The sequence below is a fragment of the Odocoileus virginianus genome, chromosome 2 (assembly GCF_023699985.2).
Source record: "Odocoileus virginianus isolate 20LAN1187 ecotype Illinois chromosome 2, Ovbor_1.2, whole genome shotgun sequence".
NCBI lineage: Eukaryota > Metazoa > Chordata > Mammalia > Artiodactyla > Cervidae > Odocoileus > Odocoileus virginianus.
In genome coordinates this window covers 76,639,058-76,711,146 of record NC_069675.1, presented here as the reverse complement: position 1 = coordinate 76,711,146, position 72,089 = coordinate 76,639,058, and the positions used below count along the sequence as shown (strand labels likewise).

At 40.0% G+C, this 72,089-nt stretch overlaps 1 protein-coding gene across 1 annotated transcript; it reads right to left on the bottom strand.

Moving 5' to 3' along the window:
• Positions 1-38,071: 38,071 nt before the first annotated feature.
• Positions 38,072-39,422, bottom strand: LOC139029935 (septin-2). The gene has a single exon (XM_070451408.1). The coding sequence runs from the start codon at positions 39,313-39,315 to the stop codon at positions 38,230-38,232; it is 1,086 nt and encodes a 361-aa protein (XP_070307509.1). The 5' UTR covers positions 39,316-39,422; the 3' UTR covers positions 38,072-38,229.
• Between the last annotated feature and the right edge of the window lie 32,667 nt (positions 39,423-72,089).

Sequence of the window (72,089 nt, the reverse complement as noted above, 5' to 3'; positions counted from 1 at the left end):
AACAAGACAGACAGAATCAGAAAACCTCAGGGTTTCTGCCTTTCTTTTTTAAAAGTGCTTTTAGACAATATGAAAATTGTATTATTAATAAATTAAAAGAGAGATTCAATAAGCCAATAAATTATTTGGGTATTGGACTGACTTTGTTGTCTCTGATATGTGAGTTGTCCAACATATCAAGGCAATGTCTATCTTTAATCTAGCTGCTAAAGTGATCCTCTTACAATGTGGATAAAATAATGGATTTGCTTATGTTGATGAATTCCAAATTCCTAAACATGATTCTCAACTGTGGTCTCATTAACCACCACTTCCTGTTCAAATACTCGATATTTCAAATCCAGCGAACTCTTTAGGCTTCATATGTACTTACTGTATCATAATGTTTATTCTGTCCTATTTTCTATATACTTACAGATCAAATGCCACCTATTCTCTGTAGCCTTCCTGCACAGATTTAGTTCCATTTTATGATCTTCCATAGCATAGTATGAAAAGTATGTCTCTGTTGGGCACTTGTGCATGGTATTGTAGTTGATTTTTCTTGGCCTGTCTACCATACTTTGCGACTATGAGCACCTTGGAAGGAATTAGTGTCTTATTTGTTTCTCTATCTCTAAGACTAGCTTAGTATATAACCTAAAGGTATTGTGTGTGTGTGTGTGTGTGTGTGTGTGTGTGTGTGTGTGTGTGTGTAGTAACTCAGTTGTGCCTGACTCTTTGCAACACCATGGTCTGTAGCCCACCAGGCTCCTCTGTCCGTGAAATTCTCCAGGCAAGAATACTGGAGTGTGTTGCCATGCTCTTCTCCAGGGGATCTTCTTGATCCTGGGATCCAACCTGGGTCATTAGTTGAGGGTTAAAATGATATGAACTGAGGATAGCCTAAAAATGGTTGCAACAAGAGTCTTTTCCAACTATTATTTTCTAGCAACAATCTATGTTCCTATTATTCACCCGGAAAAAGTGAGTCCCTGGGAGTGCAAGGAGATTCAACCAGTCCATCCTAAAGGAGATCAGTCCTGGGTGTTCATTGGTAGGACTGATGTTGAAGCTGAAGCTCCAATACTTTGGCCACCTGATGTGAAGAGCTGACTCATTTGAAAAGACCTCGATGCTTGGAAAGAGTGAGGGCAGGAGGAGAAGGGGACGACAGAGGATGAGATGGTTGGATGGCATCACCGACTCAATGGACATGGATTTGGGTGAACTCCGGGAGTTGGTGATAGACAGGGAGGCCTGGCGTGCTGCGGTTCATGGGGTCACAAAGAGTCGGACACGACTGAGTGACTGAACTGAACTGAACTGAACCTGCATAGGATTATTTTCAAAGTGATTCACTCATTTAAAAATAAGCTTGCCAGATCACTTGTCATATTCACTTTCAGAAGCAGATGCACCAGTTTAGAGAAGGAACAAAACTAGAAGGGCTTAAGAAGACCTGTCTCTGTCCTGCCTCCACAGCTAACATGCTCTGTGACTTTTCTGCTAATTGATGGGCATCTCAGTTTTCTCATCTGCAAAATGGAGCCTGAGAAGCTCGTCTGAGATAGAGCACCTCTGCTCTATACCAGAGATAGACTCAAGGAAATTACAGGGTTTTAAGGAACTGTAACATAGTCTTTTCCAGCTTTCTTTCCAGAAATTCACTGATCAGAGAGGAGGTGGCATCTGATTGAGCTTTTCAAGAGCAAGGCATTCATTTTCTGGAAGGCCCAATACTACATTCTTGGACAATGCTCATGTTAGGAAGTTCTCTAGACTGAGCCGAAGTCTACTTGTTCTCTGTAGCTTTACTCCTTGATCAACTTGATCAGCCCTCTGGAGTCACAGGAATGTCAATGCCAGTTGAGCCCATGGCAGCCCTTCAGTCACAGAGATAGCTGTCACCGCTCCCCGGAGCCTCATCTTCAGACTAAACTGCCTAAGCTTATTCAAGCATCCCTTACAGGTCTCAGATGCTGATCCCCTCATTCTGACCACTATCCTTGGAACGTGCTCCATTGCACCTTTGGAAGAGAACAAAATGCACAGAAGTGTCTGAGCCAGACAGACCCAGGAAGCCATGGTTCCCCTTGAGCTGGGCATTGCATTTCTTCCTTCAGTGCTAATGGCTCAACAATTTCAGGTTTCTTCAGCCTCAGCATCCTGTTGGCTAGGGTTGTGCTTGTGGTCAGTCGATATTTCATGATTTTTAAATATTATGATAAATATTTCATAATTTAAAATAAAAATATCTTAAAAAATCATCTGTCAATCTAAGCTACCCCATCTGGTACTTAGGCAATTCATTTTTTAACCATAAATGGAGGTGTCTGCATTTATCTATATTGCACTCAATCCTTAAATACAACCCTCCCAGGAATCATCTTGCAGAGTAGTGACCACAAGTAATGATCATGGGCTGTGGTATTGAACCAGGATCACCCTGCTTCTCCTCTTCTCCCTGCCCTCAACTACTTGGCTGGCTGACGTCTGGCTTGAAAACCTACTCAGACTCTCTTCTTTGCCTGCTTCCTTTTTCCTCACAGCAGTGAACTTTTCACTCATCAAACCCTTTTCTTTATCGGGTTACTTATGTCTATGAGTAGTTTTAGTTGCTAAGTTATGTCTGACTCTTTAGTGACCCTGTGAACTATAAGCCTCCAGACTCCTCTGTGTCCATGGAATTTTCCAGGCAAGACTACTGGAGTAGATTTCCATTTCCTTCTCCAGGGGATCTTCCTGATCTAAGGATTGAACCCACATCTTCTGAATTGCAGGCAGGTTCTTTACCACTGAGCCACTGTCTATGAGAAGGCTTTCCTGGTGGTTCAGTGGTGAAAAAAACAAAACAAAAAACAAAACTGCCTGCAATGCAGGAGATATGGGTTAGATTCCTAGGTCAGGAAGATCCCCTGAAGAAGGAAATGGCAATCTACTCCAGTATTCTTGCCTGAAATATTCTATAGACAGAGGAGCCTGGTGGGCTACAGTTCATGGGATAGCAAAAGAGTCAGACAAGATTTAGTGACTAAACAACAACAAATGTCTATGAGTAAGAAATAACTCTCACAACCAGCCTTGACCTGCAAAACTAATACTGCCCTAGGAAGATCCCTACTCCCTCTTCATAGGAGGGGCATTATGGATTCTGGAACATGGGAACTGCTCAATAGATGCTAACTGACGACTGGATTTAATGGGATGGCTGCCAGGGAAAAGTGAGCCATCAATAGATAAATGAGGCTAAAACCCTTTAAATATCCCAAGCATTTGAGAGTGATATGATATCTAATAGAAGAAAACTTGAGGAAAGGAGCATTAGAGAAAAGCTATGCTGCTTAAAGTAATGATAAGACATGACAAACTTGATTTAAAATGTGAAACTGCTAAAATAAGCTGTGTAAGAAAGGATCACATTAAGAATTTCAGAAAGAAAAGCACCTCCTGTGAGGTGGTCAGACTCCCTGGTTTGATATATCAAGCCCAGCAGAGCAAGGATAATGTTAGAGAAGGTATCATTTTCGTTGCAAAGTCTAGGGTAGAATTCAGCTTCTCCTAATTCTGTACCACAGACATTTCAGAGCTACGTAAGGATAAAGAGGTGCACTCAGTCTTGCATTTAGACATATCTGTCTGTCTTAGATTTTCCTCAAGAAGTAGCACCACGTGGTTGTTAGCATGGACATAACATTTGTGTCTCCTCCAAATTCTTGTGTTGAACTCCTAAGCTCCGGTGTAATGGATTTAGTAGGTGGGTCTTTGGGGAGATAACGAAGTCATGAGGGTGGAACCCTCATGAATGGGATTTGTGCCCTTATGAGAGATTCCAGAGATCCCTCTTTGTTCTCCACCATGTGAGGCAATAAGGAGAAGACAGCCATCTTCAAACTAGAAAGAAGGCTTTCACCAGAACCCAGCCATGCTGGCACCCTGATCTCAGACCTCTAGCTTCCAGAGCTGTGAGAAAAAACTTTTTGCTGTTTTCAAGCTACCCAATCCATGGTAGGATTTGTTATAGTCCCCAAGACAGACTGAGACTCTGGTGTTGGATCTGAGTAGTCCACCCTACTCATTCAATGTTGTAACTGTTGGATAACACTGAGGATTCTTCTTCTTCTTCTTTTTAAAAAATCTTTATTGAATTTGCTACAGTATTGCTTCTGCTCTTTTTTGTTGTTGTTTTGACTGAGAGGCATGTGGAAATCTTAGCTTCCTGACCAGGGATCGAACCTGTACACTCTGCAATTGAGGTAAAGTCTTAACCACTGGACCACAGGGAAGTCCCTACTGAGGATTCTCATCCCCGAGGCTGCCACACTCTCACCTGTAATGTTTTAACTGTTAGAGTATATGCCAGCCAAACCTAGAACTGACGAAGAATGCTATTTCTCACTCCTTCCTTCCTTTTTCCCTACCCATTTGCTATATGCTCATACAAGATCAGAAACTGTATTCGGCCCTGGGACAACAAGGAGGAATGAACAGAAACAGAATAATTTTAATGCATAGTAAATATGTTTCAAATTTATATGCCAGTAACAACTGAGAGCATCTGTCTGGTCAAAGAAGATGGGAGAGGCATAGTTGGAGGCAGGAATCAGGTGAGGAGTTTCAAGTCATGAGCGTGAACATGATTAAGGGCTGTAGGCAGTCATATAACTGTGCTCCAAATCCCACATTACTTCTGGAATATACTGTCACTAAGCATGCCATTTCTCAAAAGCATCTCACTCCTGGGCATTGAAACAGATATATGGTTCTTGAATGTAATGTGTCTCAAAGAATTATCTCGTATCTTGTCAGCAACAAAAAAAAAGTAATAATTCTATGCTTTAAAGAATGGGTAGAGGATGATATAGTGACAGGAAGATTTAAAAAAATTCCACCCCAATGGATAAAAGCTTCACAAATGAGTATTTTTAGATAGCAAAATCATTTAGGAGCAAGTTGTCGAATATTAAATGATGCTGAAAGAAGAACACTTTTGCCATATTTTTTGAAACTTGAAAATAGTGCTTCATGTGCTTTATGGAGCTTAAGCTACTTGAATAAAAATGAAATTTCTCTAGGCTAGAAATTATATAGCTGTGGTCTTTTTTTATTTCCTTAAGATGACAACTAGGATGAAAAGGAAGAGATTCAGATGGCATAGATTTTTGGTCTATGCTTCTGGCTGAGTAAGATGCTGAGAGGAAAATGAAGAGAATGTGGAGGGGGTTAGCTTAAGGAAAAAAAAGTAAAACTGGAAGAAGTGTGATAAGATGGCTTCTCATGGAGATTATCAGTTACATTCTTTGTTTCCTCTGTCTCTGTCTCTTGCTCACATTTTTTTTTTTCCTTCCTAAACTGGACAAGTAAATTCCTCAAGGATTTAAATTATGCAACTTTTAAAAAGCAATATCAATTTAACTTGTCTTTGGTTTAGCTTAAAAATGCTGATTTGCTAGGACTTTAATAATAATACTGCTGAAGTATTTTTGTAATACTAGGAGATCACATTCTACATAGACTGGGCATGAAGCTAAATTTCATTGTATTTGATAAATTTTATGTTCCAGAGATTCGAAGTCATTTGTCAAATAGCCGAAAATCTCTTTTCACAACAATTCATCACAAAACTCTAGCTATTTGGAAATGGTTTAAGTATGTATAACCTGAAATATCATGTTAATAACATCTTCTTTAGGCCTTTCACTGAATATGTTCTAGTCTATTGCTTCTTATAATTAAAAAAACCTTTAATAACAAATATAAATACTTTCAGAAAAAGTCTAAATAACTTTTAGAGGGAAAATGAACAAAAATGAGTTAGACTTCAATGAAAAGTTCAAAGGAAATAGATTTTGGTGAAAAATATTAAGCTAGTCATTGTTTCCACTTGGAGAAATAAATTTAGAAATGCTTAAAATATATTCTGGGAACTTTATGAATTGTTGATGTCTTATCAACATTCAAATTACTAACAGAGTTGTTGCCCCAACTCATTTGGAAAGGTCTTGCAGCTGTTTGCAGAGTCGACCAATGTCAGGGAATCAGCTAGAGCTCCATCCTGTATGCCCCAGGAGAGCTCATGGCTCTGTCTTCACTACTCTTTTAAAGTAGATACACACCTGAGTGGATTAGGAGTAGCATGGACTTAAGAAGATTGTTCTAGAAACCCAGGCTTGAATCTAAGTTCTGCATCCTCACCCTCATTCATTTCTTGACATTTTATAATCTGGCTGCCTTTTATCCATCCTATTTCCCAGAATGTGGGCCTCCCTGTGGCTCGGTGCTAAAGAATCCACCTGCCAATGCAGGAGACAAAGGAGAAGCTGGTTCGATCCCTGGTTGGGAAGATCCCCTGGAGTAGGAAATGGCAACCCACTCCAGTACTCTTACCTGGGAAATCCCACAGATAGAGGAGCCTGGTGGGCTACGGTCCATGGGGCCACAAAGAGAGCCCAGTTTACTGAAAAGTTGATCATGCTTTTCTGTTCCTTAAAACCAATGACTTTGTCTTCAGGTCTATGTCCCTTTGCAGTGGCATCCTTGGTTGCCTCTTTCTTGGCTTTTTCTCCTCTCAAGGCCTCTAGGAAATAGTACCATCCTCAATCTTTTTCTTCCTTCCATTGTGTCTTTCTTCCTCTTCCTAACCTTTTAGCTGGTTGCAGAACTTTTGTTCTCAGCTTCCTCATGTTTCTCTGGCTTCTTCCTCAATCCTCTATAATTTTACAAATATAATTATTGGGTATTGATTAGAAAAGATTTTAATCAAAGTATATCTTAAAGTAATCAAAAGTATATCTCTCCAGGACTAACTCTCTCTTGAGTATTGTATATCTCCACATGGATGTCCCATTGATAGCTCAACACAGCAGATCCCAAACTGAATTATTACTCTCCTTTCCAAACTCACCCTTTCTCTTTACCAGTTTTTATCAATAGCACCATCATGAAACTATATATTTTACAGTCTTCATATTTCTCTTTTAATGGCATCACCGTGTCTATATTTTCCTTTATAATTGGTTTCAGATTATAACATCTCACAGTCTCTCAGTGGCTCAGAGGGTAAAGCATCTGCCTGCAATGTGGGAGACCCGGGTTCAATCCCTGGGTTGGGAAGATCCTCTGGAAAAGGAAATGGCAACCCACTCCAGGATTCTTGCTTGGAGAATCCCATGGATGGAGGAGCCTTGTAGGCTACAGTCCATGGAGTGGCAAAGAGTCGGACATCTTATAGCATCTTATCTCTTATTTCATTTCATTAATTCATGCTTTTCAGGAAAGCAAGTATAATCTTTGTTTTTTTTTTTCCATTTATTTTTATTAGTTGGAGGCTAATCACTCTACAACATTGCAGTGGTTTTTGTCATACATTGAAATGAATCAGCCATGGATTTACATGTATTCTCCATCCCGATCCCCCCTCCCACCTCCCTCTCCACCTGATCCCTCTGGGTCTTCCCAGTGCACCAGACCCGAGCACTTGTCTCATGCACCCAACCTGGGCTGGTGATCTGTTTCACCCTAGATAATATACATGTTTCGGTGCTGTTCTCTTGGAACATCCCACCCTCGCCTTCTCCCACAGAGTCCACAACTCTGTTCTATACATCTGAGTCTCTTTTTCTGTTTTGCATATAGGGTTATTGTTACCATCTTCAGGAAAGCAAGTATAATCTTTGATCTGTACAAGTCACATGGCCACTTACATATTACTTGGAGAGCAAACATTACATTTTAAGTATTTAGACTTACATGGTCCTTCTACAACAATGCATTTACTCTTTGCACAAGCTCTATAGGGTTGTAATTACTTTATATATTCTGATATGGTTTGCATAGGGAAATGAAATAATGCAATAATGAATGCTATTAAAATACTGTAATGGCTGAGATTTGTTAGTATGGATATCATTTAGAAACATTTTGCATTCTTTGTATGCATATGATATATAAACCTGTATATAATGTATAGTGCATGCATTTTATCATATCTATCTGTGTCACAATTTGCAAATTGATCAAATAGTCAGAACCCTTTCTCTATGCACAAGTAAAGGTTATGCTATAAGTTTGAATGGTTTTGAATTATATTTAAAGACTGAAGTGTATAAATATATATATATATATATGCACACACACGTTATATATTTCTTGAGGGATATGTAAATGTCCCTATATATATATATATACATATATATATATAATATAGATATTATTCTTAATTGCCTTCAAAGTTAAAGGTAAACTTTTTACCCTAATTATGGTAATTCCCACCTAAATTTTAATCACACATTGATCTTCCTCCATTTGTAATGTCCTCCTTCACATCTCCACCTGTTGCAATCTGACTCTTTTTGAACATCTGCTCAAATATCACTTTCCTATAACCATGTTACCATTTTTTTCCTTACCATCTCACTATATATTGATCATTTTAATGCAGAAATAACATCCTGCCTAATGTTACAACTATTTGCCTTTGTTTATTATTCTATGTTAGAATAAAACTTTCTTTAAAGTAGGGACTTTATTTTAACTTCTATTTTCTCCTGAAAGCACCGAACATGGACCATAACAGGTATTCAATGAAAAGGCATTTACTTAGTGAATTGATGCATGGTTATAGTTGGCATTTTTTTTTTTTTTTTGATCTTAAAAATATTTTACTGGCTTTTATTCTGACTAATATATTCTTTTTTTTTTTTTTTTTTTTTAATTTTTATTAGTTGGAGGCTAATTACTATAGTTGGCATTTTTAAGCATCATTGCATTTCAGCTTCTTGGAAAATAAGGGTAGTACCTGCCCTGTGTTAGTAGTGTCTGCTTTTTGGAGGGAAAACATGTTATGAGGCTGTAAATAGATTTGCACAAAGGTGTCTTGTCATTTTACAAAATCATGTGCTTGGATTCCAGAATGTTATCATGTTCATCATTCTGCCTTTGTGCAAGGTCTGTCTTGCACACGTATAAAAGTTGGATTGGAATAATTTAACTAAGTATTTCCTGACAAAGAATTCCATTTCGGGTGTATCCTGTATCCTTCATGATTTGCCATAAATCTACGAGCTCTCATTAAAATTCTAAACAAGAAAGCTGCTGGTTCTCTGAAAAAAAAAAAAAAAGTGCCTGAAGTCTTGAGCACAATACAACTGATTTGTGTTTTAAAGTGTGTTCGCTAAAAAGCATAGCCTTACAAGAAGTGAGCAGAACTCAAAATATTCTTCACTTTTGTGTTAAATGAGGAATCTTATAATGAAGATAATAAAATTGAATAAAGTATATTCTTGGCAGAATGGCAAAATATGTCATTCTTCAAATTACTATAGCAATAAATTATTGCTAGCATTTTCTTGATTCAAAATTTCCATTGTTAATCTTTACACTGATCCTTCTTTTATTCATTTATCCATTCATTCACACTATTATGCATGCAAAAACATTCACTAACCATGCACCAGGCATGCGACATGAATGATGACCTCTTGATTGCCATTAGAATAAGGATTTTAATGGAAACTCTAGCAGTTCTTCTGAGTTGTAGCTGTCTTCTTGCCTATTATGAGCATTTGTGACTTATTTGGTCATATAGATTCCTGCATGGACAAAGGTTAAACTTGTGTATTTTGGGAAAGATGATGTCTGGGACTCCCACCATGCAATACTGCAGGTGAATAGTTCCCAGGCGGCTCAGTGGTAAAGAATTCACCTGTGATGCAGGAGATGAGGGTTTGATCCCTGGGTTGAGAAGATCCCCTGGAGTAGGAAATGGCAACTCACTCTAGTATTCTTGCCTGAAGAATCTCATGGACAGAAGAGCCTGGCCAGCTACAGTCCATGGGATTACAAAGAGTTGGACATGACTTGGCAACTGCACACACATAATTCTAATACTTCTGTGAAACCCAACAACTCCTGTCTTTGATTTTGACTCTAAGCTAGGGGGACCACTAGCATGAGGGAAAATTCTGAGAGTCCAGGATTGCAGCCCATCCCTGACCTGGTGATACCCTGTCTTTGAATTTCTGGTGATTTTGTTCCTTCTGTCCTCAACACTCTTTAACCTCCCTCCTTTAATCTTCCTATTGCTTTAAACACTTCTAAAGCCTCTGGGCTTGGGTTTTCCAGGTGATGCTAGTGGTAAAGAACTCACCAATGCAGGAGATATATAAGGCACAAGTTCGATTCCTGGGTTGGGAAGATCCCCTGGAAGAGGGCATGGCAACCCTTTTGAGTATTCTTGCCTGGAGAATCCAATGGACAGAGGAGCCTGGTAGGCTACAATCTACAGGGCTGCACAGGGTCAGACATGGCTGAAGTGACTTGGCATGCATGTATCCAGAGCCTCTGGGCTTAGGGGGAAGACATGGCATAATCATTTTTCTCCTAGAGCTCCTAGGTGGGTGGATTTGTATAGCAAAGGTTTTCTAAGAGTTTCTGAAGTAGTTCTGTGTTTTTTCTTTTTTTTTTCTGTTTGCATATTTATATCATAAAGAGATCATAACATAGAGTTCTGATTATGAAAGCAAACTGGAGATCATCTTTACCAAAGTCTTGAAACTCAAGCTCAGAAAAGAGCTTGGTTTTTCAATGACCACACCTGGGATGATTAATACTGGTGGCCAAGTGCAAGTTTGGGCTTCAGCATCTCTATCTGGTACATTTTCTCCTATAGCAGTTCAAGCTTTGCATTTATCCAGCTGTGGAAGCTGGAACAAGTCTGGTAATAACTCTGAGCCTTGTGTTCTCATTTGTAACATGAAGACCATATTACGTTGGTGACAAGACTGAAGATTGCAGGACATATATGCAAAGAACCGGCTCCATTTCTGGCACCCAGGAATCACTCAGTATCTAGTTGAAGACAGATGAAGGTGTTTCTCTGGAAGCTGGAAAGCCTTCACAGATACAGAGTTTATACCACTTAACAATACAAATCATTTGTTTCACGCAATAGTCTCTGTTGAAGTATGTGCTTGTCGGCTTCTGAAATTATGAATAGCCCAAGTTGCAACAGCAGAATAGAGGGAAAAAAACAACAAAGCAAAAAAGCAACATATCCCTACTCTGCCAATCCACCTATTCAAGCTGGTTGATTTTTCCATTTAGCATTTGTGTTTTGTCTTATTAAGATGGAAATGGGGGTATTTTCCCTTCCTTTTTCAGATATTTTTGGGATCAGAAGCTTTGAGGAGGGAGGAGATGACAGGGCATAGGTTAACACAGAAGTCAGCCTATATTCCAGGAAAGAAAGATGCCATGGCAGGCCTATGGCAGGAGAGATTGGGAGGTGGGAGAGGCCAGGTTGGTTAAGGGGATTTGAGCCATGGACCGGGTCCTGCTCAGAGTGAAGGAATAAGGTGAGGCATCTTAATCTGCACAGGAGTTATTGTGACAGATGTCAGACCTTGCAGGACCCTCAAGGTGGTCTTGATAAACAGCTGTCTGACACAGATAGGAGTTAGCGATCAGGGAGGCAAATGAGGGAGAAGGTGTTTACTGGTCTACAAGCCCCATGATAAGCTCTTGTCTCATTTGGTTTCCTCAGCAAGCCTTCCTCAAGCTTGGTGGAAAACCAGGCTTGAGATCACAGGTGGGAAGTGGCTGTACCTGCCTGGGGGCTCTGAGGGTCTTGACAGCACTTGCCTTCCCACCTAAGCTCTGCCCAGATGTGCAAGAATATTCTTGTGAAGTCATGAGGGTTATTTTTTGTCTTTGTGTTTTGATGGAAGTGAAAGTATCAATCTCAACCACTGGTCACTTAATGGAAAGAAGATTTATTGTTGTAATATGAAAGATGTTTGATATCAAATATAGTAAGCTGACACATGCACCCTACCCTCTAGCCCCAAACACTCAGGTTCTAATCCCTAAAACTTTGAGTGTTACCTATATGGCAAAAGAAAATTTGTAAATATGATCAAATTAAGAATACTGACATGGGATTAGCCCTAAACATTATCACGGTGTCTATAAGAAGGAAGCAGAGAAAGATTTGACTCCAGAAACAAAAGGCAAGGTAAGGACTGAAGCAAGATGCTGCATGCTGGCTTTGAAGATTGAGGAAGGAGCCTCAGGCCATTAATGTAAGGAATGCAGCTCAAGAAACTGGAAAAGGCAGGGACAGTGTATCCCGTTAGATCTCCAGTGGGAGCATGCCCTATGAACACCTTTATTTTGGCCCAGGGAAATTGACTTCGGACTTCCAACTGACACAACATTAAGAGAATAACCTTAGTGCTGCTTTAAACTGCCAACTTTGCAGTAATTTGTAACAGCAATTTACTGTTACAAATCAGCACACCAGAGGACCAGGATTCACATCAGTGAAGATGGAGTCTTGGCCTGTGGTGACTCTGCACGGCTGTGGTCTCACGTGTGCTCATTTCTGTCATAAGCACAGAGTCATAGACACTCAGTGTGTGACATTTGGACCAGTTATAGAATCTACAGAACAGCAAGCTGCCACTTCACGGTCCCTAGCTATGTTTTTTCACTGGTTAATTTGAGAATGGGGGTAATTGCCCTGCTGAGTGCTAGCAAGCTATGTAAAAGGAGTGACATCCTCTATTGTCTGGGTTTGAGTGGCAGGGGAATTTTGGGAGGGGCTGCCATTTGTAAAATTGGTTGGCATTCCAAGCAGGCATCAGTTCAGTTCAGTTCAGTTGCTCATTCATGTCTGACTCTGCAACCCCATGAATCACAGCATGCCAGGCTTCCCTGTCCATCACCAACTCCCAGAGTTTACTCAAATTCATGTCCATCGAGTCGGTGATGCCATCCAGCCATCTCATCCTCTGTTTTCCCCTTCTCCTCCTGCTCCCAATCCCTCCCAGCATCAGGGTCTTTTCCAATGAGTCAACTCTTAGCATGAGGTGGCCAAAGTATTGGAGCTTCCAAGCAGGCATAGGAGGAAAGAAAAGGTGAAAAGCATTACCCAGTGATAGATGAATGTGGGGGACAATTTCTTCCTGTTCCTTGTCTTTCATGGTGGAAACTGCACATTATATTCTTACATAACTAGTAATACAAACATGAACCTGGAGGGTGATGGGCAGGTAAGACATGCCATTCTAGGCATTCTGAGCGGTAGAGTGTGTCTTAGGCACTTGAAGCATGCTCTGCAGAGTTACAGGATGGTGAAAGTAGGATCTGAACCCTGATTTACCTAGGTACATTTTTTACCTCTTCTGCCATTCCATATGGCTTCATATAGAAAACGGCATACACAGAAATAGAGGTAGACCACAAATTCCCTGTAACTGAGTCCAGAAGTATTTCCACCTTCCCATACAGCTCTCTTTTGTAAAAAGAAACATTCTTAGTATGTTGTTTTGCTTGTCTTCATCTAATAAATACTTTTGTTCAATCTAACAGAGGTAGTCTTTTACTGTTTCCATCAAACCAAGAGTAAAGTGTTTTAAAGGGTAAAGTGGGTAATTTGGCAAAGAGATGATGATCCTTAAAGATTGTTTAAGAATACTGAAGGAGAAAATGAACATATATTTAATTCAGTGTGACTCTATGGACTGTAGCCCACCAGGCTCCTCAGTTCATGGGATTTTCCAGGCAAGAATACTGGAATGGTTTGCCATTTTTTTCTCCAGGGGATCTTCCTGACCCAGGGATTGAATAGACATCTCCTACATTGGTAGGCAGATTCTTTACCACTGAGCCACCAGCAAAGCTTGTATTAAAGGGGAAAAGTGGGTAACTTGTTGAGGAGATGATTCTTGAAAGGTTGTTAAAGAATACTAAGGAGAAAATTAAGATCCAATTCATTGAGTTCTCCTTTGGGTGATCTGCTTGATAACCATCTTTTCATTCATCTTTGCAAGGCTATCAGGTTAGTTTATTATCTTTAATTTGCCTATGAGTAAATCCAAGGCAAAGAGGGGTTAGAGGATTGTCCTAAGCCCCTCAGTTAGATCAGTGGTTCTCAAGCTTGAGTCTGTGTCTCCGGGAAGGCTTGTTCAAACACAGATAGAAGAGTCTGGCTCACAGTTTCTGATTGTGTATGTCTGGGGTGGCACCTGAGAACCTGCATTTCTAGCAAGTTCCCTGTAATTCTGATGCTGCTCATCTGGAAGCCACACCTTCGGAATTTCTGAGCTGGAGCGTTTTTAAGAGGATCTGGACTCAGTACTGTTTGAATCCAAATCATACTGTCTCAGGATTCCCTTTCTGGAATTCCCTTCAGGTTCTGCAGTGAGCAGAGACTCATGGGACGCGGCTGCACACAGGACACACATTTACTGGCAAAGACTGCCTGATGCCAAGGCTTCAATTTCCAGCCCACTCACTGGGTCCAGCTGCGGCTAAGAGAACAGTGTGTGAGAGAAGGAGATTGGATGCCAGCTGAGAAGAATTGCCGAGTTGCAGTTTCTCTTCTATTCCTAACTCTTATTTACTAGAAAGAAAATAGTTTTTGTTTACTTAAAAATCTATATTCTTATACACCTATGCTACTGTTTTTGCTCACATACTAACATTAAATTACAAAAAATATATAATTCAAAATAAGGCAAAATTATGAGAGACTGCAACATTATTTCCATGGATCATCAGATATAAACAGTTTAAAAGTTGTGCTTTCTTGGCGGTAATTCCAGTTGGGGTTAGTTTTAACATCAATGTGTTTGAAAGACTGGGCATGGTTTAGGGTCATAGCTGATTTCACTTATTTTTCTTTTATTCATTTCTAGCTCTATTATCAACAGGATGCTTGCTCTTTGTCAAAAGTTTGGAAAGTGCAATGGATGCAAATAAAATTTTCCAACACATATGACAGCTACTGACATTTTATATGATTTCCTTTACTCATTTTCTTTTGTGACCTTTTATTTTAAAGCACATAAAAGTAGTCACATGTGACTACTGAGCAGTTAAAATTGGGAGGGTGCAAATTGAGATGGGATGAATGTATAAATATTAAAAAAAATCCAAAATTTGATACAAAAATATATAGGATATCTGTTCATAATTTTTGTAATAATTACATAAGTTTAGTATATTTGAGATGCTGGTTAAATATATGTTTTAAAAAGGCACAGCCTCAGGGACTGACTATACTGGGGTTGGGAAGATGAAGTGAGAAGTAAGGAAATAGGAAAATTGAGGGTTTGTGATCGACGACTGGGGGCAGTTTAAGTATTAAATGTAAAATACCTAGCTGGTGACAGTACCACAGATGTGGGAGTCTGAGATGAACTGGATGAGAATGAAGGCTCTCATTAGACCTGATCAGGGAGTCAAGGTGCCGGATGGTTCATCCATTTGAATAGTGAATTTCCCCTCGGAAGGTGGCAGTGACTAGGAAGGAGAGGAAGCTTGGTTCTTAGTACTTAGTAAGGCTCGAGCTGATGCGCGGTTGGGGAGCCTTGATGATGGGGGCAGATGTAGAAACAAGAAGGTGAGAGGAGGATTTCTGCCAGGGCTCAGCCTGCAGTCCCCAGGTCAAATCCAGCTCACTGTCTTTTATAAATAAAGCTTGTTGGACACGGTCCCTCCCATCTTTTGATGTGTTTTCTATGAGGACTTTTTCTACAATGGTGGAATCGAGTACTTGAGACTGAGTCTCAAGCATGTCTCATAAAGCTTAAAATATTTACTCCATGGCCCTTTACAGAAAATTCACCAACCTTGGATTTATGTCTTGGTCAAAATGAGCCTCAGTGGAGCAGGGATTTCTTTCTAGTAGGGAGAGGTAAATTCTTTAGAATGCTGAAATCAATCCCAGGGAGAAAACTGTACCATTAAAGCTGCAACTCCTGAGAGATCTTAGGACCAATAGTAACTTCAAAGCCTGCAGTGTCTTCTCTGCTGTGCGTCTTTAGGCTTCTGCAGACACTAGCATTTATGGGAGTCACAAGTGTGCTTTATAAATGGAATCATGATAGTGAGGTTTGTATAAGTTGGCACGTGCAAAACTATATACTCTCTTGTGTGCATACTGAATTGTTCATTTGTGTCTGACTCTGTGCGACCCCATGGATGTAGCCCGTCAGGCTCCTCTGTCCAGGGGATTCTCTCGGCAAGAATACAGGAGTGGGTAGTCATTCCCTTCTTCAGGGGATCTTCCTGATGTAGGGATTGAGCCAGTGCCTCCTGCATTGCAGGCAGTCTTTACCACTAAGCCACCTGGGAAGACTCACTCCCAAACCCATGGAAATGTTTGACTTGTGTAGCATTTCTTGTTTCTATTTAGAAACAAGGAAAGTTTCACTTACTTCTTCTTATGCTTTACACACAACTAGACTTTATTATGGGAATTTTTTTTCTTCTTGATAATAATACCTGATCTATGGCATGAAGGATCCCATTTGTCAGAAAATACATAATCCTACCAATTCTCCTTAATGTAATTATCCTCTCAGTAGGAAAGGATGCAGCACATTGGAAAGGGCAGTGAACTCAGACGTATTAGACCCAGCATGTATTTTTAGCTTTGCTTCTATTTTGTTGCCTCTAGATTTCAATCTTCTCTTCTATCACAATGATGGAAACAAAATGTTACCACTTATTGAGTGATAATAATAACTACCTTTTCCTGAGAGACAGTAGAATTTAGTGACTGTGAGTAGAGACTCTGGAGCCTGGCTGCCTGGCTTTGAACTCTGGAATTTCACTGGGTGAGTCACTAAAATTCTCTGGACCATAGTTTTTCCCATATTTGAAAAAGGATTGCTGCTGTTGTTGTTTAGTTGCTAAGTTTTGTCTGACTCTTTTGCGACCCCATGGACAGTAGCCTGCCAGGCTCCTCTGTCCATGGGATTTCCCAGGCAAGAATACTGGAGTGGGTTGCAATTTCCTGCTCCAGGGGATCTTCCTGACCCAGGGATTGAACCTGAATTTCCTGCACTGGCAGGCTGATTCTTTACTGCTGAGCTGCCAGGGAAGCCCAAAAAAGGAGGATAGTACTTCATTAATTGAATTAATATTTATGATACACTTGAAGCAGTGCCTGGCACATAAAGAAATGCTTTTTTTGGTCTGTTAAAAAATAATTAAAATGCTAGGTCTTTTATATCCACTGTAATTCCTATAGTAGTAATTGTACTATACTCTGTAATTACTAATAGCATATTAGGCTTAGTTCTTTATATGTACTGTTATTTAATGATAATGCTGCATAGATAGTATTATTTCCATAAATTTTGTACCTGAATAAACAGAATCAGAGAGGTTAACTAAATCATTCAATACCACACTGCTAGTAAATGAAGGAGCAAGAATTATTCCAACTCTTCTTATGCCAAGTTTTTGCCAGAAATAAAGCCTTGGATTTGATCACTTGTCAGAAGTAAATAATCCCAGTTAGTTGTGGAGTTAACTTACCAGGTTTAATGTTGGCCCATCTCTTGGCAATGTCCCTGACTTGTATGGGGCCTTGGAAATATGACCTAAATTTTCCATTTTAAAAATGTTTTGTAGAGGATAGAAATGACAGTAACATTTAGTACAAAGGGTAGGTAAGCATCTGTTAATTTTAATCTGTGCTGTATCTGTTTTACCAGTTCTGGGAATAGCAGTTTAATTTTCCTTTGGGAAACCACCCCTTCTCTACAAAAGGACATCCATTCTAGATTTGAAAAAATTATTATGCAAAGGAGCAGAAGAAAGAGCAGGGCAAACATGGGCAATGGGAAACAGCTCTGTGCAGCTGAAGCACAGAGAATATGATAAGAAGTGACTGAAGGGTTTATTAGGTGCTACAAGTTTCTTGGGAGGATTAAATGAGAAATAGATGCGAAAACATTTTTTTGCAAACTATAAAAGTGTCATCATATTGTTTATTAATTTAAAGGCCTGATATGCTAAGCTTATGAATTTAGATTCCCCCATTCCCATAGGTATTTCTTTTCCTTTTTTTGGCCTGGAGTTACATGGTGAGATTTGCATTTTAGAAAGGTGACCTGATGCTTTTTTGAGAATGATGGCTTAGAGGGGCTGGACTGAGGAAGGGTGGTTGATGAAGTGGTTGTAACTTGAGCAAGAGGTGATGTGATGGTTAATTTTCTGTGTCAACCTGGCTGAGCCACAGTGCTCAGATATGAAGTCAAACTTTATTCTGGATGTTTCTGCAAGATTATTTTGGATGAGATTAACATTTAAATTGTGGGACCTTGCCTAAAACACATTGTGGTCCAGTCAGCTGCAGGCCTGAATAGACTCTGGTCCACCCTACAGATTTGGGCTAGCCAGCCTCCCTAATACCATGAGTTAACTTCTTACAATAAAGCTCTCTCTATATATGTGCACGTCTATTGGTTCTCTGGAGATCGCTGACTGATATAGATGGTAGAACCTGCATCAGGGCAGTGACTGTGAGATGCAAAGTGGGATCGGAGTTGAAGAGCTGGCTAGGAGATGATATTGGTATCATCTGCCACCACTCTGGGGGTGAACAGAGAGGAAGGATGAAAGGTTTCAATGGTGATCAGATGGGTTGCTGGATGGATTCTGGTGCCGGGTGTCAGGAGCAGAAGCCCAGCACAGTTGACTATTATGTTCAGGCCCCAGTTAGAAACTGCACGTGCCTAAAATAGAGGCAAGTGGGTGAGAGCTCAGTGAAATCCCCACTAGGACAGTGCAAGCAAGCTGCTGAGAGTGGGTGGAGAACAGGAAGTGCGTGAGATCTGGCTCTTCCGGTTTCCACTTCCTGTCCTGGTTTACTGGCTGGTCTGAGGAGAGCCCTGTGACCAGGCCAGGAGCATCACTCATCTGCGGGTCAGCATTTCTAGCAGATGCCAAGAGATGTGTGTGTGGGTGTGTAGGCACGTACTGTGAGCATTTGGAACAAAACCTATGACCTATGCAATAAATAAAACTGTCCTGTCACTCATGTTCCCAAAGTCTGACTTCAATTCTGTACAAAAAAAAAAAGAAGGGAAAATACCTCCTGGAGGCAAAAACACCTCTGGTATATGTGTTGGGGAGGGGAGCACCCTACCTACCTGGCTGGTAGGGCACAAGGAATAGGAAACCAACCAAGAAGTAGTCAGCGAAGATGTCCCCTCTCATCCAGGACATGGTGGGGATGAGTGGTGAGGATTCATATTCAGTGGTGTGAGTGTCTAGTGAGACTGGAAAGGCACAGCTAAGATCCATGGAACTTTTTTAGAATAAAACTCTAAGTGATAAAAGAGATGCTGGAAAAAAAAGATATGTAAGAATTCAGATTCAATGGACATGAATGTGAGCCAATTCCTAGAGACGGTGAAGGACAGGGAAGCCTGGCATGCTGTAGTCCACGAGGTCACAAAGAGTCAGACATGAGAGGGACTGAACAACTGGCAAGAATTCAGAAAAAGGATAACGTTTTAGAGAAGGAAGAGACAACTTCTTGGAAGAAGGCAAGTAGAAGGTGAACCTTGGAGCATGCTTTGTGCAAAGTTTTGAGCATTCGCTTATTAGAAAACTTAACTGGTTAGGAGAAAACATTGCATTTTTCTAAGTGGCTTTTCCTCTGCACTGTTGCAGGCCACATGACGCCACCTATTGGTGGAAACCGGGATTGTAACTGTTCTCCAAGTGGAGCTGAGAGTAGAAGGGATTTAGACAGCAATGGAGAATTTGAGGACTTACATTGCCTAGGATGGATTTTGCACCAATTCTATATTACTATTTGCAATAAAGGAATGTAACCTCCACTTATTCACTGCATAAGCAGATTTAAAAGTACCTGGAATATTTTACTAAGTGCAGATACAGATCTGTATAAAGCAGCTGCAATGCATTTTTCTCCTCTGGTTCAAGGCTAGAATGCTAATTACTAGTGAAGTTTCTGAAGACTATGGTGATTTGTTATTTTAGCAAATTTTTAGGTTGAGTTAATTTTCTTTCATCTCTCCTATCTTTCAACAACAGCCTCTTCTGATTATATTAGAAGGCTGGAACTGAGAAGTTACTGATTGCTGGTCGATCAGTTTTAGAATGTTTCTTGCAAGATCTCAGGATTTGCTTTGGTTTTAGATATTAACATTTAGGCTACTTGAAAAAATATAAAATATTCTTGAACATGGTTGAAAATTCAAAATATGACAACTTGAGAGGGTACTGTGTGCATGTATGTGTCTGTACGTGTGTGTATGTTAAATACTGTGCCCAAAATCATGTGTATGTGTTAGTCACTCAGTTGTGTCTCTTTGTGACCCCATGGACTGTAGCCCACCAGGCTTCTCTGTCCATGGAGTTCTCCAGGCAAGAATACTGAAGTTGTTTGCCATTCCATTCTCCAGGGAATCTTCCCAACCCAGGGATCAAACCCAGGCCTCCTGCATTGCAAGCAGATTCTTTACTGCTGAGCTACCAGGGAAGCCCAAAATCATGGTCTCCTTTTATTCTTATTATTGTCAGAGGTTTATACATTCTCAATGCAGATCTTAAGCAGTACCTCTGTAGTATATATAAACATACTTGAAATCTAGCCTTGAAGGGACATTTGTAATTCTCTTTCAACGAAAACTGCTAAAGTACTATTAATCATTTCATGCCTAAATCCATAATTTTCCCTCCCCCTTCTTCTGAACGTATTCAACCAAAGCAGGGACTGGCACCTACATAGAAACTGGAACATAGATTTTGAATGTTTGGGAACATTTAGCGTTTAGATTTTCAGTCTCCTGAGGAACTGAAATTCAGTGATTGAAATTCTGATCTCATAGTGGTAAATGGACACAATACACCCTTGAAATCTACATGTGAGGTTAGCTCATGAATTATTCTGCTTGAGAATAAACTGAAAAAAAAAACACAGATGTATTTCAAACTCCAATATGATGCTGGTATTCAAAAAGAGCAAACATATCATAGAAGTAAAAAGTACTAGAAGAAATTGATCAAGATCTGGAAAGGCTATAGGACGTGCATCTAGGCTTTCATTGGTATGTATAATCTACTCCTCTCCTTTGCTCTGGTAGCTGACTGTTAGTGTATCAATATTATGTACTCTGTTTTCCCTTTATTTTGGCATTTTCTTGGAGAACTGAACTTAAAGTGTATTTTTGTGTTGTTTTTACAGTCAAACATTAAACCTCCCCAAAAGAATTTTTCCTTGGTCATGCCTGAATGGTTCAACACTATAGCTTGGTATTTCTGAATCTTCCTTTGCTTCAATACTTCAACTCTACAGGGTATTTTAGAGAAAAGTACTACTTGTGAGGGTGGAGAGAGCTGCAGCTCTGGAGTCAGGTTGGCAGACATGGGTCAAATCCCAGGTGTCCCGTGGAGGAGATGTCCAAGGCTGTGGGGAGACCTCCATTCTCTGGACATCAGCTTCATGAATGAAAAGAAAAAGACTTTCCTCCTTGCAGAGTTCCTCTGAGATTAAAGATTACATTTGTAAAATACTTGGTAGAGAGAGTTCTGGTGAGTAAGAAAAGCTTAAAATCCATGCTTGAGAAAGCATCAGCTTGGTTCTTTTAGAGTGGGTAAAGAATCTGCCTGCAGTGCAGGAGATGCAGGAGACGTGAGTTCGATCCCTGGGTTGGGAAGATCCCTTGAAGGAGTAAATGGCAACCCACTCCAGTATTCTTACTTTGGAAATCTCATGGACAGAGGAGCTTGGAGAACTGCAGTCAGAAAGGTCACAAAGAATAGGACAAGACTGAGAACAATTGGCTTCAAACATTGTCATAACCTCAGAACTTTGTTCATATCTCAGGACATTTGCAGTTTCTTCTGACTGCAGTTTTTTGGGTCTTTATTCTCTTCTCTGTGAGCCTTCCACAGGCAGAGCCTGTGACTTCACCATCTTAGCATCCTATACAACAAGGCTCTCTGGTTTTCCCCATGTGTCATCTGCCAAACGCTGGGTCCCAGAATATGCTTCTTGAGAAAAAAAAATATTCCGTGATCTAATAAGTCTGGGAAATGTTGCATACATGCTATGACCCCCTTCTGAGAAATTTCCAACTTGTATTAACTCATCAAATGTGCTGAAAAGCCCAACAAAAAAAAAATTCGAGCTCTGTTTGACTCAGTGTTTCTCAGTCTTGTTAGACTATGGAGAACCACCTTTGCTCTTTAACAGCATCTATTAATTTTGAGAATAACACTTCTTTCCATGAGGCTAGTGCAGTGTCTGTAGAACAGGCCGACAGTAAATGTATAAAACATTACATTTCATGTATTGATACTATATTTCATATATTACATTTTATATAAATTCTTCTTATTTCTAACAGTTATATAATTCTGTCCATATAAAATAGGTCTGGTTTTTCTCATTAGTTCAAGAACCCCTGGGCTTCTGGAAAGAAAATTGAGTTCCATATGCCAAATGTGCCAATGTAAAATGTTAATTAAAACAATAGCAACAATTGTAAGACACAGACATAGAGAACAGACTTATGGACATGGCAGGGAATGAGGGGAAGAAGGAGAGGGTGAGATGTATGAAGAGAGTAACACGGAAACTTAAACTACCATATGTAAAAATAGACAGCCAATGGGAATTTGCAGTATGACTCAGGAAACTCAAACAGGGGCTCTGTATCAACCTAAATGGGTGGGATGGAGGGAGATGGGAGGGAGTTTCAAGAGAGAGGGGACATGTGTATCTCTATGGCTGATTCATGCTGATGTTTGGCAGAAACCAACAAAATTCTGTAAAGCAATTATCGCTCAATTAAAAAATAAATTAATTAAAAACAATAGCAACAATTGTAAAGACAGTGGCAACTTCTGTTCTTTTAAAAATGAATTGTGTTGGATGAAGCTAAATTTGAAAAGTGAGATTCCATTAGTGATACATAAAACTATTAAAATTAAACAAAATATCCAACTCTCAGCTCATAAATGTTAGAATAGCATCTGCTCCTTCTCTTAGGGGAGCAATAACAGATAAAGGTATTCCCATAAATGAGTATTCCAGAAAGCAGAAACTGAGCATGCCAAACCCTAAAACATTAAAAAAAGTATCTCAACTATGATACAAATCTTTCCTGAAAATATCACACACTTCTCATCCTTATTATTAGCTCATAGAGAATATAATTTGACCCATTTTTGATGACATGGGAACAATGCCATACCACTATCCTGGCCAAAGTAGAAGTATGTTCCTTCTCAAGAATATGGAATGAGGTTCTTAGAGCAGCTTTCTTCCTTCTCTAAACATTCCTACACCGCAGCTCTCTTATTTATTGTTATCAGCATCTTACTCTGCTGCCAAGGTGAATTTCTTTAGAAGTTCTCTTTTCCTGACACTTTTGTCCCAGCTGGACCTCTTCCCCAACTGTCTTCTAATCTGAAGATAATGAAGACATCAGACAGCTTGTTAAACAATAGCTGTTTTTAGCAAACATTTGTAAATAAGTAAGTTCATGTCAGCATCTGAAAAATGGCTTTATACCAATTACTATCCATTTGTATTAACATGATAACTAAAGGCGACACTAAAACATCATTTCTTGTAAGGCTGGGGTTCCAGAAAAACTTTTGTTGCTTTCTGATAGCTATGTTCCCACCTCTAACCTCTTGTACTGATGACTTGATTGAGCTAAGAGTTAACTGGTATCCATCTGTGTCAGACGCTGGGACAAATGCTGGGTGTTGGTGGTTTCTGAGAAGGATTAATCAGTAGCACTTCTCTCTTCCTACCAAATTCTTACTGACTGAAATTAAAGAAGTGAAGTGAATTGAACTTCACTTCATGTCCAACTCTTTGCGACCACATGGACTATACAGTCCATGGAATTCTCCAGGCCAGAGTACTAGAGTGGCTAGCCTTTCCCTTCTCCAGGGAATCTTCCCAACCCAGGGATCGAACCAAGGTCTCCCACATTGCAGGTGGATTCTGTACAGGGCTCAAAACATCAGCTTTGTTGTTGATGAGCATAGATTGGAGAGCAGAGCTTTGATCTGCAGCCCTAATCTGGCTTCTGCCTCTGCCCCTCCCCGACTGAATTGACCCTCTCAGTCTAGGAACTGCAGCACCTCTCACCCTTCCACATAGGCGGCTACTTATCAGTTTATGTGCTTTTAGGCTAAAGTAATAATAATTATCTGCTGGGACGGATTGGGGCCAGGAGGAGAAGGGGACGACAGAGGATGAGATGGTCGGATGGCATCACCGACTCGATGGACATGGGTTTGAGTATACTCTGGGAGTTGGTGATGGACAGGGAGGCCTGGTGTGCTGCGATTCATGGGGTCGCAAAGAGTCCGACACGACTGAGCGACTGAACTGAACTGAATAATAATTATCAACTAGTGGGCCTTTAACCCAACATGGTGTTAGGTTTTACATACACCATATATAATTCTCAGAGCCTGTGAGGTGCTTTTATAGAGAAAGAAATGAAGGCTGAGAGACAAGTAATTTGCCCAAACTCTGAAAATTAGTCAAAGATAAGGTTGGAATTTAAGTGTGATTTTACACTGTTCATACACTTGTGTTCTTAGCTCTCAGAGAGTGATCTACAGGTTTCTCCACTGCAGTAACCTTTTCATAGACCACACTCATCTTTACTACAGTGTCACTATTTTCCCCTTCTACTCTTCAAGAGCTGTTCAATGTGGACTCGATCCTCTGGTTCGCTTAGTGCAACCATGAAGTTCCAGTTGCTAATTTTACAAAGACTCACATAACTTAAAGTGCCTCCCAGCACCCATTTGACTATTCAGAGACCATGATGGTGGCATAAGAAAGAATGTATTTGGCAGAGGGAAAAATCACATCACCACAACCACGAAACAAATAGAACACTTTGCAGATGGTACATCAAGCGTGTGTCCCATGAATGACTTTCACTGGAGGGCTTTAGGATGCAGAAGTGGAGAAGATGGGTACCAAGAAGCATTTCTTTCCTAGGAGAGAGAAATCCTGTTGCTAATTGTTATTCCCTGAATACCCTGATTTTCTATGGAAGTGCCATTCTCATTGCCCTTAGCTACCATTACCATTTCTTGATTTTCTTTCTCTTGTTCATGAGCCCTAAGACACAGAACACAACTTTTGGTTGGCGCTCCCTCTAGTGGCAGTTTAGTGAATTTTCTGTACTTTACCCTTTGTTAATGAGATCTATCTGCATGGTGAAAATCATCGAAGAATCTTCATTCACATACTTAATTTTTCATATAGTCTTTATTTCTATGATTTTAATGACAAGAAAATAACTGCAAAATTGATCTAAAATTATTTGTCAGCTACTTCAATTTTGACAATTATTAAAGGAAATTTCCCATTGAATACATGAAAGCGTATGTTTAAGACATTCCTTTAGGTTAAATTTTAAGTAGTTAGAACTCTGAAGACAAAGTATCTCATTTGTTATGGTAGATATTGTGTATCTCCCCCTCAAATTCATATGTTAAAGCCTCAAACTCCAGAACTTCCTAATGTAACAGTTATTTGGATACAGGATGCTGAAAGAGGTGATTAAGTTAAAATGGCACTGTTAGGGTGGGTGGGTCCTAATCCAATATCTCACGCTCAGTTGCTCAGTGGTATTCAACTCTCTGCGACCCCATGGACTGTAGCCCGCCAGACTCTGTCCATGGGCTTTCCCAGGCAAGGATACTGGAGTGGGTTGCCATTTCCTTCTCCAGGGGATCTTCCCGATCCAGGGACTGAATTTGCATCTCCTGTATCGCCTGCACTGGCTGCTGCTGCTGCTGCTGCTGAGTCAATTCAGTCGTGTCCGACTCTGTGCGACCCCATGGAAAGCCCAATCCAGTATTAGTGGTGTTCTTCTAAGAAAATTAAGAGATAACAGGGACATGCTAACATAGAGGGACTGCCATGTGATGAAACAGCAGGAGGGTGGCCACTGGCAAGCCAAGGAGAGAAGTTTCAGGAGAAACCAAACCTGCCTATATCTTGATCTTGAAAGGTTCCCCTTTTTCCTCTAGGATTGCTAAGCTAGTAGGAAGCAAAATCAGAATTACCCCTGAGAATTCATTGCCATCCTTTCGGGGAACCTTCCTGGGAATGAAGCCAGCATAATGAAAGATTAAATGAGGGACAGATTTCTGACATACAATTTGAGCACCTGGATTCAGCAATGTGTTAAGTCTTCTCTCGGACTTTTTCCATTTCAAGAGCCCATAAGTTTTTCTATTGAACAAAATCAGTTGCCATTGAATTTCGGAAAACAAACTCCCAAATGTCCTCATTAATACAACTCTGAAAGATTTTGTTAACTGTGATTCATTCTAGCTAATTTTATTTCTATTTCATTAATACAGATCCCAGAGATAAAGTACAAACATTTTTGTTTTTGCAGTCGTTCTCATTGATAAGCAGAGAAAACACTGCTTTGTATCTTAGGCCAGTTGGATGCCTACTAGGTGTTTCAGATTAACATAGCCAAAGCAGGATTCTGCAACTGCAATCCCAAAGTAACTCCTTCTTCTAGCATCTTGATAAATGACATCTGTAATTCACCTAGGTGCTCGATTATCGCCTGTAGGTCATTATTTATATTTCCTTTATTCTTATGCCTCACGTCTAGTGTGGAAGTGAGAGTGCTAGTTGCTCAGTCATGTCTGACTCTTTGCGACCCCTAGACTGGAGCCCATCAGGCTCCTCTGTCCATGGGAATTCCTAGGCAAGAACACTGGAGTGGGTAGCTGTTCCCTTCGCCAGGGCATCTTCCAGACTCAGGGATAGAACCCGGGTCTCCTGCATTGCAGGCAGATTCTTTGCTGTTTGAGCCACCGGGGGAGCCCATGCCTCACGTCTAATCTACTAGCAAGTCCTTGTCAACTCGCCTCCGTAGTATATTCCAAATCTTTCTCCCTTTGAATCATCCGTCTCTCTTTCTTGCACACCTGGAGAAGCCAAGAGTTTTTTCGGCTGTCAAAGTGTGGTGTGCTCTGCACACAACAGTCCCAGTGGTCTCTTAACATACGCATCAGGACAGAGATGACTCCCTGCTCAGAAGCCTCCAATGATCCTTCATTGCCTTAGAGATAAAATTCAGCTTCTTTACCGCATTTGCAATGTCTCACGTGATGTGACACCAGGTTACATCTCCAAATCCATCCTATGTCCCTTCCTCCCCTGCCTGTTACGTTCATCAGTGTCCTACCTGGTTCTGGAAGGCTTGTTCAAGAGTTGTGACCTGTCAAAGGCCTGGTTTATTTTTCAACTGTTATCAACTCCAATGGAAATTTCCACAGACCAAGGATGATTTGTACAACCTTTCATAGATCCCCGAGATTTTCTATTTTATTACAATGAATACTAAACAATATCTATAGTGAGATAATGTGTTCTTTTAGTCATTGTTCAGAGATGCACAATGAAGCTGAGGCAGGTTTTAATTTACCCAATGTGGTAATGATTACCAGCACCAAAACTGGAATTACAGCCTGTTAGGTCTGGTTCATTAACTTTTCTTCTCTTCTTTTATTTTTCTTGTCAAACTTTAAATCTTAGGTTTTATACATAAAAACATTTGTATTTAAAAAAACTGTATGCATTTGTCTTTCAAGTCTCTTGTATCTCTTGGCTGAATGATGCACTTTTACTCTTTAACATTCTGCTACTTTCTGGTAATAATTAGATTGGGACCAGAATGACTCTATATCTAAAATCTTTTATCAGAATAAAAAATGTCAAAGCATTAAGTAAAGAATTTCTTTCAAGAGCTACGTGAACCAAGTATATGATGACAGTGTTCCTTAATGCTCAGACATGCCCGGTCTGTGTGGGACGAAAGTGGTCCACTCTGCACAGTGGGGCACATGTGTAAGGAATTCTGTACCAATGAATATTTACACAGAAGGCTTCAATAAAGGAATGTGTAAAAATCAGAAAAAGTCAACCATCCTTCATATAGTGAAAAATGAACTTTGCGATGGCTTCTTAGGAATGTTCTTGCACGGAAACTGATGTATGCAAACCTGCTGTGTGTCCTCACACATTTCTACACACTTGGAGACATTGCATCAAGGCTGAAGGCTTATTTGAGAAGAACAATAATGAAAGGCAGGCAGGGGAGGGGAGGTGGTCCTGGAGGCACTCATTATCCAGGTGCTTGTCTTTTTTGACTTGTACCTGACTGCTCTGTAAGGGGATCCTTTTTAAACATATGTTTGTTTAAACATTTGTATAATAAATAAATAAATCCTGTGTGTGTGCTCAGTCACGTCCGAAGCTTTGCCACCCCATGGACTGTAACCTGCCAGGCTTCTCTGTCTATGGGATTATCCCGGCTAGAATACTGGAGTGGGGTGCCATTTCCTCCTCCAGGGGATCTTCCTGATCCAGAGATTGAACCCGCATCTTTTGCATTGGCAAGCGGGTTCTTTACCACTATACCACCTGGGAATGAATAAATACATATAAAACCCTGCCTGGCCAAGGGCACATTAGTGAACGAAATGCCTGCCGCTGGCCACTTAGAAAAGCAAACTGCTTACTGCAGAGGTGAATAAAAGTGAGCTGTAAATTTCCAATGTGCAATTGTTTCTTTTTTCTTCACCACTGAAAACCCTGAAACAAATGAAAACATTTTGACATCGTGTATATCAACTTTATGGTGGATACAAGTCTTAATCTCCTGAGTCAGTGACATGGGGAAAAATGGGGCTTGTAAAAGATGTACTGGCAGGTCATAAACTAAACTGGGCTTCTGGGGAGTTCTGTGGTTAGGAGGAAAAGAGAGCCCTTTCACTCCCTCCTTGCTGCAGAGAAAGGCAGGGAGGTAGGCAGCCCTGGGGCACATGCAGAGGCACCAGGTCTGGAACGTGGGAGGCCACATTCCCAGGAGGTTGGAGGGGTTCAGGCTGGTGGTTCGCCTCGGCAGGGTCATGGTGCGAAAATGATAAGGGAGGTGGGCAAGAAGCTGTCACCAGATTATAAATCATGGTTTAAGGGACTCAGATTTATTCCTCTCAGTACCTGCCTGTTCCCTCTTTACTGACAGAGGAGGAAGTCCAGATGGGATGCTCTGATTGGAAAGGATCTTACAAACTACCCACGAGGCTCCTGCTAAACTGGTGCAGGGAGAGATCAGCAAGGGTGTCAGTCTCCCTTGACCTCATATTTTCTGATCTCCATTTTTCTTCCAGTCAGATTTCAAAATATGTCATTGCACTATATTTTGAAGACTGCAGGGAACAATGAAAAACACATGTGCCGTTCAGTTTTGAACTTAAGTTCTGACTGTACGGCTTATTAACGCTTTCTTAACTCTCAAGTGAATGGGGCCAGGCCACTGTAACTTTCTGAATTTAAGCTTCTAATCAGTAACATTTCTGTTTCAGAGGGTTTAGCAAATATTTATTAAACATTAATTGGGGCTTCCCTGGTGGCTCAGTGGTAAAGAACCCACCTGCCAATGCAAGGTTTGATCCCTGGGTTGGACAAGACTTAGTGACTCAACAACAGCAAGACATTCATTGAATGCCTACCATGTGTCAGACACTGTCCTGGGTACTGGGAGCCACCGTTCTCATAGTTTAAAGACTGGTGAGGGGGAAAGTGTTAATCAAATAATTAATCAAGCAATCTACGGCTGTGCAGGTTGTACACTACACAACTCCAGGGAGAACCATTCACGCTGTAGTCAATATGAATGGGGTTGCTCCTGGTAAGCATTCTGAAAGAAGGAAACTGTATCCATTAGATAATATCAAAAGGATAATTAATTTAGATTCATGAGTTGGAAAATACTTCTACAAGGAAGTACTACTTAAACTGAGATACAAAATAAGTAGTAGTTTCGTGTCCAGAACTAGGCTGGACATCCTATAGCATCTACAACATACTTTCATTATCTGTGCATTTCTTCTCGTGTAAGCATCTTTGTTGGGTCTTTCCCTCTGATTTGGGGTGCTGCCGGATAGATTCCTGAGCAAGGCAATCTCAAGACCTAGAAAGGGCCTGCGACATTAGGCAAGTTATCAGAGAAATAACTCAAGCACAGAATAAATTCCATCCTTAGATGTCAGGATGGATTCTGAGCCATTCAGTTCAGTTCAGTTCAGTCGTTCAGTTGCTCAGTCATGTCCGACTTTTTGTGACCTCATGGATTACGGCACGCCAGACTTCCCTGTCCATTACCAACTCCCGGTAATGCTCAAACTCACATCCATCGAGTCAGTGATGCCATCCAACCATCTCATCCTCTGTCATCCCCTTCTCCTCCTGCCTTCAGTTTTTCCCAGCATCACGGTCTTTTCCAGTGAGTCAGTTCTTTCCATCAGGTGGCCAAAGTATTATATTCTTTGTATTGTATGCTCGAAGTATTCTGAGCCATGGTTGAGTTAAAATTCAAACCAAAGGGTTCTTGCTTGGAATGGAGGCTACAGATAAGGAATGAAACACAACAAGTTGTGCTATTATCACTGTTACTAATGACATTTCCAGGCCTGGATTATCCTCACTGATGCTCTCAATTCAGGCTTCGGGGAGCAGGTTCATGGAATGGACACTACAGTTCACAGTCCACCTGGTGCTCTCTGCTGGCCTCTACTGTGGGTCTCAGAGTGTGGGAAGGGGCCAGGGCAGGAGGGTGTGAGGGGACGAGGGTAGGGAGGATCTCAGTCATAGCAGGGATCACAGTGGGAACTGAGTGTCAAGGACAAGAGTCTTGGAGCTGAAGTCTGCTGATGAAAAATTGCCTTCCCAAGGGTGGAGAAAAGCTCTTTAACCCTGAGCCCTAGGCTCAGGAGGGAAGGACAGCATCCTTTATGGCTTCCTCTGTGGGTTATGGGCCAGATCAGCTGGAGGAGGTCATCACTTTCCTGAGTCAGGTCTTTGTTCACACTGTGACTTCAGCTTCAGTCCCGGGTGTGCGCCTTTTGTTGGCCCGACTCCCTCTCTACTCTTCTCAATCCTTCATGATCTACATGAAGGGGTTCCCTTGCCCCGTAGCTTTCCAATTGGCCAAGAAGGACACCCCGCCCCGTTAGAAGATTAGAGGGAGGAGGGTTAAGTCAGATGATGCATTTCTGGCTCTTGTCCTGCAACGTCAATTCAGGCTGGCTGTGTTCCTTAACTAGTGGTCGCTGTTCCTTTCCAGATGTCCACATTGGACATGACTGAGTGACTTGCACTTCACTTCACTTCACTTAACAATGTACGGTGTCTCTTTCTGGGTTTTGGTAATTGCACATTCTTTCCAGGTCGGGGTTGGAAAGAATGCAGCCTTCACCAGTCCTTACTCTTCCCAGGGTTACTGTGGTTTCTCTCACCTATACCTTCAGAAATAGCCCCTTCGGGGCAAAAGCACTCTCCTGAAACTATCCCATTTTGAGAGTGTCATCTGCTTCCTGTTGGGATTCTGATTGATAAACATGCCCTTCCAGTTCCTCTCTTACTGATGAACTGCATCAAGTATTTCAAGTTCTAACTGATCCTTTCTTTCTAGACCTCTTCCTTTCACCGCAACTCAACATCACACACAGAATTATTCACCCAACATTCTGATAACCCACAACACCTACGCTCTCCTCCGTTTGGTTCTTCTTAGATTCCACAGGGGTTATTTGTTGCATGTCTGGGTTATCCCTCCCTATCCACACCAGACTGTGAGTTCTTCAGGGCAGGATTGTTTCTTACTCAAGCTGTTCCTTTTGTGAGTGCACTAAAGTCAACCACGGGAAGCTGGCAAGGGCCAGTGTAACATTTATAGAATGCATCATCTTCTTCCTAGAATTGCTGCTGGTGACATTCATTTTCTACAAGACCCCGCGTGTGGGTTTTTCTAACTTCGTTGAGATTCTTGACGTGCTGATATCTACATAATCAGGGATCCAAAGGAGGTGAGCTGGTTTGCTGGGACTTGAGCAAAAACTTCTGCCCCAATTTGCATTGTGATTAGTGAACCTAATCAAATTATGCTATGCCTGCCACTATGCACGAAGAATCTACGGTGTGTTAGGAATTCATTCATCCTGGTAGGATGCCATGACCTTCACATCAGAGTTTTAGACAGTTTACAAAGAGCTTTGGAGAAAATGTGAGCTGAGGAAAAACAGAGATTCCTCTTATTTTGAAGCTCACAGTCAGTATGTGCTGTTCCCTCACAGGCTTGGGCAATAATACCAGTATTCTGGCCCGGAGAATTCCATGGACTGTATAGTTCATGGGGTCACAAAGAGTTGGACATGACTGAGTGACTTCTTCACTTCACAAGAAGTCACATAATCTCCCTGTCTTCCTTCACTTGCTTTCTTTATCTTCCCTGGCTGCAGATGTCTGTAGCCCCAAAATGCCAAAGTTTTGTAGCAAATAGAAGTCTTCTTCCTCAGAATTTTCTCAATGATAAGCAGAAATGTGAGAAATCAAGTATGACTCATATTAAGTTTTTGTGCATGCTCAGTCATGTTGGACTCTTTGTGACCCCATGGACTGTAGCCCACCAGGCTCCTCTGTCCATGGAATTTTTCAGGCAAGAATACTGGAATGAGTTGCCATTTCCTCCGCTAGGGGATCTTCCCAACCCAGGGGTCAAACCTGCATTTCCTGCATCACTATTAGTTTTTTCAACAGTGATTTATCTTAGTTATGATTGGGAATCCAGGACTTGTATAATTCTCCATAGTATTAAAGGCACCTGAGGAAGCAGGGTAGCAGATCCAGGTCCAGCACTTCTTGGTCACTGTCCCCTTCTGACTTTCACATCTTTTTGACCGACCAGTCCACTCAGTTGGAATCTTGGTGACAGTACATGTCCCAAGGGACCCTGGTGCTGCTTGGATCACTATCCACGAACTCAGAGTAATTGGTCCGATGACAGGGCTGTGAGCCTCCAGGGCAGAAGCATGAAGCTCTGCTGACTCTTCACCTACAGAAGTGCAGTGAATGTCTTCATTTATTTTCTCTAGGTGTTTCTTTTTAAATTCCACTCATCTTTCTTTGGAGTTTTTGATTAAAATGCTGTCAGCCAAGCAGTTTGATGTCTGAGTGAAGACGCTGTTTGTGAGGCATTTTTCTTCTCGGAGCAGTTGGAGTAGAAAATTCTTTTATGCCTGAGAACGTTTCTATTGTTGTTTTCCCTGTGAATGTAAAGTGGGAGCTGACAGAATGTGTTAACCTTTCTGTTCTGTGCTATTTCATCTGCATCGCTCCCGGTCCCTGCACACAGCTTTGGATTCCTCAAGCTCAACGAACCAGCTGCAGTCAAAAGCACTCCAGGCACAGGGCAGCAGGAGCCCAGGCGAGGGCTGCCCTGCTCTCATTGCCCAAGGGGCCTGCTCTGCCCGTGATGACTGCAAGGATTGAAGCATGACACAGCACACAGCATTTTCACTGAGGCTACCTGGATGCGGAACAGACTCATATCCCCAAGTCCCTTTTATTAGCACTTGTCTCCATAGCAGTCTCACTCTGAGATAAGTTAAATACTTGAATATTCTCAGTGGATTTGAAACTCATTTGTCATGAACTTGCTATGTGTCTGGCACCATGTTAAGTACTACAGAATTCATAATTATGGTCTTCAAGAAGCTCAAGTCTGATGGGGAGAGACACGCACATGCTGAGTAGCACAGGGTGTGACAGGAGCAAAGATGCAGAGTCTTCTGTGTCTGGGTTTAAATGATGCTCCAGTCTAAATTCCCCCCACTGAGCAAGGGGCCACTGTGGTGGTGATGGTTTAGTCACTATGTTGTGTCCAACTGTTTTGTGACCTCAAGGACTGTACCCTGCCAGGCTCCTCTGTCCATGGGATTCTCCAGGCAAGAAAACTGGAGTGGGTTGCCATTTCCTCATCCAGGGGATCATCCTGACTCAAGGATTGAACCCTGCTCTCCTGTATTGCAGGTGGATTCTTTACCAACTTAGCTGCCAAACTTGGGAGAACAACATAGAGGTGGGCGGTGAAATGTGTTGTCTTGTTCTCTTGCTCAGGGTCTCAACTGATTAGCTTAGTAAAATGACATTCACCCTTTATTTCAAGGGTATTGTCCTCTGAGACTGACAAAATGAAGAGCCACCTAAAGCTTCTTAAGTGCAGTGAGGTGTGAGGTCTGCTTGAGGACAAATATCTGTTAACTTTCTTTTTTTCCTGTAACTTTTTTTTTAAAATTTGCTTGAAGACAAATATCTTAAATGGTGGCTGTCTGCATCTGAGTTTCAAGGACATGACAGTGGGGTGCACAGACTTTTGGAGTGAAGGACTGTGCGTTTGTATTCAAGGAACCCAGTGTGGTGCCTAGAACAGAGTAGAAACCAATAGTTTAATGAATTACTTAATGGCTTAATGAGTTAGGAGTTGGGTGATCTCTGTTCTATCTGGGTGGCTTTTGAGCTCTCGCTTTTTCCTTTTTGGTTTCCTCACCTATGAAATGTAGGTTCATGTTTGAAGGCTCTTGCTTTGATATTTTCTCAGTTAATAAAAGTACAAAAATCCACCGTCTCAGAAAGGAAAGAGACCCAGGGTGAGTGTCTATGCCCAGGAGGGAAGAGAAGGTCTCTGAAGTATATGTGACATCAGTTCATGCAGCAAAATGAAATCCAATAAGGTCCAGAGCCCGTGCATTTCAAGTGGAGAGTCTGAGATTGACTGAACAGTTCAGAGATTAAATATTCAAGGTTAAAGCTACATTTCCATTAAGGGAATCTATATCTCTGTTCCACTTATGAGAACTTTTTTTTTCCCCCCACTGTTTCTTGTCTACAGAGTTCTTTGAAACACTAAAACTTCAGGAAGAGAAAAGATGAAAGAAACTGAGGCCAGAAGTCTTGATATAATTTATGAAGTTAATTTTTTCAATTGATTTAAAGAGGTCAAGGCTGCCTAGAGGGATGGGATGTGAGGTGGGAGGGAGGCTCAAGAGAGAGGAGCTATATGCATACTTATAGTTGATACCTGTGTTTCCCTGATGGCTCAACGGTAAAGAATCCACTTACAATACAGGAGACGCATGTTTGATCCCTGGGTCAGGAAGATCCCCTGGAGAAGGAAATGGCAACTCACTTCAGTATTCTTGACTGGGAAATCCCATGGACAGAGGACCCTCATGGGTTATAGTCCATGGGATCTCAAGAGTCGGACATGACTTTGCAACTAAACCACCATCAAAGCTGATTCACATTGTTGTACAGGAGAAACTAAAACAACATTATAAAGCAAATATACTTCAACTAAAAATAAATTTAAAAAAGTAAAAATAATATAGGATAAAATCCTATTTCACTTTTCATTTTAATCTAAAGCCCAACTCATGTATCTTTATATCAATAATAAAGATAATATCAAAAAAGGGGGTCATGAATGGAAATGTTATGCTGCATGCCTATTTCATCTAATACTTGATAGAAGAAATAATTCATGGCAATACATGAGTTACCTGGTAAAAGGTGGGACTTTTCCCACTCAGTCACTCAGCTCCTAACCATGTTTCTGGTTCACTGTGAAGGACCACTTGGTTGAGATAACAGGCACTGGAATCTCTAAATGCAGGTGTTATTTCCTAATGTTCCTCCTTTAAATTCTCACCTAAAATTCAGAATTTTCACTTGAATCTTTGTGGATATTTGAGGAACTTCGGAAGAGAAAGAGAGCCATATCTCGGAGGCTATCTTCTTTTGTCTAGATTCAGGCATGTAGGGACATACATTGGAGTTTTATTTCAAATTACGTGATGGCCATAGTGAGGAAAAGAGAGGTAGGATGCTGGACAAAGTAAAAAAAAAATCACTAATTAAGACTTTGCAGAAGTAGTATTGGATGGTTATAGATATAGGCAATGTAGTCATAAAGTTGTGTTTTTTAGGAAGAGAAAACATCATCTTTGGATACAAAGAGTTGGTAGATAAGTCAGGGAAAGGTTTTGGGAGGAATTTGAGTTCAGGACTGAATTTTAATCTTGAAGGAATGTGAAGGTCAAGGCAGAGTCTAGCCTTTGCATGCATTGATTTGGAGCAGAGTAAAGAAGATGGTTGAAAAAGTTGAACAAATGAGCTATTTCTGTTGCACTTCAGAGCAAATACCATTGCACTTTCTTGACTCTGTATCCCTTCCCTGCTTGCCTCCAGTATTGATCCCAGAATGCAGGTCAGGCTGAAGTGGAAACCGATTCGTTTCAACTTCTAAGGATTTGAGGTCAAGGATGCTAGTAGGTCATTTCAGTACCAGTCTACTTAGGAAAGTCCTATTTCCAAATGCTTCTTGTTCTAGAGGTTTTCAGAAATTTGAGTGTTTGAAATTCTTTAGAAAGGCATGAGAGAAGTCAGTGGTAAGTATATGTCCACGGAGAGTGCTGCTTCTGAAAGAGTTAGCTGAGTATGGGCTCCGTGATGTCCAGCTCTCTGCAACCCCCCTGGACTGTAGCTCTCCAGGCTTCCCTGACCATGGAATTTTCCACGCAAGAATACTGAAGTGGGTTTGCATTTCCTACTCCAAGGGATCTTCCCAACCCAGGGATCGAACCCAAGTCTCCTGTGTCTCCTGCATTGGCAAGTGGGTTCTTTACACCTGGGAAGCCTGAAAGAGTTAGCTACTTAGTATTAATGACAGTAGTGGATGTGACCCCTGTCATGTTCACCAGTATGAAACTGTCATCTGATCAGAACGTTCCCTTTCCCTCCAGTTATCTTTAAGTGTCACAACTTTCAGGCTATGGTCCACTCTTATAAGTTTTCAAAATACATTTTTATAGGTAAAGTTTTCTCTCTTAGTAACTAAAGAGCAATTATCTATTAGCAAAAGTATTTAGATTGGGGCAGCAAAACAAAAGGGAATTTGAAAGTGTAGGTCCACCGACACCCACGCATCCATGAGGTGGCAGCTGGCACTATGCAGACTATACTGGGCTTATTACGTCTACCACTTACTGCCACCCTGCCCCCTTTTAAAAAACAGCTTTTACTAGCATAGTTAATAAATGCCAAAATAACCCAAATAACTGGCCTTGCATGGAAGTACCCCTAAGGTCATGGAACACTTCTTGGTAAAAACTGTACAATGCACCTGAACCTACAGCTCTTGACCACTCGCAATTAGGCAACAGTGAAAGGGCAGTCGGGAGAACACCAGATGGTCTTCTGCAGTGCCCCTGGCCAACTGTCACCACCTCCCTTTCCCTTCTGGGTGTCCTCAGCCCTGGAGCTCAGTGCTTCTCCACGTCAGCCCCTCGTGCTCTCGTGGAATGAGAATGCTGAGCCAGCACCCACTCCCTCCAGGCTCCTTCCATGTGTCACTTCTGATGACCGATCAACCGCGGGCACAGGAAACCAGGCAGCACGGTGCTGACCATCAGCCAGCCCACGGAGCAAGTCTGCAAGAGCCGTCACTCTCAAGCCCCCTGTGGTCAAGTCTGTATAACATGTAAGGAAGGAAACCACGGCGGCTAAAAATGGATGGGACAGGCCACACGCTGCTATCTGCCTGAAAACCATTCAGAACGGGATCAGTCCAAGTGAAGCCAAACCAGGAGAACCGCACTGGGAACCATGATGCCCCCGCCGAGGCGCATCTTCCACACCGCAGTCACAGAAAACATGCCAAGTGCAGTCTAAAAAGGCAGGCTTCTGCACAGATCAACTGTTAATTTTCCTTAAAAAGTTATGCTATAAATCTAGTTGACTACAAATAGTTTACTGACTCTCACCACATAGGTGAGAATCTTAGCTGTGACATGGAAACTGCAGCTCATGGGTTTTCGTGGCAAACTCTATAGAACATGGTTTGTGGTGAGTTCTCTGCATAGTGGTTTAAAAAATGACCTCAGAATTCAAAGACTTGTTAAAAAACTCACCCCTAACAGCCTGTTTATAAAAAACCTATTGAAGTATAAACATGTATCTAATTAGGTATTTTTTCATTTGGTAAACAGATAATGTGCAGATGAATTAACAGTATGGAGTTATAGCAGCAAAACTGGTTTTGGATGTTGTGGTCAAACAAAAGCAAGGCAGGGAAGCAGGTGCCATGGCGAGAAATGGCCTCGTACCCCGGCAGCTCATCTTTCTGTGTTCATGTCTCTACTGCTCAGGAACATTCTCGGGAATCTGAATGTTCTAGAAGTAAATCACGATTAGTTGGTTAGGCCAGTCAAATCAAATTCCACTATTGACTATACGTGCTGACTGGTCCCTGGGAATCAGTTCTAGCGTCAGTGGTTACTTAAAATGCAAGAAGAAGGAAAATGGACAGTTCACCTCACAAAATATAAAGTATAACATAACGATGAATGCAAACGTTAACGTACTTCATACAAAATAACACATTGAAAGTTTTTAAAAAATTCTCAGGCACAGGTACTGTGAAATGTGGACAGGCACCCCTCCAACAGTCTTGAAAACATGCAGCTGTGTTACTCATCAGAATATTTATCTTGCAAAGGGATTCCTCACACGTGGTGCCCGTGGACCCCGCTGTCACCGTCACCACCCTGCAGCTGCAGCTGCATCTGCGCCTGCATCCGCGCGATCATCTCCTGCATGCGGCGGAGCTCAGCTTCCTTCTCCAGCAATATCTGGTCTTTATTCATGTCCTCATTTTCTACTTTCCTGCCGCCTCTCTTGAGCCTCTCAGACCGGAAGTTCTCGTAGTGCAGGTCCTGAGTCACCTCCTGGAGATCCTGCATGTGAGTGATGAGCATCGTCCTCAGTTTCAGAAAGTCGTTGTGCTCCGGGTTCTCCACCTCCACGACACCCCAAGGGTAGAGGCGGCCTCTGACCTTCTTGCCTTTGGCTTCAATCAGCTGATTGGATCCAACCACAGAGAAAGGGATGCTAGCCTTGAGAAGTCTAGTCTGCTCTTTAAAATCTTCATCTTCATCCGACTCTGCATCAGGTAAGTGATAGATTTTGATGCTATGTTCCTCAATTTCATCCAGAATCCTTTTCTTCAGGCGCTCCCGCTCCTTCAGGGTGAGTGTGTCGGCTTTCGCAATGACAGGCACAATATTCACCTTGTTGTGGATCGCCTTCATGAACGCAACATCCAATGGCTTCAGTCCGTGTCCGAAGGGGGAGATGAAGTAGAAGCAACAGTGCACCCTGTTGTCGATGATGTGCCGTCTGTTCAGACCGCTCTCGTCATGCAGGTACCGCTCAAACTGCTCATCGATGTAGGAGATGATTGTTTTAAAGCAGTCCCTGCAGTTGATGGCATCCCCGTAGCCCGGGGTGTCCACCACGGTCAGACGCAGCTTCACCCCGCGCTCTTCAATTTCAACAGTGGAAGCCTCAATCTGGACAGTTCTTTCAATTTTCTCTGCGGCTCCAGGGATGACTCTTTCTGGGTAGAGGTCGGTCAGGAAGAGGCTGTTGATGAGTGTCGATTTTCCCAGCCCCGATTCACCGACCACCATCAGCGTGAATTCAAAACCTTTTTTCACTGATTTTCGGTGAACCTGATTGGGAAGATTTGCAAATCCAACATATCCAGGAGTTTCTGGATTTATAAACTGAGTTGGTTGTTGCTTAGACATCTTTAGTAAAGTTTCGTCAATCGCCGACTCGCAGAAGAACTGAGACCGACCGACCGCTCCGCCGACCCGCCCAGCGCCCGCCGCGCGCTCGCGCCCTGCCCCGCCCCGCCGCGCGCGCGGGCGGATTGAGTCATCACATATGGTCCACTCTTTGCTGGAAGTTTGGGGGGAAATGTGTGGAAATCTCCAGCTTATCTCTCAGGGTCTGCAACAGTTAAATCCATTCCAATTTCAAGCGAAATAATTTCTTATGGTGGGAGGAAGGTTTTAGTTCTCAGATCAGGTAGTCATTAGCTAAGCTATTGTCCATCTGCTAACTTCAAACTTACTGACTTCTTTTGGGAAATGAAAATAAAACCCAGAAATTTAAAAAGGAGACCTGAATGAGTTTCATGTGCTGCCAACCATAAAAGATACCATTTGAATTTATGAATAACGAATAAAAGGGCTTTCAATTGGACTCAATTTTCTTGGCTGCTACCAAACTTCCCTATGAAACAAATATCCATTAACTGATATGCTGGTCATCTCTCAGGGCACATTAAGAAATATGACTGGAATGCTAGATGGGGTCAGAAATCATTTTTAGTGTGAAATGAGTCTTAAAATTCATTACTTCATGAGTTTCTTACCCTTATAAAAGTTTCCAAGCTTAGAGAAATACTGAAATTCTTCCCAAAGGAGAGCATGAACTGATTCAGATGAGCTAAATTAACACAGAAACCCGAAACCTCCCTAAAGTAATTGCCCACATGGGGATTTTACCCAGAACAGTAAGGGACATACAGTGGACTAGAGAGTGACAGATGAAGCCTGGTTCTGGCGATGCTCTTTGTAGCTGTTACACCTTACACAAATCTTCAAGTCTTCTTTCTCATTAGCAATATGATGAAACCTACTTATAAATTATTTTAAAAATCCATACCACAGTTTCCAGCCTATATACTCAGATTTATAAATATGTCTTTATATTGGAAAACTCGAGCAACATTTAGAAACATGTTTTAAACTCATGATTATGCTTAATTGTGCTCCTTTTATTTGAGAGAGGGACTATTCTAAAGAAAAGAATGCTTTTCATCTTGAACTTCTCTCTGGTGCTATTCTTCCCAGGAGTACAACCCACCTTACTAACAATACCTCATTATTCATCACACAAAAAAGGTGTCTCCTGTAACAGTCTTTCTCTCAGAAGTCTCCTAGAATAAATGAGATTGGGACTGTTTGTGAGGAATTAAAGAATTCAAAGAATTTTCAAGATCAGAATGAAATCAAGATCTTTCAGTTTACAGACAAGAAGAAAAAACACTCACCAAAGTCTCTTTGAGAATCTACTGTTCACCTTCCCCTACGAGACATGTATTTGATGAACCAAGATATCCCATGCATGCATTTCAAGGACTCTCTTGAAACTGAACCCAGGCACATTTCAAATGTTGGTTTCTGATGTATGCATATTAGAGTCTGAAAATGATAGGGAAGCAGTGTTCTTATTTGCTAAATGAAATGCTCTTAAATCAATGTAGTTAAAGGTGTCACATAAATTTATATGGGAGTTAATATGGGAAGTGCCATCATTTAGGCAAGAACAATATTTTTTTATCATTCCCATAATTCTCAAAGATAGAAAATTATATGATCTTCAAGGCTGACTAACACTTGCAAATGATCTGTGATATAGTCCAACTTTCCTCTAAAGATTACCCCTAAAAGAGGTTATTCCACTTGAGCATGAACAAACACAATGATTGTATATCCATCTCATTATGTTGCAGCTTCTGGGTTAGAAACATCTTATTTTGAGCTAAATTTGATTCAAGATAATTTCCATCCACTGGTTTCAAATTCTACCTCACCAAGATACATATTTTTTCCCTCATGCAAATTAGGACCTCTCAAGAATTTGAAGTTAGTACATTTTCCCTTTCTTTGTAAGTCTTTGGAGAAATCTGAAAAGAAATTACATGTTGCTTCCTCCAATGATTCAGGTATGTTTGCAGATGTCTGAAAGTCTGATTCATCTTATGGATAGTTCTACTTTACTCTTTGTCCTGAATAGGGTAGGCTCTAAGAACAGGACAAATGGATATTTCTCAGTCAACAGAGATATTGATGTGACTCAGCCATAAATATAAAAGTAGAATTGATCTTTTCTCCTGGTTATTAATTTTTTAATGGTGATATATATAATTTCAGCCTTCTGGTATCTCCCTATTACCTATTATTAGAATGACCATGAAAGGTACAACCATAGTAACTGACTTCTGATTTTCTCTGACACCTGAAGTCCAGCAACATTGAGCCTTACCTTACTTTCTTAGTTGATTGAAATTGAAAGTGCCAGGAAAGCAGCTGACGATCCCATTGATCAGCTTGGACTGATCAATTCAAAAGTAGCCAGGGTTTGATTTTCCTATTAGCTCTCTAGTTTCTGGGCAAAAGATAAAACTGTTAATAAAGACACTGATTGGAGAAGCTGAGATCAGAAACTACAGCACACCACCAGTCTCAGTGTGGCCTTGCTCACTTTAAGGGTTGGATATATGCCCTGTGATAGCTGTGCAGAGGGGCTAATGGTTTCCACATTGTATTTCTTTGTTTGATAAAATATTTACAGTACTCCTACTGTAAGATTTCTAGTGGGATAAACCTCTTGTTATTTAAGTGATGAGTCATTTTTTTCACATTCAGATATTTTTGTAAAAAGAAAAAAGTTAACCCATGATCTGAAAGAGGCAGTAAAGCAGAATTTTAAATTCAGAACATAACCCCCCTTTCATTCATTTTCTGAAAGCAAATTATCTGATTTTGTCACTGAAGTCTTTACTTTGCCTGCATTGTATAAGGCATTTTCATGATGAATAGAACCCTAGTTCTTCTGCTAGGGTATAACACTCCAGTCTCTCCTGAATGTCCTGGGTGATCAATGAGGACTTTCCTTCCTGGCTGGTCAGAGATTGACTAGCTTCTCACCTTGGGCATCAATCATTCGGAAATCACTCAACTTATAGCTCCTCAGTCACGCATTCCTGACTGCATGCATTTGTAGCCCTTCATGCTCAGTCACATCCAACTCTTTTCGACCCTCTGGACCACAGCCTGCCAGGCGCCTCTGTCCATGGGATTCTCCAGGCAAGAATACAGAAGTGGATTACCATGTCCTCCTCCAGGGGATCTTCCTGACCCCGGGGATCAAACTTGCATCTCTTAGGTCTCCTGCTTTGGCAGGCAGATAGTTTACCATTAGCACCACCTGGGAAGCCCCAGTTGTAGTCCTATGTAAGCACAATTCAGTATTCTACAAAGACTCAAGGAGACTTCAGTTAGATTTCTGGAATTATTTTTCATAACACACTCCTCTCTAACCTCTTTCCTGCACCTTCTAGACCCTGATCTAACTTCTGTCTCCTCAGCTCAGAAAGATAGCCATCCTCTGCTTGGAGTCCCCTTCTCTGCACTGTGATCCAGAATATGCTTTCAGACAGAAATCTGGGGTGACCAAAGGGTTCACCTTGCTATTTTCACCTTGTGGGTCACAGAGCGTCTGTATTCAAAGTTATATTCTGACTCTACTAGGGTCTGGAATGACGTTCCTGCCATACACAACTGAAAAACTGGAAGATATATTTTAAAAATTGTTTACTGACATCGGAAAATAGATAAAAGAGGACTGCGGTCCCAGAGAGATGAGAAATGATACTGTTGCCACTAAATCATAATATTTTTCCAGAACTCTTTCTCTCATCATCTGTCTGTATACATTCATCAAATCTGTAAGGAGTGTGAAAGAAAAAAACCAAACAAACCAAGATTTCTTGTCTTAACTTTCTATCCTTTGCAAGTGCTTCTGTGCTTGTTTTTTGGGTCAATATTTTATATTGAAAAATTTCAATAGATTAATGGTTAAATTCAAGTTTGGAAACCTGAAGATTGAAGATTCATATTGCATTTAAAGTACAGTGTGGAAGAAATAGAGTTGGGAAAAGTCATCGGTGTCAAAATGAGGGATTCTCTGGGCTAGATATTAGATTTCACACTCTTTTCAAAGTGCCTTTTGGTGAATGCACCCATTATTTTTCTTCTGTCTTTGAATCTGTCAGAGCATGTAAATAAGCATTCTTAATATTTTTTAATCCTGAAGGACAGCAGTTTTAAAAATAATCATGCCACTGAAAGTCTAAAATTGAATAATTGCTTATAAAAAAAGTTAACAAGTAAACACTATTTTTTGAGGGTGCCATTTCCCTGTTTGCTTCAGGCTCCTGACATTTAACTTTTTCTGACTCTACATGCATGGTAAACATTAGAAATGGGAAGGACAATACATCATAAACTTCTGAGCATATAACAGAAGTTAGGTCTTTGTGAACATACCAGATCCTCTTCGTTACTTTATTTCACTGTAGATTTTGGAAGAAACCAGGGTGTGAAATGACCGTTTGAGTTTTTTCACCTCCCTTTATCAGCCTGTGGTTAACATAATCAAGTTATGCCTCGATTCTCATCTTTATGGATTTCTAGAAATTGTTTAAACTCAAAGAAAACAAGTTCATGGTAACAGTTATGGAAAGATATTTCAAATCCCCTGTTTACAGTCCTGTCACCTCTCCAAACCAAGCATAATGCAGTGTTTTCTCTTCCTGGAATGTCCTTTACTCTGTCCATCAGGAAAATGTCACACATGTTTAAATCTCATTTAAAATTCTTCTTCATCACGTGCACCCCAATGTTCATCGCAGCACTGTTTATAATAGCCAGGACATGGAAGCAACCTAGATGCCCATCAGCAGACGAATGGATAAGGAAGCTGTGGTACATATACACCATGGAATACTACTCGGCCATTAAAAAGAATTCATTTGAATCAGTTCTAATGAGATGGATGAAACTGGAACCCACTATACAAAGTGAAGTAAGCCAGAAAGATAAAGACCATTACAGTATACTAACACATATATATGGAATTTAGAAAGATGGTAACGATAAGCCTATATGCAAAACAGAAAAAGAGACACAGATGTATAGAACAGACTTGTGGACTCTGTGGGAAAAGGGAAGGGTGGGATGTTTCAAGAGAACAGCATCGAAACATGTATATTATCTAGGGTGAAACAGATCACCAGCCCAGGTTGGATGCATGAGACAAGTGCTTGGACCTGGTGCACTGGGAAGACCCAGAGGGATCGGATCAGTGGAGAGGGAGGTGGGAGGGGGGATCAGGATGGGGGAAAAAAAAAAATTAAAATCTAATTAAAAAAAAAAATAGAAGTTAAAAAAAATTCTTCTTCATTAAATCTTCTCTTCCTTTACCAAGACAATATATGTGCCACATTTCCTATGCTTCCTATGAATTCAATACAATAGCAGTCGTACTGTATGTGGTTATATAATCAGTTGAATTATTGAAACTAAACCTATAGTATTTATTTGCGTAGTCACAATAAGTCTTCCCATGTTATAGCAATCATGGAGAATGTGATGTTTTGTTCATTTAAGATTTTGCTTTGGTTTGAGTTACAGTATCTTGAATTTTGAAGGAGATCATTGAGAGAATGTAACCATCAGTTGGGGCTAACCTGGTGGCTCAGATGGTAAGGAATCTGCCTGCAGTGCAGGAGACCTGGGTTCAATCTCTGGGTCAGGAAGATCCCCTGGAGAAGGGCATGGCTACTCACTCCAGTATTCTTACCTGGAGAATCCCAGGGACAGAGGAACCTGGTGGGCTACAGTCCATGGGGTCGCAAAGAGTCAGACACTACTGAGTGACTAACACTTTCACTTTCAACCACCCATTGACCCAAGAGCTGGACCTTGGCAGTCAGAGGCTACTCACCCTCTCCCCTGTCCTTACAATGTACTCTCTGTCCACTGTTCCCTCAGTGGGAGTCATTTTCAAAGATACTCAGGACTCCTGATTGAACTCTACATCTCTTTCTTCTTCATGATGACGCTCTTCCTGACCCGTTACTGTGGCCAGAGTAAAAATGTGGGCATCCATCCACTGCTATCCTTATCTGGATGAGATGGAGGGAGAAACAGGAGTCTGCTTAGTTCATGCATATAACAGAGCTAGAGCTCTTAGGATGGACAAGCAAGAAAGGACCTAAGAGATTTACTCCCCCCGCCCCTCAATTACAGATGGAGAAACTGAGGCTAAGAAATGGAGCCAATTTTCTAGAAATCAGCAGCTTTACTTTTTCCTTGGTGATTTTTTTTTTTTAACCTCTCTGGATTGCAATGAAGTCCAAGTATTTATGGATGAGTCTGTTCTGCCGTGCTGGTCTCATATGCAAAGAGCAATACTTGGCACAGAGGGAAAGTAAAGCCCAGTCCTGGCTGTCTGCTGCAGCTGGCACAGTTAGAATGTTAATTGACACTTAATGGTGGTTTTATGATTCCAGGTCTGAAGCAGGTTGGCCTCTCCTGCCTGTTGTTAATGAAATGTAGCATGCTGGTTCATCATGGATAGAATAGGTCAACAAATACTGTAGTACTTTGCAGGGAATGAAGCAGCACTTCACGGTCAAAGGCTTTGTATGAAATGTCATTGGTCTTATTAGTATCCATATCTTTGTTCTTAAAATTCTTAGCATTCCACAGCTTCATAATCAGAATTATACTTTGAAGTATCATTTTTGTTCACCAGTAAGAAAATTAGCTTTTTTTTTTTTGGCTGCATTGGGTCTTTGTTGCTGTGTGTGCATTTCTCATTGCAGTGGCTTCTCTAGTGTGGGGGCTCAACAGTTGTGGTGCATAGCCTTAGCTGCTCCAGGACATGTGGGATCTTCCTGGACCAGGGATCAAAGCTGTGTTCCCTGCATTGCTTATTTGCACATATCTTTTTTTTTTTTTTTTTAATTTTTATTAGTTGGAGGCTAATTACTTTACATCATTACAGTAGTTTTTGTTATACATTGATATAAATTAGCCATGGATTTACATGTACTCCCCATCCCAGTCCCCCCTCCCACCTCCCTCTCCACTTTGTATGCTTGTTTGTTTGGACCAACCTGCACGCCCTGCAATGGAAGAACTGGAATCGTGGAGCCCTAACCATCATCACCCCCAGAAAAGCCCCACTAGATTCACTTCTGCTAGCTCTTTTGACATTTGAATCAACCCTGTGACCTAATTTTTCTTTCAGTCCTCATTTTACATACTAGGAAACTGCCCAAATTTATATTTCTAGAAGAGGTAGAGCTGGGATTTAAATCTAGATCTCTCTGGCTTTGGGGCTCCCCAAGTGGCTCAGCAATAAAGAATCAGCCTGCAATACAGGAGATGCAGGAGACATGAGTTCAATCCCTGGGTTGGGAAGATCCCCTGGAGAAGGAAATGGCAATGCCCTCCAGTATCTTGCCTGGAAAATGCCATGGACAGAGGAGTCTGGTAGGCTACAGTCCAAAGGATTATAGAGTCAAACTCGACTGATTGACTGAGAACACATGACCTCTGGCATTAGAAAGAAAAAATGTATGGGTTTTGAGTTAGCTTGATATTGTAATGATCTGGAATTGCCAGGAATACCAGCATCATGCCTGGATCACAGCCATGGGTTTCTGAGGCAGACAAACTCACAGGGAATTATGGAAAAAAGAAGTGAATGGGCACATTATTATCAGCTGGGATTTGGCACAAAAACCCAAAGGAGAGAATTCTGACAAACCCATTTGACCTCTGTGGAGTGCTCTTTTTTTGTGTGTGCATTTTTTGAATTTTTTATTTCTTAAATTCTAATTGAAATACAGTTGATTTACAATATTGTGTTAGTTTCAAGAGTACAGTAAAGTGATTCAGTTATACATATACACAGTACTCGAGCCTCAGCCTATAGCAGACCATAAGGCCAGCTGCTCTGTCTCACTGCCTTGCTCACAGTGCATCTTGAATTTTCCCCCATTATAGTCCTTTGAAAGGAAAAAGCAGCAAAAGGGAATCAAAGTGCTGCAACCAATCGTGACTTTTAATGCACATGCATGTGTGTTCAGTCACCAGTTGTGTCCGACTCCTTGTGACCTGATGGACTGTAGCCCAAGGTTCCTCTGTCCATGGAATTCTCTAGGAAAGAATGTTGGAGTGGTTGCCATTTCTTTCTCCTCTTTTATGCATACCAATCCACTATTATTAGAGTAGTTTCTACCAGAGTGGAAAAAGAAACACAGGAAGAAAATTAGGAAACAATGTTTTTTCCCTTCATTCACATCTATCTTTGAAAGGCAACTGCCATATTTCCCCTTTCTACTTCAAATGCCCAAATATATTGGATTTGAACTCTTGCCTGCCTTTCCTTTTTAAAGGATGCCTTTCCCTAATTTGTCAGATTATCTGGACTCCTCATTTTCTCCTACTCATCTGTTGGATTTTTGTTAAAAAAATTCACAATGCCAAAAATCTCAGTCACTACCCTCCACCCCGTAGACTTGACTGTTTATCCTTTCATTCTTTTCAGGGCCACAGTTCTTTATTATTAATAAGTGATACAAAATATCCATCCATTCATCCACCCATCCAATTACATAGTCCTAAAGTGAAAATGTAGACTAACTTCTAGATGTCTGATTTTCCCAGTGTAAGAGTGAGACAATATATTGGTGGAATCAAATAAAAAATATTTTCTGGGGAAATCAATGGGTGTGGGATTAATCTCAATATCAGAATCAATACTGAAGAGATCCCAGGGAGTTATTATATAATTTATGTAAGTGACTACCAGACTTCAACTCAGTCCAGACGCTATCATCAGACATATATTTGTGTTTATTTCACTATGAAAATGAAATTATTGGTGGTCAGGTTCCGTTGTAATTCAGCTCTGCTAACTAGACGTGTAAGATGAATATTTAAACAGGACATTAAGCAGGGACTTGATATTCAGTGAGGGTTGATGAGAAAGCAGATGAATTCTGGCATGGGAGTCGAGCTGACTGAGTTTTCAGCTTGGACTTGCCACTAACTAACATTGTGAGCCTGTAGTAATTCCCTTCTTGATCTCAGTCTTCCAACGGTAAGATGAGAGGAGGGCACTCTTTTTTTTCATTTATTTTTATTAGTTGGAGGCTAATTACTTTACAATATTGTAGTGTTTTTTTGCCATACATTGACATGAATCAGCCATGAATTTACATATATTCCCCATCCCAATCCCCCCTCCCACCTCCCTCTCCATCCCATCCCTCTGGGTCTTCCCAGTGCACCAGCCCTGAGCACTTGTCTCATTCATCCAACCTGGGCTGGTGATCTGTTTCACCGTTGATAGTACACTTGTTTCAATTCTATACCCTCAGACCATCCCACCCTCGCCTTCTCCCACAGAGTCTAAAAGTCTGTTCTGTACAGCTGTGTCTCTTTTTCTCTTTTGCATATAGGGTTATCATTACCATCTTTTAAAATTCCATATATATGCGTTAGTATACTGTATTGGTCTTTATCTTTCTGGCTTACTTCACTCTGTATAATGGGCTCCAGTTTCATTCATCTCATTAGAACTGATTTAAATGAATTCTTTTTAACGGCTGAGTAATATTCCATAGTGTATACATACCACAGCTTCCTTATCCATTCGTCTGCTGATGGGCATCTAGGTTGCTTCCATGTCCTGGCTATTATAAACAGTGCTGTGATGAACACTGGGGTACACGTGTCTCTTTCAGATCTGGTTTCCTCAGTGTGTATGCCGAGGAGTGGGATTGTTATGACCATATGGCAGTTCTAGTTCCAGTTTTTTAAAGAATCTCCACACTGTTCTTCATAGTGGCTGTATTAGTTTGCATTCCCACCAACAGTGTAAGAGGATTCCCTTTTCTCCACACCCTTTCCAGCATTTATTGCTTGTAGACTTTTGGATAGCCGCCATTCTGACCAGTGTGTAATGGTACCTCACTGAGGTTTTGATTTGCATTTCTCTGATAATGAGTGATATTGAGCATCTTTTCATGTGTTTGTTAGCCATTTGTATGTCTTCTTTGGAGAAATGTTTGTTTAGTTCTTTGGCCCATTTTTTTTATTGAGTCATTTATTTTTCTGGAATTGGGCTGCAGGAGTTGCTTGTATATTTTTGAGATTAATCCTTTGTCTGTCACTTCATTTACTATTATTTTCTCCCAATCTGAAGTCTGTCTTTTCACCTTGCTTATAGTTTACTTTGTTGTGCAAAAGCTTTCAAGTTTCATTAGGTCCTATTTGTTTATTTTTGCTTTTATTTCCAATATTCTGGGAGGTGGGCCATAGAGGATCTTGCTGTGATTTATGTCGGAAAGTGTTTTGCCTATGTTCTCCTCTAGGAGTTTTATAGTTTCTGGTCTTACATTTATATCTTTAATCCATTTTGAGTTTATTTTTGTGTATGATGTTTGGAAGTGTTCTAGTTTCATTCTTTTACAAGTGGTTGACCAGTTTTCCCAGCACCACTTGTTAAAGAGGTTGTCTTTTTTCCATTGTATATTCTTGCCTCCTTTGTCAAAGATAAGGTGTCCGTAGGTATGTGGATTTATCTCTGGGCTTTCTATTTTGTTCCATTGATCTATATTTCTTTGTGCCAGTACCATACTGTCTTGATGACTGTGGCTTTGTAGTAGAGTCTGAAGTCAGGCAGGTTGATTCCTCCAGTTCCATTCTTCTTTCTCAAGATTGCTTTGGCTATTCATGAGGCCACCATCACCCTAATTCCAAAACCAGACAAAGATGCCACAACAAAAGAAAACTACAGGCCAATATCACTGATGAACATAGATGCAAAAATCCTTAACAAAATTCTAGCAAACAGAATCCAACAACATATTAAAAAGATCATACATCATGACCAAGTGGGCTTTATCCCAGGAATGCAAGGATTCTTTAATATCCACAAATCAATCAATGTAATACACCACATTAACAAATTGAAAGATAAAAACCATATGATGATCTCAATAGATGCAGAAAAAGCCTTTGACAAAATTCAACATCCATTTATGATAAAAACTCTCCAGAAAGCAGGAATAGAAGGAACATGCCTCAACATAATAAAAGCTATATATGACAAACCCACAGCAAACATTATCCTCAATGGTGAAAAATTGAAAGCATTTCCCCTAAAATCAGGAACAAGACAAGGGTGCCCACTCTCACCACTACTATTCAACATAGTTTTGGAAGTTTTGGCCACAGAAATCAGAGCAGAAAAAGAAATAAAAGGAATCCAGATAGGAGAAGAAGAAGTGAAACTCTCACTGTTTGCAGATGACATGATCCTCTACATAGAAAACCCTAAACACTCTACCAGAAAATTACTAGAGCTAATCAATGAATATAGTAAAGTTGCAGGATATAAAATTAACACACAGAAATCCCTTGCATCCCTATACACTAACAATGAGAAAACAGAAAGAGAAATTAAGGAAACAATACCACTCACCATTGCAGCAAAAAGAATAAAATACTTAGGAGTATATATACCTAAAGAAACAAAAGACCTATGCATAGAAAACTATAAAACACTGATGAAAGAAATCAAAGAGGACACAAATAGATGGAGAAATATACCGTGTTCATGGATTGAAAGAATCAATATTGTCAAAATGAGTATACTACGCAAAGCAATCTATAGATTCAATGCAATCCCTATCAAGCTACCAACAGTATTCTTCACAGAACTAGAACAAATAATTTCACAATTTGTATGGAGGAGGGCACTCTTAAACACTGTAGATCGAGAATGTTGTGGTGTAAGGGTTATCTCTGAAAGTCTGACCTCAGTTCCTTTTCAAGATCTAATTTAGATAGCATTTCTTCACGAAGTCTGATCTCATTTCTCTGATACAGTAACTTCTTCTTTCACCTCCCCCCAGTGCATTTTAATGAGTACAGTTTTAACACTCCATACTTTGCATCATTATTTTTTGGGACCACTTTCTAGTCTTCTACTATGTCTTCTGTAGAAATCCTTCATAGCAGGGTAGGTCTAAATGTAAAACACAGAACTCTAAAGCTCCTGGAAGATAACAAGGGAAAAAAACCTAGATCACCTTGGCGATGGCAGGGACTTTATAGATACAACACTAAGGGCACAGTCCTTGAAAGCAATAATTGATTAACTGAATTTCATTAAAATAAAAACCTATGCTCTGCAAAATACACTAATAAGAATGAGAAGGGAAGTTGCAGACTGGGAGAAAATAATTGCAAAAAAAATCTAACAAAGACCTACTCTCCAAAATATAAGAAGAACTCTTAAAACATAACAGTAATAAAATTAACATATCAATTAAAAAATGGCAGAAGACCTGAACAGATACCTCATCAGAGATGTAAAAATGACAAGCAAGCATATGAAAAGATGCTTCATATGCTATTAGAGATGTTATTAGAGAAATGCAAATTAAAACAATGAGATATCACTATGTACCTTTTAGAGTGACCAAAATTTGCAACAATATCAAACCCCAGATGCTGGCAAGGATGCAGTGCAAGAGGAACTCTTTCATTGCTGGTGAGAAAGCAAAATGGTACAGCCAGTTTGAAAAACAATTTGACAGTTTATCAACTTTACTTTTTTGGCCTGTTGATGTGATTGATTTTCAAGTGCTGAACCAGTTTTGCCTACCTGAGACAAATCCCACTTGGTTGTGGTATATAATTCTTCTTACATATTGTTGGATTTGATTTGCTAATATTTTGTTGTGGAGTTTTGCATCTCACCATTTACCATATTGCATCAATTATCCTGTAATTCAGATTAACTCAAACATATTCCATTGCTGAGTCCAATGAAAATATCACAAAATATTTTTATATAGAAATTCAGGATGCTGCAAACAAATTATCAATAGTATTCACTAATTACCCTAGGTATATTACTTAATTCAATTGTCATATGTAATATGGAAATGTGTTATTACTTCCATCCTTCAGATGAGAAAATAATTTACTCTTCATTTAACTATCAATGCATTTTGTGTGAATACAGCATGAATTGTGGAAGGGAATTAAACTTAGCTCCAAATCTCATCCAGTAAGTAGCAGAGACAAAGTTCAGTTCAGTTCAGCTCATTCCTTGAAAGGAAAGTGATGACCAACCTAGATAGTATATTAAAAAACAGAGACATTGCTTTGCCAACAAAGGTCCATCTGGTCAAGGCTATGGTTTTTCCAGTGGTCATGTATGGATGTAAGAGTTGGACTATAAAGAAAGCTGAGTGCTGAAAAATTGATGCTTTTGAACTATGGTGTTGGAGAAGACTCTTGAGAGTCCCTTGGACTGCAAGGAGATCCAACCAGTCCATCCTAAAGGAGATCAGTCCTGGGTGTTCACTGGAAGGACTGATGCTGAAGCTGAAACTCCAGTACTTTGGCCACCTGATGGGAAGAGTTGACTCATTGGAAAAAGCCCTGATGCTGGGAGGGATTGGGGGCAGGAGGAGAAGGGGACAACAGAGGATGAGATGGTTGGATGGCATCACCAAATCAATGGACATGGGTTTGAGTAAACTCTGGGAGTTGTTGATGGACAGGGAGGCCTGGCGTGCTGTGATTCATGGGGTCGCAAAGAGTCGGACACGACTGAGTGTACCTAATTAAAAAGTCCATGTTCTTTCTATTATAGTATTTGGAAGCCAGCTTACTTTAGGCTGATGAATGCCATTACACTTGGAAGTAACAGTGAAGTGGGAGAAAGCTGGGAAGATTTAAAATTCTTTAAACAACAGACATAAGGCCCTGGAGGCTTTGGGCCTTCTTAATAGTCTCAGGGCTTTCGAGGAGGCTGCCTAAGAACAATGTCTTGTAACCCAACCAACTTCCCATCTAGAAGCAAGAGCTTGCAATGTGGCAATCAGTGGGCCAAAGGGCCAATCATAAATAGAACCTCTTATGTGAACTCAAGGATACCGCTTTACTTTTAATTGGACTCTGGGGATGTGTCTTATTGTTTCAAAAATGAACCATGGACACTCAACCAATCTCATCATGTATCTGTAGATGGCCTAGATCCCTGTCCATAAGGCTGGTTATCTGCCTCAGTCTCCTTTCTTAGTTATAAATAGATACTAGCAGGCTTCCCTAGTAGCTCAGCTGGTAAAGAATCCACCTGCAATGCAGGAGACCTGGGTTCGATCCCTGGGTTGGGAAGATTGCTTGGAGAAGGGCATGGTAACTCACTCTAGTATTCTTGCCTGGAGAATTGCCATGGACAGAGGAGCCTGGAGGACTGTAGTCCATGGGTCACAAACAGTCGGACATGACTGAATGACTATGCACAGCACAGCATAGCCCAATCACACTGGACCCACAGTATTCAGCCAAGTTCTTGTCTGTCCTTTCTCCCTGGTCTGGTTCCAATTCAATATCTGTTGATTTCTACTCAGCACCACATTGCAAATGGAAAGACTCCCCCAGAATCATGGGCAACCATGGTCCAACTCTGAAGCACGGGCCCAATGTCCTTATTTCCTGCTGCTATTTTCACCCAACTTGAGCTGGAAAATAATGGATCCTGTGACTACTTCTCTTCCCACACTCTCAATTCCTATCTGAACCTCCCAGCTAGCCTTTGAAGAACAGCATTTGTGGTCAATTCTTCCTTAGTTTATTGCTCTTCACATTCCTGAAGCCTCATCTTGCATCAAACTCATGTGAGGATGTTATGAATGTCTATGTAGATTGTATTGTGGAGTCCAGTTCTGTGATACGGTTTCTCTTCTTCACAACTGCAAAGAACCAGCCATGGCTGAGATGTCCCGAACTAGAGGTCAGTCAGTACCATGACAATTTCCTTATTAATACTTTCCAATATGACTATTTCAGGCTTGGGAAGGCTAAAGTTTCAGATAAGCTCAGATATGCTGCATTTAAATGATTGCATAAACAGTTTTGATGGATGATGACTACTTACAAGGCAGCTAGACCCGTGCAACCTCAAAAGCACTTCAGCACCACTGCCAAATTTATCCAGGCTGATATGAAGACCAGACAGTCCTTTGCTGTGAGTAACTCATGCAGCTGTACAAACAGGATTCAGATCTATTTGTTTCTTTAATCCAATTGGATTCTACTGGGACATGATTCATTCTGATACTTCTATGATTTATGATTGTAATGATAAGCCTTCTATAATCCTGAAGCTTAAAGGGCTTTGGCACCCTGGCCTGGGGAAGTCATTAGATTTAGTGGAAACAAAGTTGGTCTTAGCATTTGAAACTTTATCCTGAAATCACATGAAAGACAAAAAATAAAGTTGCTCTGTTCCTTCTCTCTTCCCCCACCTCTGTCCTTATTCTTTTTGGCAAATTGATAAACACATAACCAATTGAATTAAAACTAGTTTTAGTTCCAAAGCCATTAGGAAACAAGGTCCTGGGGGGAATTTTAAGTAATTTCATTTCAACTGATTAAGATGTTTAGATGTGATGCATCCCATTTAATGCTTGGAAACACTGTCTAAGTCCAAAGCACACTAAGTATACAATGTCTTATGAGCTGGCAAATTGGTGGTGGTATCTACTTAAAACTTCTGTTAATTCAGTAAAAATTCCTTGAAAGCTTTCCTGATTCCCTACTCATAAGGCAAAGGTCTAAGGTCTCCAGGCATCTGTAAGATGAATTCCCATCCATCAAAAATATGTTCACATTTGCTTATTTTCAGTTTGCTCAGCTTACTTAGATCTAGTCTTGTTTCGGAGCCTATTCTTGTCCCTGTTTTGATATTTTAGTCTTATTTAATAATTTGGATTCCCTACATTTCAAGAACGATCTAGACAGGTATGGAGAGTTCATCATCAGCTAATCCTATTTTACAGGCAGTAAAGAGGCCTCAAGAAAAGAGGCCTTAAGTCTTCTATGCAAAAATAATATGATTTCATGTCCAGAAATACATAACCAGGCACTTTACAAGTCATCACTGGCTACTTTTTTGTCCCATGCCTATACAGAGACTATCAGATCAGTGCTGCGGTCCTTAGAATGCTTACAGTCTTGTGAGATAAAAAATAAGGACAAGCAATATTTCTTTAAGGCTTTCCTGGTGGCTCAGTGGTAAAGAATCCACCTGCCAATGAAGGAGATACAAGTGCAATCCCTGGATCAGAAAGATTCCTTGGAATAGGAAATGACAACCCAGTATTCTTGCCTGGGAAATCCTATGCACAGAGAAGCCTGGTGGGCTAGAGTCCACTGGGTCACAAAAGAGTCGGATGTGACTTAGTGACAAGATGAAACATTTCTTTAGTTCTTTCTCTGTGCTAGACATTTCACTAAGTGCTTCACATGGGCTTTTTCATTTAATCCTGACAATTGTCATATGAATAGGCACTATGATTACTCCTATTTTTAAGATTAGAAGACTAAGGCAATTAAAGGCATTAAGTAAGCTGTCCAAGATAATACATCTAGGTTATTTTGGAATTGGGATTTGAACCAAGTTAGTGTAACTGTAGGGCTCTGGCATGTAACTATCACCCAACTCTGCTTTATGGAAGGGTGATGTGCAATTTTACATGAAGACTGTACAATGTTCTTTAAGATAACAAAGGAGACATTATCTGCCTTTGACCAGCTAGGGGAGCTGATGGAAAGAATTCACTCACGTACCAACCATGTCAAAGCCCCGTTCCATGGATGCTAGCCATTATGGAAACGAGACAAGGAGGTATGTCCAGATTCAGAGCCACACTGGGTAGCAATGGGAATCTAGGGGAGGCTCTGTTCAGAGCCACAACTCCTCATTCTTAAAATACTTCCTCTTTATTGGGGACATTCTTCCAACTTGTCGCTCTTAAGGTAATGGTTTTGCCACTAGAGTGCAGTATAATGGACAGAGAACGGGCCTGGTGCACTGGGAAGACCCAGAGGTATCGGGTGGAGAGGGAGGTGGGAGGGGGGATCGGGATGGGGAATACATGTAAATCCATGGCTGATTCATGTCAATGTATGAAAAAAACCACTACAATATTGTAAAGTAATTAGCCTCCAACTAATAAAAATAAATGAAAAAAAAAGGATACAAAGTTCAAATATCTACCCCATAATTTACTAGTTTTATTGCATGCGTGCTAGGTCGCTTCAGTCGTGTCTGACTCTTTGCGACCCTATGGACCGTAGCCTGCCAGGTTCCTCTGGGCATGGGATTCTCCAGGCAAGAATACTGGAGTGGGTTGCCATGCCCTCCTCCACTTTCCCTGGAGGAGGACATGCAACTAGCTTTGTTACCTTGAGCATATTTCTCCAAGTCTTTGAATTTTAATTTTATCATGTACAAAATGAATATATTAATACTTTCTTCACAAGCCTATTATGAGCATAAAAAGCTAAAGAGAGAAATGACCAAGAAATGATCGGCCAAGTTCATTGCCTGCAATGTGATGTGTGCCCACTCAGTGGCGGTTTCTGCCTTTCAGAGTCTGCTCTCAGGGAGAGTTTTCACATCACTCTTGTGTACTTCAGTGTAATCACATTCTGAACTAGATTTTCCTTCTCAAAAGGGCAGCTGAACACCAGGACTGACCTTTCACTGGCTTCTTCCCTTCAAGAGATTTCAAATGTCAGAGATTTTACTGAGGATGTTTTCTTGGGGAATATTTTGGTGCTGTGAAATTCAGCTGCAGAGTAGGCGGTTTTTCTGTTAATTATTCAAGGCTTGGGGGTCTTCTCATCTGTGAAATAGTCCTAAACTCTAAGGGGTATATGGATGGAACAGCTGAGTCCTGAGAGATGTTGGGAGGAAAGCAAAACCCGACACCACAGCCTAATCTCTGAGCTGTAATGAAAATGTGAGGGTCTGTGGTTATCTCAACTCTGATGTGAAGTTTCCATCTCTCCAGACAGCAATACAAGGCAGGGTGTTGCTCTGCAAAAATGAGCTGAAGTCACACTATTTCCAAATAGCCTCCTTCCTGTCAGCTAGTGAACAATCTTGGTCGTAATCAATACATTCAATTAAAGAATCAGTATACAGGGACCTCATCCCATGCCACTCATAGATCTTTGCCAAACATATGGAAAGTATTTTGAGCATCATTCTAGTTACTTGAACAGGTGTATTTAGTGGTAACTTCTTCTTCTTCCCCAAACACCCAAACACTTTGGGAACATTGAATCCCAAAAATCTTCAGCTATAATTCATCCATCTAACATATTTCCTTTTGATTTATTTTTTCCTGTACCGTTATCTCTACTGTCTCCTCTTACTCATATTTCCCCCTCTTTCCCTTTTTTCTTTTTCTTTTGAGAAAGGGTTACTGTGGGTGAAAGCCATTTCCATTTCTTTATTTAGATTTCATATCTTTGATGGGACTAAGTAAGCTGTATCTAATTCATAAAATTTCAAACTGGCTTAGTTTTCCTAGGTGCTAGATAAATTTTTTTTCTCTTAAAAACAATAAGTTGCTAAGGCTTACTCTTTAACACTGTTTTCCATTATGTCAGATGTTGTTGAATGAAGGAAACAAAGCTCATAAATAAATTCTGCTTTATTGTTTACATAAATCAATAAGTTGGCTTGACATAAATCCTCTGAAAGTCAATTAGGAAGGTAAATGTTTCTCCTATGAGTTAAAGAAATCAGTGGTGACATGACTCAGTTCTTCGTACAGAAAAACAGTTGAATGAGGCTTCTTTCAGACATCAGTTATGGAGAAAAGTGCTGGGGTCTCATGTTACTTTTTAAATAATACATAGATAAGACAATAATAAGATAGAAAAGTTAAAGACAAATCATAGAAAATGAATAAAAGGTAAAACAAATAATTCACAAACCCAAATGCATACTCTCACTCAGAAAAGATGTTCAAATTCACTAGTAGTTACAGAAATAAAATTAATATAGTGTGGTATCACTTTTATCTATAAGTCTGGAAATATTAAAATGAATTCTATCACCTGATATGGGCTGAGATGTGAAGAAAATATCATATATTGCTGAAAGAAATACTGTGTTACAGACCTATTTGAAGGCAATATGAGCATTCATTAAAAAGTTAAAAAATCCATATACCCTTCTACTTACCAATCCCAGCTCCAATTTCAATTCTGGGATTCTAGTCTTTAGAAGTAAATATATAAGGTATACATATGTTCAAGGATGTTTATTTTTGACACAATGAAATATAATATGGCCATTAAGAATAATGAAGTAGAGCTTTATCAGATAACTTACAATTTCCAGAAGGTAACTGCTGAGTAAGAAAAGAGGCATATTGGAAAGTGTGACTAATTTCATTGCATTTTTATAAAATATTTGATTTTTAAAAGTGCTGTTTGTGTACATTACCAGTCATTCTCTATCAGATTGTATTAGTATTGAGGAAAACATGGAAGGAAATAATCTAAGGGTATAATTAATGATGGATATGAAAATAAGTCTCAAGATCTGACACTTCTATCCACTTAGATTTCACAGTCACATTATGTAAGGCCTTGTGGAGTCCCGGCTGGTTGGTGGGTTGATCTATTATGTCTCTATGTCTCTATCTATTTGTTTATTTATTTACTTCTCTATTTTTCCAGCTTTTTGATGTGTTGACAATGAAAGGGTTTTCTAGGCTCTCCAATTTTTCATATGTTCAGAAATAGTAGTCTCTCTGGGCTCTTTTTTAATAATAACATTTGTAGTTGTAGAAGTCTGATAGTTAGGTTCATGTTTAGGTTCAATGATTCAACATGGCCAGAGTCTAAATCTCTCTTAACACCTGACAACTAAGACTAGGGATGGGAAACCAAGGCCTGACCTGCCATATTGACAACAGTGTATTTTTCCATAAAGATATTTGGAAAGGCAGCCGGGTCTATGGGGTCAGGCACATTTGGGTTTCCCAGTTTTTCTAAGAGTATGAATTTTCTCAGGATATTTCACTTCCTTGAGTTCATAATGATCTATAAAGTAGGTATAATCATACCTACCTATTGTTCCTATGATAATTATTCCCAACTGAAAATATAAAGTACTTCTCATGTGTCAATGCAAAGAAAATATAAAGTACTTCTCACTGTGTCAGTACAAAGTAGCCCCTCAGAATGGTAACTTAGAAGTATGGGTCTGTCCATCGGTATGTCTCCAAGGTGCTCTATTGTGTATATTCATGACAGATAAAGTTGTACAGTGAGGTGAGTGTCCATTCTTTCCTGCTGAAGAAAGGATACTTTGGATTTACATTTTAAAAAACTGTCTATTAAAATTTTTTATTGGAGTAAGTTGATTTACTAGACTGTTGTGTTGCTTTCTGCTGTATAGCAAAGTGAATCAGTTAAACTGACCACTCTTTTTTAGATTCTTTTCTCATATGTTTACAATAGCCAGGACATGTAAGTAACCCAAATGTCCATCAATAGAGAAATGAATAGAGAAGATATGTTGCATATGTATAATGGAATATTACTCAGCCATAAAAAGGATGGAATAATGTCATTTGCAGCAACATGGATCTGCATTTTGAGATTAGATTTATGTAGAAGAACCCTTCAGCAATACTCAGCTCTTCATGAAAGTTTGTGTAGGAATTTGTGCAATGTTTATTGCAACCAGTCTAAACCCTCTGACTTTCATTGCCGCCATATTGACGGACACCTATCTAAGAGCCTCATCATTGGGTTCTGATCCGCAAATTAGTATGACGATTGGCAATAGCCTTTCCATGTGGTTTAACATGGAAAATCAATGGTTCTTTGCTATCTTTTGAAACATGGCTATGGGAATAAGCTACATTTACTTGCTGCATTTCTGAGATAGACCTTCTCAAAACCTGAGCTGCAATGATGTGGATAAATAATTTAGTGGTATAATAACTTCTTTCATATCCAAGAATCTGAAGGAATTTTCCAAGGGTATTTCAAAGTGGTTTATCTACATCAAAGTGACTAAAGAAGTGCTGTAACAGTAGGCCAATGCAGCAAATCTCCATTCTTTATGCTATACCTTTCAGAGGAAAAGAGATCTGGATTAAGCATAAACAAATGAATTGGAAAATGCTTTCCTCAGGAAATTGCCTTTCATCTTTCATTTTAAGTAAAACTTATTTTTCACCAATCAAAGGAATTTTTCATGTGGAAAGACTATATTTGTGAAATGCAGGGTAAGGTAATAACCCATTCTTGGGCTGCTTAGAAGGTGATTAAAAACACTCAAAATATAATTATATTTTGGTATTATAGGTTACAATATTGTATGTATGCTGACCCACAAGTAATTTCCTTTTCTTTGCCATTATGTTGGATTAGTAGAGTCCCCCCAAATCCAACTCAGACTTATTAAAATTGATAATTAATGAGAAACTAGTATATGCCAAATCTTGGCGATTTGAATGGAGGAGACCTGTCCTTTCTCTGAAGGAGGTTCTCTGAAGGGCAAGTAGCCTAATGCATAATTCAAAGCTGGAAGAGACTAAACTTAGAGAAGGAAAATGGTCATGATTTCACAGGGTGGTGTTATTTAAGCTAACCTTAAAGAGCTACTAAGGCAAAGGCAAGGGGAACTTTATTTTAAGAAGGATTGTCAGGCATAAAAGCAAAGGTGACTATAAGACCTTCATGAGTTTAGGAATTTAGACAAAATATAGCTCAATTTGCTTAGAATTAGGGGAGATATAGCTCAAAGACAACCTGATAATGGGACAACCTTAAAAGACAAGCTTAGCATTTAGGAGTCAGCAGGAAAATGACATGATCAGATTTGTCTTTTAGAAAGACCCTTACAGCAGTGTGACAGACTGCTTGGAGGATAAGGGCTTTTAATAAGATTTAAGAACAGCAAAGTACTGTACAGACATCGGTTGTAAATGTTACTGTCAATGTTTTGTGTGCTGAGAGAGATCAGAGACGAGAAACTTCTTAAATTCTTCTCTCTGGCAGGGGTTGAGGCTTACTAGTAAAATCCATAGAACTGGAATGGAGACCACACAGGGCTGTTACCCAGACAAAGATTATCAGGTTATGTCCAAAAGCTTTCCTGGATGGACTTTGTATACCGTGCCATAGATGGAAGGTGAAAAACAAAGGCTAAATCAGGAGCCAAGACTTAGGACCAACTCATGTCTGTGAGTAAATCACAGAGATTTGTGCAAGAAATAGCATCCAAATTGGCAGAAAAGAGAGGAGGTAGGCAAATCCCAGAGGGGAGAGTCAGACTGCAGGATTGTTATTATTATTAGTTTTTATCCCCATATATGTCTCCTAAGCACTTCTTTAAATGGGCGAGGTAAAAAAAGACAGCCCTGGGTAGAGACGATGAAGGCTTGATTCACCAGCAGCATCACAGAAGATGATGAGGAGATAAGAAATTCCACAGATACTAAGGAAACTTAATAGGTGATTAGATACGAGTGAGGAGTTAAGGTACCTTTTTTTTTTTTTTTTTTTTTTAAAGCCTGAATAACCTAGACAATGCTGAAGTGGAAGCTCCAATACTTTGGCCACCTGACACGAAGAGCTGACTCATTGAAAAACACCCTGATGCTGGGAAATATTGTGGGTAGGAGGAGAAAGGGGTGGCAGAGGATGAGATGGTTGGATGGTATCAGCAACTCAATGAACTTGAGGTTCAGCAAACTTAGGGAGGTAGTGAAGGACAGGGAAGCCTGGCGTGCTGCAGTCCACGGGGTTACAAAGAGTTGGACATGAAGGACATGACTGGGCGACAGAACAACAACTAAACTGGACAAACAGAAAGAGAGCAAGAACTAGGAACTGAGTAAAGCTCTGGGAGCTGGTGATGGACTTTTGATGATGCTGAATATCTGAAAGAAACTACCTAGGAAGGAATTGGACACTTGTGGTTGAATCTCAGAGGAAAGTTTAATGCCAGGCACTAAGTTCCCTAGCTGTGCTATGGGCTGTGATCCAATAGATCCCTTCTTAGGGCTCAAGACAAAGGGAACCTGGAATGGAGGGAATATGAGAGGAAGAGCGTGAGTAATCTCCTGCAGATGTGCACACAATTCCACATCAAAGAAGCAGTTTTGGTAGAAAATGACAAGGACAATTCAGCTACAGCAGGGCTCTTGCAGTACTTCTTAACAAATGGGAGAAATCATCCTTATAATCTCTTGTGTTTGCAGAAGCTTCTGTCCCAGTCTGTGGTTCTTTGCATAGATGCTATACTTCAATCCAGAGTATTGAAACTCTAATACTTTGGCCACCTGATGTGAAGAACTGACTCATTGGAAAAGATCCTGATGCTGGGAAAGATTGAAGGTGGGAGGAGAAGGGGATGTCAGAGGATGAGATGGTTGGATGGTGTCACTGACTTGATGGACATGAGTTTGAGTAAGCTCTGGGAGTTGGTGATGGACAGAGAGCCCCAGCTTGCTACAGTCTATGGGTTGCAAAGAGTTGGACACAACTGAGTGACTGAACTGACTGACTGAGTGACCAGTATTGACTCCACCCAGCCTTATGAAGGAGAGGCACAGTGTTCCCTCAGGGTACAAAAATCACCTCTGGATTGTCTCATTCAGACCAAAAGACACTGAAATACAACAAAGCGTCAAGCCACTTGTTTAACTATAGTCTTCCAAAGAATTGAGGCAAACTGGAAACGAAGACTTCAGTGTCTTCCTACAGGGGAAAGGCCATCAGAACAAGAAGATAAAAGTGTACACCTCTCCTAAAAAAATGTAATGTACACCCTCTTTACCTCACAGGGCTGTGGTAAGGATCAGTTTTCAAAATACGTATGAAAAGTTCTTGAATGTGGGAATAAGCCAAAGAAGATAATTTGTGTTATTCACTGTGATCACATAGATAAAATCTGGCAAGAATTTGTTTGCTAAATCAATACTTCTTTGCTTCCCACAGCTATGCACTTATATTTAAAGAAGCACTGTAACCAAGAAGACAGAACAACAAGAAAACAACTTTTTAAGTAGGCAAAATTTACCAGAGGACTCAGCCTCTATTTCTAGCAATTTATAAAAAATAGCTATTGTGATCAAGGGTAGAGGAGAAAGTGTTACTAGATGGACTTCATCCTCAAATTTTAAGATTTTAAGCTGAGTTGAGATGAATGGAGATGATCGCATATGTGTGTGTGTGTGTGTGTGTGTGTGTGTGTGTGTGTGTTGTGCATTTGTAGGGGGGTCAAAAAGGAGTTGCTTATGAGGGAGTTGGATGATTTCCCATTTGAATCAGAAAGAGGAAATGGGTATGGCTGAATAGATTTAGGGTAGGAGTGCAAGCTGCCAGGTCTCAACCTCTGAAAGACCCAAACATTTATAAACTCAAGTTCCAGCAGATTAGATCTGAACTCCTAATCTAGGGTGGACAAACTGCCTTTCCTAATTTTAGTGCTGTTTTTGAGATAGTACTGAGTTTGCACAAGAGCTGGAAAAAAAATGTCTGTATTATTTTCTTGGGTCCTATTTGTCCTGGATAGACCAGATGCTCTGCAATGATTTCAGAAAACAAACTTATCCATCACGTTCCAAATGGTACAAGTACTGTAACACTTTTGTTTGGATGTGTTGAGAATGAGGGCATTGGGATTTGGGAAATAAAGACAAGTACAAATAGAGCTAGGTTATTGTTAGTAATATGCCTCTACCCTTCTAGAGTAAAATAAAGTAATGGGAAATTGAAACTATTATTTCAACAGCGAAATGATGGTTTTCTGGATGTTGGTTAAACACTTCAAAACACATGTGTCAAACCTTGATGCATTCTATTCTAGTCCACTTCCAACCCATCTTTCAGGACCCTGGTAAATTTTGGGACTTCCAAAGGTTCCATGATTTTTTCAGTTTGTAGGCTGGAAATAATTTTCCCTCACTGAATTGCTACCACATTCCTTCCTTGTAATGTATCTTTATTTTCCTTGTAATGTGCTTTATTTTCCCTACCAGATTATGAGCTCCCTGATGACAAGTACCATGTCCAACTTATCTTTGTATTATCAAATTCTGTTTTCCATTTAGTAGGAACTTTGTAAATATTTACTGAGTGAATATAAGAAGGACCATCTTGGTGAAATCTATGACCATGGATAACTTTAAGATTAGAGTTTGGATGTGTGTCCTTAGTCTCTCAGTCAACTCAAAGAGTCACTCACTCTTTGCGACCCCATGGATTATAGCCTGCCAGGCTCCTCTGTCCATGGGGATTCTCCAGGCAAGAATACTGGAGTGGGTTGCCCTGCCCTCCTACAGGGGATCTTCCCAATCCAGGGATCAAACCCAGGTCTCCTGCATTGCAGGCAGATTCTTTACTACCTGAGTCACCAGGGAAGCCCTGGAAGCCACCAGGGAAGAGGTTAGGTAGGTGCCTGAAAGAACCATTTGTGCTATGGGTTAAAGATGCATTGTCCAAGGTGGGAGCCATATATTGCTACTTACTTTTAAATTAAGATTAAATAATGTTTAAAAACTAGTTCTGCAGGGATTTTAGTTGGCTCAGTGGTAAAGAATCTACCAGCCAATGTAGGAGATACAGGAGACACAGGTTGGATCCCTACATACAGAGGATCCCCAGGAGGAGGAAATGGCAACCCACTCCAGTATCCTTGCCTGGAGAATCCCATGGGCACTGGAGCCCCGTGGGCTGCAGTCCATGGGGTCGCAAAGAGTCAGACATGACTGAGCACACACACACAGTCTGCAGTCACTGGCACATTTGAAGTGCTCAGTGGCCATATATGTGCTGCTAGCATATGGACATTTCCATCTCATAGACTTCTGTTCGACAGTAATGGTCTACTGCATGGTAATTTTAAGTTTCCAAATCTCAGTTCCTGAACTAACAGCTCTTACTTAAAAAAAATTTTTTTTTAAATGGAATGCAATTACTTTACAATGCAATGTTAGTTTCTGCTATATAACAACATGAATCAATTATCTGTATACACCTATCCCCTTCCTCTTGAGTCTCCCTCCCACCCCCACCATCCTACCTGTATAGGTCAACACAGAGCACTGGGCTGAGCTCCCTGTGCTAGCTATTTTTTTGCACTAGCTAGCTATTTTACACGTAGTCATGTATGTATGCATGTACGTATGTACATGTGTATATATGTGGACTTCCCTGGTGTCTCAGTTGATAAAGAATCTGCCTGCAATGCAGGAGACCTGGGTTCGATTCCTGGGTCTAGAAGATCCCCTGGAGAGGGGAATGGCAATCCACTCCAGTATTCTTGCCTGGAAAATTCCATGGATGGAGGAGCCTGGTAGGCTACAGTCCATGGGGTCGCAAAGAGTCAGACACGACTGAGCTATGTAGCACTAAGGTATATGTGTCAAAGCTGTTCTCTAAGTTTGTCTAGCTCTCCCTTGTCCCCTCTATGTCCACACATCTGTTCTCAATGTCTGCACCTCTATTTCTGCCCTGCAAATAGATTAATTAGTACCATTTTTTCTAGATTCCATATAATAAAAATGGGTGATTTGTAAAGATTTGGATGAACCTAGAGTCTGTCATACAGAGTGAAGTAAGTCAGAAAAAAAAAACCTTATATTCACATATATATATATATATATCATATATATATATATAGAACCCTTGCTTTTTTCTGTCTCAGTCCCTACATGTGCTTTTCCTGACCAGCCCTATCTGTGATGCTGGTAGGTCAATTGCTCTGATCAGATATCTAAACTGCAACTCCTAGATGAGAAAATTCTCCCACTCACTGTTTTTATTTACTTATTTTATCAGAATTTTTAGTTAGTTTATTCTTTGTTCATTTATAAGAAGCTTTGCCGAAGTGTAATTTACATGCCATTGAATTTATCTATTTTTAATGTAGAATTTAATGGTTTTTAGCACATTTACAAAGTTGAATAACTTTTACCACATCTAATTTTAGAACATTCCATCACCCTTGAAAGAGCATTGTGCCCTTAAGGAGTCACTCCTCATTCATAAGCTAGTCCCAGACAACCACTACTCTATTGTCTATATTTATACATTTCTCTGTCTGGTCATTTCATATAAGTGGTGGTGTGTAATATCAATAACTTCAGCTATGCAGATGGCACCACCCATATGGCAGAAGTGAAGAAGAACTAAAGAGCCTCTTGTTGAAAGTGAAAGAAGAGAGTGAAAAAGTTGGCTTAAAGCTCAACATTAAGAAAACTAGGATCATGGCATCCGGTACCATCACTTCATGGCAAATAGATGGGGAAACAATGGAAACAATGGCTGATTTTATATTTTTGGGCTCCAAAATCACTGCAGATGGTGATAGCAGCCATGAAATTAAAAGACACTTGCTCCTTGGAAGGAAAGTTATGACCAACCTAGACAGCATATTAAAAAGCAGAGACATTACTTTGGCAACAAAGATCTGTCTAGTCAAGGCTATGGTTTTTCCAGTGGTCATGTATGGATGTGAGAGTTAGACTATAAAGAAAGCTGAGCACCGAAGAATTGATGCTTGTTGAACTGTGGTGTTGGAGAAGACTCTTGAGAGTCCCTTGAACTGCAAGGAGATCCAGTCAGTCCATCCTAAAGGAGATCAGTCCTGGGTGTTCATTGGAAGGACTGATGTTGAAGCTGAAACTCCAATACTTTGGCCACCTGATGGGAAGAGCTGACTCATTGGAAAAGACCCTGATGCTGGGAGGGATTAGGGGCAGGAGGAGAAGGGGACGACAGAGGATGAGATGGTTGGATGGTGTCACCAACTCAACGGACATGAGTTTAGGTTAATTCCAGGAGTTGGTGATAGACAGGGAGGCCTGGCATGCTGCAGTCCATGGGGTCGCAAAGAGTTGGACATGACTGAGTGACTGAACTGAACTGAACTGAACTGAATATGTAGTCTCTTGTGTCTGGCTTCTGTAAATTAGCATAAATTTTATGAGACTCATCATGTTTGTATCATGAATTAGTATTTCATTTCTCTTTGTTACTAAATAACCTTTTGTTGTATTTGTCTTTCCATTTATTTCTTGGTACACATTTGGGTTGTTTTCACTTTTGACCATTATGAATAATGCTACAATGATTATTTGAATAACATTTGAATAGCTTGTCTGGACATATATTTTTAATTCTCTTGAGCATACATTTAACAGTGAAATTTTGAGTCACATGGTAAACCTATTATTATTATTTTAGGAAACTGATACTTGGCTCTTCAAAGAGAGTGCATGGTTTTACATTTCCACCAACAATATATGTCTTAATTTCTCCACATTCTTCCATTTTATTACCAATGCTTATTATTGTCTCTCTTTTTATTATAGTTGCCTAGTAAAATGATCTTGCCTGGAAAATCCCATGGACGGAGGAGCCTGGTGGGCTGCAGTCCATGGGGTCACTAAGAGTCGGACATGACTGAGCAACTTCACTTTCACTTTTCACTTTTATGCATCGGAGAAGGAAATGGCAACCCACTCCAGTGTTCTTGCCTGGAGAATCGCAGGGATGGGGTCGCACAGAGTTGGACACGACTGAAGTGACTTAGCAGTAAAATGATATCTTATTACTTTAATTTGCATTTCTCTAATAACTAGTGATGGTGAGAATCTCTTGCATGTTATCTGGCCATTTATATATTTTCTATTAGGTATATGCTTCTATTAGGCCTTTTTCTAATAGGCAATATGTCTTTAAATATTTTGCCTTATTGAAAGTTAAGTCATTTGTGTTTATTGATTTTTATTGAAGTATAGTTGATTGAAAATTTCCTGCCAATCTCTGCTGTACAGAAGAGTGACTCAGTTTTACACATCTATACATTCTTCGGTCATTTGTCTTTTTAGTATCAAGCTGTGAGAGTTATTTATATGTAAGTCCATTATCAGGTATATCAATTGGAAATATTTTCTCCCAGTCTTTGGTTTGTATTTTCAGTTTCTTAATGGTACACTTTGAATTTCAGACATTTTAAATCTTGATGTAGTTCAATTTATACCAAATTTAGTTTTGTTCTTGAAATAGAAAATTATGTGGGTAGAACATCAAAATATGAAAATTGACCTCTTACCCCATTGTAAATGCATTTCAGTTATTCAAATTAAATGGTTCAATAAAGGTCAAACTTTTTGGCTTTGTTGTAAATAGCAGTTTCATTAATATTTAAGAAACAGCTTGAGTATGGCATATCTACAGGATAAGGTTTACTCAGCCCCACACACACAGTAACTTGCAGGTATCCCTTTCTCTGCACGCCATCACTTTCTTTAAAAATCTCAAGTCAGGCAATGTCACTACAGGTCCCTCTTGTCCTCAGATTTACAGTTTTCTCTGGTTGTTCACTCCATCTTTGATCTGGAAGGAATTTGTCTCATCTTTCTTGTTTCTATCTAAGACACCATATGTATTTTAAGTTAGTTACAAAATGACCTCAACTTCTCTGAGTTATATCACCTGTGGTTACTCTATACCAATATTTTCTCAGACTTTACATTAGGTGAAATTATTTTAGATTAAAGACCACTTTGATAAAAAATTATTAATACATTATCATCTAGCTATAATACATATTTTATTAAAACTGTCTTTCATTCAATTCAGCTAATTGTTATGCAGTTATTATCCTCATCTCTCAAAAAATAACCTAAAGCATGTAAATATTAAGTAACTTATCAACTCTTTAACCATGTGCAAAAAGTTGCGCTGACCAAAATCTACACTCTTTGGTGTTGCTGCTGCTGCTAAGTCGCTTCAATCGTGTCCGACTCTGTGCGACCCCATAGATGGTAGCCTACCAGGCTCCTCCACCCCTGGGATTCTCCAGGCAAGAATACTGGAGTGGGTTGCATTTCCTTCTCCAATGCATGCATGCATGCTAAGTCGTTTCAGTTGTGTCCGACTCTGTTCGACCCTCTGGACAGCAGCCCACCAGGCTCCTCCACAGGAGGACAATCCTTATCCACAGGATTCCCCAGCCAAGAACACTGGAGTGGGTTGCCATTTCCTTCTCCACTCTTTGGTGATAGTTGTTCTTATATCTATTTGGAGACTTTGAAGGAAAACTATGCTTATCTCATAATAGACTTATTTGAATATATTGTTAGTTAATATATCAGTTTTTCCTCTGAATTTGGGAATTCAAATCATGATTCCAAGGGTACCATGATCTTATCTGAAAAATATGGGAAGTATTTTCCATGGCAATTAAAAAATATACAAAGGTGCTTTGTGATTATCATCATTTAGTAATTGCATAATTTTATAAAGTAATTAAGTGGCATAATCTTGAAATGCTAGTCTCATTGTGGAATTCTTTATCATTTGTGATTTTGTTGTAATGACAGTGAAATAAAAAAAGGTGCTGACACTGTTAATAGACTTATTTTTAGAATCCCTAATAGATTAAAACTGATGGCTTCATCAATCTGTTTGAGTGTCCTTGGCATTTATGGTTCTCACTGATAGGTGGTATTTATAACTGTCTTAACAAGCAATTTCAGCCAAACTGGCTTTCGCGTCATAAGTACAGGGAGTCATTCATGTTGAAAATGATGAAAGAAGTGGAGTATAACTTAAAATATATAAATTGATGTTTTTTGCATTGCTCACCATTTCATTTTTAGTATTAAAACTCTGGTACAGATATTGATCTATGGATAAGGAATATCTGCCTGATAAACACCATCTATAGGACAAGGTAAGGGTTTATCTCTTTAATCCAAAGAGGGCCCTTAAAACGGTTTCTTTTTACAGAGTGTAATAGTCCATTGTGTCTTCTTTTACTACCTCTTTTAGTGGCTATCAACAATAGTGAGTTATGAATAAATACTTTCTCAATTCATGTAATCGTCTAGAAATTTAACGCTGATCAATGGACAAGCCCAGGTAAACTTGCCTCTCTCCTTTAAGAAAGTAGGAAAAACAATGTGGACAAAATCCTCAGGCTAAACCTATGGAAAATTTCCAAGTCCTTGTGCCTCTGATGTTGATAAATCAGCTCTGGTTGGAACACAGTGCCCTCTTTTCAATATTTTGATTTTGTCCTTTTGAAAGCTGTCTCTAAACACATTTATATCAATGTTTTCATTTTCAATCACTGCTATCAAAAAACTTCTACAAATCTCCTCAATAGGGTTGACCATCAAAGTTTTGAAAACTGAACAATCAAATTAAAATAAGTTAAAAAAAAAACCTTTCTTGGCTTTGGAGGCAGCTTCTCTTAGAAAGTCTTGCTGTGTATTTATTCTAAGTCCCCAGGTTGATTACACTCTTTAATGTATAAAGGGTGGTATGTCATATTTGTTCAGCTAGTTAACATGAATAGGTAGCTAATTTAATGGGATAATTTCTTTTTTTTGGTCTAATGATCATGTAACTCTACATTTAGGATATATTAAGACAAGTACAATTGTCTTCCTAAAACACAATCTTGATTATAATTCTCCGCATTTCCACATTCACTAAATCATTAGTGACATTCCCCAAGTATTCTCGGTTCTGCCTCATTCCAGGTGGAATTGCTCTTCTTGGTCCTTTGTGATTGGATGGGGCCTTGTAGCTATTTCTGGCCAATGAGATGAGAGCAGAAGTAAATGTGTGCCCTTTCTGGGCTGAATCTTTACTAGCCAGGGCAAGAACTTTAAGAGCTCTCTGTGTTGCTGAGCATGATAATCTGCAATGTTTGAGATGGTGACTACTTCTCAGATCAACACTTCGGATATCTGCAATGAGCAACAAGTTTCCTGTCAAACCATGGAGGACATGTAGGATAAGCATGAAATAAACCTTTATTGTTATAAGATACTAAAATTGGGGGCTTCTTATTATAGCAGCATAATCAAGCCTATTCTGATTGGTACATTTCTCTACTCCCCACCATTTACTGAAAAACATTCATTGGGTACAGAATGAAGAATGCACTCTGGCATGCAAGATTCTCTTAAATATGGGTCATTCTTCTTTTCTTAGGAAGATTCATACACCTTGATTTCCAGTAGAACTGGACTCCGTGACCTGACTTTTGGTCTCTGTCTTTTGTGACATCCTCATTGATTCTCTATTGTATGTGAATTTTCTCTTTTTGAATTCCCATAAGTATATCTCGTCATCATCTGTGGCACCTCTTTATTCTATTTTTAAAATTTTATCTAGAAACTTACTCTCTTTACAGATAACTAATAAATTAGTTTAATGTCAACCCTTGTGACTTAATCATATCTATGTTTCTTATAGAAATTAGCTCTATTTCTAGAATATAGGAGGAAGTGAATGAATATTCATTACATTGGATTATTTTCTTCTTAAAGGTATAGCAATAAAAACAGTAGGTTTTTCATTTTTTTTAAATTTTGTCTTTCCTCAAGCAAAAGTGATTCATAACAATGTTATTATAAACTGATAGAAATAAGAGATATCTATGAATTGATTTTTCATGCAGGTTTTTTTTTTCTGATTCATCTTAATCTGTCCATCTATCTATCCTTCTTATTATTTCATTCACTCATCTGCCACTTTATGGAAGTAATATATTTACAGGAACAAACAGATGTATTAGGACTTGTAGATAATGGTTTCCTGCCACATTCCTGAATGTACTTCTCAGAAACAATTATACAAAGTATTTCCATTCTAAATTATCTTGAAACTTGTCATATTTTACAATAATATGTGTATATAGTCATTAATTGGTATATTAACTTTAGACATTAGCTGTTAAGTTTCTGAAGATTTTATTCATTTTAGTAATCTGAGAGCCTTCATTCCTTTATATTTATACCAATATTTTTAGTTTTTCTATTGGTTGATATTGTATTTTAATACTTTAAAAATTCTTATTCTTGTTTCATCATTTGTTGATTGATGGTATCTCTTGACTGTTTACTTGGTGAAGTGAAGACATTGTTTCTTCACCTTTACTTTAAACTTTTCAGCTTTTAGAATATTATCTGTGACGTTATTTAAGCCTTCTG

What these genes read in the sequence shown, in the direction of transcription:
- LOC139029935 (XM_070451408.1), bottom strand. Translation starts at nt 39,315, where the DNA reads ATGTCTAAGCAACAACCAACTCAGTTTATAAATCCAGAAACTCCTGGA.